Below are 72,089 nucleotides of genomic sequence, written 5' to 3'. Positions count from 1 at the left end.
TTGATCATAACTCAAGTTCTACAAATCGGATTGATGCGATTCAAGTTGCGTTGGAAACTAGACTTGCAGTTCTTTCCAATGATAGGTCACATTCCCCGAGAAGATTTCTAGAACTGAAGTTATGAGCATTTGAATCTAAGCGTTGCAATCAGCCAACTGCAGGGCTGGCTGCGCCTCTGTCCCGCGCCCCCTCGAGGCTGCTGCCGCCACTGCCAGGGCGCGGGAACCACCCTGCGGCCGCAGGTTCTGGCGAGCAGCCACAGAAGCCATGTATAGCTCGTGTTCTCGACTTCTCTTGCGGTTTTATGCCACATCATCTTCTATCATCCAATTGTAATTCAACTTATGTACTTATTATTTTCTTATTACTTTTCTTTAATTATTTTTAGATTAGTTTTAGGATAATATAAATACTCAAGGGATATTATTTTTCCCTTATGCCTTTTACATCTTTTATTATTTTACGTTCTTTTTAGTTTTCTCTCTTGAACCCTAGTTTCTCATAGCATCTCCATGGATTCTTCCATGGATGATTCTTGGGTTTACTATTTTAATTCATTGAGGTATTTTATTTCTATTTTCTTGCTTTTTATTATGTTTTATTCCTTAGATCTAGTTTTATTTATTTATTTCATGCTAGAGTAGTTTTATTTCTAGGGTTTGGGAATCCATGTTTATATTATGAATCTTGATTGATAATTTTAATATTTTGATTATTCATATCTCTAATTGATAGTGTTTTTATTGATAATCTTGCAACCTGATCAATTGTATGATTAATTCATGTTAATAAGAGTTTGAATCGAAAGATCTTACTTTTAGAGGCTTACCTACAATTAGCAATTCTGATTATGTTAGCGACCGAACTACATATGTCGAATTGAGAGCGTTAAGACCCGACCGTAGGCTTAGAAATTACTCTAGATAATTGATTGATTGAATTGTTATTGATGCTTGATAGATTTAGAACTATAAACATGGTGAACCATAACCCTAGGTCTTTTTATTAATTGTTTTATTTCTTTTTTTTAATTTTGACTACTTTTCTATCTGAATTTCGTGACATAGGTTAGTTTCTCCAATTTCTTAGAGTTTAGATTAATACCATCTCCATGTGGATTCGACCCTGCTTACCCTACTACATTTGTTAGTTGGTTTTGTTAGGAATTTATTTTTGATAGGTGTACGACAACCTATCACTTGGGCAGCCGGAAGGGGAAACCCATACGGCAAGTGGATCAGCTCCCGTCACCCGAGACGAACTCATAAAGTTCATGACAAGTTTCAAGGGTGAAATCAAAGATCTGATCTCTAAGAGTCGGGCTGGCTTGAGTAGGGGTCAGGCGGCAAAAAAGACTCCTCTGGAGAAGGGGAAGTCAGTCAGAGATCGACAGCCAACTCCACATCCAAAGGAGAAGGAAGTCGGGACCATTTATTGGTCCAAAATTCTTCTGCCTAAGAGGAATGCCAACAACCCCCGCCGGACTCAACACCCGGTGGGAAGTAAAAAATCAACTCCTAATGCCCGAGAGGTCATCACCCGCAGGAGGAACCAGCAGTTGTCTGAGTCGGCTTCTACGTCGAACTTTCTAGACAGCTTCAACAACACCTCTGCAGGGAATGCACTTTCCTTGCATGAGAGCCAGACAGGCGGTAATACCGTCCACTCTGGCCCTCAAATGATTGGGACCGTATGTACCTTCACAGGGCTACGGGCAGTATCCTCCTTATTTTATGCAGCCGGCCCTCTTTGGAGGACAGTCGGCGTACAACAACGTCCAACCTCTGGACTGGCAACTTCGTCTGCTCCGCCTGGGTGAACAACCTTCTGCGTTCACCCGGGAGATAACCGAGGCGGCACATCCGGCCAAGGTTAAAAATGTGTTGGTAGGTACCTATGATGGTACCACCAACCTGGAAGATCACCTCATGGCATACACCAACCTCATGTACTTGCAAGGGTTGGATGATGCCACTTGGTGTCGATGCTTCCTGACTACATTGAAGGGCATTGCCCAAAATGGTTTGACAACCTGCCAGTAGGGTCCATTGATAATTTCAAGAAGCTTTCCTTCTTATTTGCTTCCAACTTCTCAATGAATATCCCTGCAAAGAAAACAAGTCTTGACTTGAGCACTATTAAGAAGGGGGGGAGAGAAGGATTGCGCTCCTATGTCAGGCGGTTCAATCTGATCAGAATCCAGATCCAAGGACTGTCTGACGAGGTGGCTTTTACAAACTTTTTCAAGGGTCTGAGAGACAGGTCGACTTTTAAGTTCGACCTAGTCAGAAAAGGAGCTTTCACTTTACAGGCGGCCCTGAGGGAGGCGGAAAGCTATATTCAAGCAATCGACCTCTGCTCGCCTGGTAACCATTCGAACTCTAAGAAGTCTGACAAGCAGAAAGACAGCCGGCCTGCTCAGCCGGCCAAGAAGAAAGAAGAGAGCAAGAAAAGAAAAGAAATTTGGGCGGTTAGTGATTCTGACCAGCCGTCTCAGAAGAAAAAGAAGAAAGAATTTAAACCGTACATCCCTAAGTACGAGTTTAACAAGGACTGCAACTCCATCCTCATGGAGATCAAAGACCGGCTGTCCCTAGAGAAGCCGAATCCGATGAAAAGTTCCATTCAATCAAGGAACAAAAATAAATTCTGCCAATACCATGAGGAAGTTGGCCATGACACCAACGACTGCTTCAGCCTTCAACGGGCGTTGGACCGTCTGGCTAACAAAGGGATGTTAGAGTCCTATATCTCCAAGTCCAAAGGGACTAATAAGAAGAACCCGGGGCAGTCGTCTAAGACGCCCCAGCCTGCTAGTAGTTCGGACACTGACAAGGAGCCGGTCTACACCATAGCAGGCGGGTTCTCATGCGGTGGCCCTACCATCCGTGGCATCAAGAGCCATCTTCGAAAGATGGAAAAAGATGATGATGAGCAGGCGTCTGCCAGCTCCTCCTTCCCAGACGTTGTAATCACTGAGAAGGACAGGGGCAGCGTTCGCCGTCCGCATGACGACCCGGTTGTCATTGAATGTACGGTTGCCAACAAGCTGGTTGGACGAATCCTGATTGACACCAGCAGCTCATCAAACATCATCAATCTCCGGTGCCTGCAAAAGCTGAAATACAACGTCAGCAGCATGCATCTGGTTACCCACCCCTTGGTTGGCTTTGGGGGTAGGATGGTTAACCCAGTCGGAAGGGTTGATTTACCAATCCGGCTGGGTGAGAAAAGAAAAGGACGACACCTGGTCGTCAAGTTCTTGGTCGTTGAGGAGTTGACCACCTATAACATTATTCTGGGCCGGCCCACCCTCAACGAATCCAAGGCTGTAATCATCCCTTCTCTCATGCTCATCAAGTATGAGAGGGATGACGGCTCTGTTGGTTCCTTGAATAGGGATCAGAAGACGGCCCGGGAGTGCTACCTCTCAGCCTTCAAAGATATTGTGGCTCCAGACAGCCAAGGGCAGGAACCAATAGACCTTGACAATGTCAAGGATGCCGACCCAGCCCCAGCCCCATCAGCAGCCGGAAAGAAAAGAAAGGCACCGTTGTTGGTGGAGGTAAAGAAAGAGAAAAAATAGCAATCACTGACTGGGGAGCGGTCAGGGGAGCTCCGCCCCCAACCGGCTGGAGACCATATTGACATACCTCTGGACGACAGTCGTCCAATGCGTACAGTTAAGGTTGGGACGGCTACTCATGCTAAGTTAGGGGTAGATCTGCACCTCCTACTGAAGGAATTCAAAGAAATTTTTGCCTTTGAGGTGGAAGAGATGCCAGGCGTTAGCCCGGATCTTGCTGTCCACAAACTCGCCGTGGATCCTAAAAAGAAGCCCATCTGGCAAAAGAAAAGAAATCACGACGAGGAAAGAAGTCAGGCGGCAGCTGCCGAAGTAAAAAAGCTGTTGGACGCTGGGTTCATTCGGCCATGTAATTTTCCCGATTGGGTGGCGAATGTTGTGCTTGTAAAGAAGTCGAATGGTACCTGGCGTATGTGTGTTGATTACACAGACCTCAACAAGACATGTTCTAAGGACAGTTACCCACTTCCAAAGATCAATAGTCTGGTCGATTCTACAGTCGGGCATGCCTTGATGAGTTTCATGGATGCCTACTCCGGCTTCCATCAGATACCCCTGTGGAAAAAAGATCAAGAGAAGACGGCCTTCGTCACTGATCAGGGGTTATTCTGTTACACTGTGATGTCGTTTGGCTTGAAAAATGCGCCGGCAACATCCCAACGGATGATTAATACGGTCTTCATTAATCAAATTGGGAGGAATGTGGAGGCGTACATTGACGACATGATAGTCAAATCCAAGCAGCAGGCGGATCACCTTGCTGATCTCCGAGAAACCTTCACCACACTCAAGCGGCATAAGGTTATGTTAAATCCTAAGAAATGCATCTTTGGTGTTGAGTCTGGGAAGTTTCTCGGATTCCTGATTGATCAAAGGGGGATAGAGGCTAACCCCGAGATGATACATGAGGTAATTGACATGAAGTCACCCCGCATTGTCAAGGAAGCGCAAAGACTAACCGGTTTCCTGGTGGCATTGGGGAGGTTCCTCAGCCGGTCAGGTGACAAATGCCTTTACTTCTTCCAAGCAATCAGGAAGAAGACCAGATTTGAATGGGGGGACGATGCTGAGGCGGCCTTTCAAAAGCTGAAAGAGCACCTGCATTCTTTGCCAAGGCTTGTTAGCCCTCTGACCAAAGAGTCGTTATACATATACCTAGCCGTCTCAGATCATGCCCTTAGTGCTGTTCTCCTTGCTGAGAGAGACGACATTCAGCTCCCGGTCTATTTCATTAGCCATGTTCTAAAAAATGCTGAGCTCCGGTATCCCATGGTTGAAAATTTTGGCCTTGCTCTGTATATGGCCTTCAAGAAATTGAAGCCGTATTTTCTGGCCCATTCGGTGGTAATTTACACCGATCATCCCCTCAAGCGGCCAATGTCTACCTTGGAATCATCCGGCAGAATGTTGAAATGGACTATTGAAATGCAAAGTATTGAAATCACTTTTGAACCTAGAAAAGCAGTGAAAGGTCAGGGGTTTGCCGACTTCATTGTTGAAATGACACGACCGGTTCCTCCGGATAACATAGATCAGGTTTGGAAAGTGTATGTAGACGGGAGCTCGACGAAGAACGGCTGCGATGCAGGAATTATATATAAGTCCCCTGAGGGGGACAGATTTGAATATGCACTGTGGTTTAAGTTTCAAGCCTCAAATAACGAGGCGGAATATGAAGCCCTGCTAGCCAGAATTCGCATGTGTAAGGCAGCAGGGGCAACTAAAATTGACGCCTACTCTGATTCACAGTTGGTCGTAAGCCAGTATGAGGGAAAATATGAGGCAACTCATCCGGCTATGATCAAATACCTTCAGGCAGTCAAAGAAGAGGTCGGGGCACTTAAGGAATTTCGTCTGAGTCAAGTGCCCAGGTCGGATAACAACCAGGAGGATGCGTTGTATAAATTAGCTTCATCCGCCTGTTGTGATACGCGTCGGTCAGTCTTTTGGGAAGTTCTTGAAAGAGAAGTATATATGAAGAGCCCATTGGAATTCTGGACCGAAGCTCTACCTGGATGGATGGCATCCGGGCGTATTTAGCAGACGACATACTTCCTGATTCACCACATGAAGCAGCCGTCATGAAGAAGCGAGCAGCAAGCTTCGAGTTGAGAAACGGAGAGCTCTTCAAGGAGGGTTTCCTTAAACCTCTATTGAAGTGTGTTACCCCAGAAAAGGGGAAAGAAGTTCTTGAAGAATTGCATGCTGGGTATTGTGCCTCTCATATAGGCGGCAAGTCCCTAGCCGTTAGAGCCAGACATTACTTTTGGCCTACTCTTGAAGCAGACGCTAAAGAGTTGGTGAAGAGATGTGACAAGTGCCAGAGGTTTGACGGCAATCCACAGCCCAGTCCCGTTTGCTAAATAGGGCATGGATATCTTGGGTCCTTATACGCCTGCTCCAGGCGAAAAGCGCTACAATTTGGTGGCTGTGGATTATTTCACCAAATGGGTAGAAGTTGAGCCGGTCAAGAACATCAAGACAAAAGATGTCATCTCTTTCATTTGGAAGAACATCATCACCTGGTTCGGGGTACCCATGTCTATGGTGTTTGATAATGGCCCTCAGTTTGAAACACCTCATCTTAAGACTTGGTTGGGAGATAAGGGTATCTCACATTGTTTTGCATCAGTCGGCCGACCCCAAGCAAACGGCCAAGTTGAAGCCTTCAACAAACTCATCTCAGACGGCATAAAAAAAATTGAAAGAGTCGGTGGCTTATGGGAAGAAGAGCTAATTCATGTCCTATGGGCCATCCGGACTACTGCCAAAGGGGCAACCGGTGAAACCCCATTTCTTATGGTGTACGGTGCTGAAGCCGTCTTGCCCATTGAACATTACGAGCCGACTCTCAGAGTCATGCTCTATGATGAAGAGGCAAATTGGGAGGCCATGCGGCTGGCATTGGACTCCCTCCCAGAACGCAGGGGCAATGCTGCCCTGCGCCATGAGATATACCGTCTGAGAATGACGAGAGCCTACAACAAGAAAGTACGCAAGCGTCCTTTGAAAGTTGGCGACTTTGTGTTACGAAAATTGGAGGCAACCGGTAGGACCAATGAGGCTGGAAAGCTAACTCCTAATTGGGAAGGCCCCTACCGGATTTATGAAGAAGTCAGGGATGGCACCTACCGTCTGGAAACTCCAGACGGACGGCGTCTGCCTAGAACTTGGAATGTAGATAAATTAAAAAAGTACTACTTCTGAGAAATGTAAATGTTTTTGTAAACAGTGAGTCAATTAATGAGAAATCAGACTTTGTTTGCAAAATTGTTTATCTATTCTTATATTTACTTACCCGCCTGGGTTATCCTCAGACGGAACTCATGTTTGACTGTCTAAGTTTGACACTTAGTGTAGATTCAATTATATAATTATCTATCCACATAGGTAATACTCAGACGGATTACCAAGTTTAATCAACTAACTAAGTTTGATACTTAGTGAAATTTAATGTTATATTTACCCTACCGTCTGGGTAATACCCAAACAGACAAATTGTTTAACCAACTTAATTGACACTTAATATAAACATGATATCGCGTGGCCAATGGCCAACTTAAAAAATTAAGTACAAAAACACTTAGTGGCTACAACCGGTCTCAAATGAGACAAAAGGCCAAATGGCCGGATGGTTGCTTATTTTATAAAATCGTTTGTCCCAACATGGAAAATGGCGTCCGGCGACACCCCTCCGGGTGCAATCGTCGCAGAGAACAGACTGTTTGTCGGTTCTAAGTACCTATGCAGACGGCGAAAATCGAACGACCAAATTGGTCAACTCGTAGCCGTCTGACCAGAATAATCTATGGAGAACGGTTAAGTTACTGAATACCGGATGCCCCGAGGCATCAGTCAGTTACCAGCTGAAGTTCTCACTTAGATTATTTATTCCAAAGTTGCACTCTCTCTCCCAATAGGGGCAAATGATTTTGTGTAATGGCTATGTAATAACCCCAGACGGAATATTACCACATGGGTAAGAGGCTCAAAGCACCCGCTCTAATGGCCGGTTGTGCACTTGGTTTGGGGAAATCACCATTGTGATTGATTGGCCTAAAAACACTTCATACTTCTCCAAGTATCAAGTGTTTTCAAGCCAATCAATCAAGTTGAAATGAAACCAACCACACAGCCGTCCAGGGGCAAGAGCACCCGGATTGCAAATTGCCGCATGCTTTTTTAAGTTAGGCAAAATATTAAAGAATTGCAAATATACGCGAAATTCGAATTGAAAAATTTAAATGCAAACATGTATAAAAAACCGACTGAGTCGGAATACTTCATTAATATTCAAAATGGCACAAAGGCCAGAATAAGTGTTAACTGGAGTCACATCCGGTGAAGAGAGGAAGAAAAAAAAATTGTTAACCCAACTCCATAGTTGGTAAAGATACAACACTACACAGCATACAAGCCGGTAAATAAACTAATTGGCATACTACCGCAGAATGTGGAGAGGCTCGCCTAAGGCTGAGGTGGATGCTGCTGCTCCGGCTGATCTTGGCCAGTTAGGCCTTCATTTTGCTCATCCGCCGCCGGCTCCTCAGTATTAGAGACTTCATATCCCTGCTCAGTAGCCCAATCTCGGAAACGAGGCGGAGGAGCCTCACCCAGCACTTGGGCATCATACACCTCAGTGGCGTAATCATACCTGAGTTTATAGACTTCAAAGTCTATATCTGGGTAGAGGAGGCTCCAAGTGATTTTCAGGCGGGCTGCATTATCCCGCTCATTTTCCTCCATCAGTCATTTTTTCTCTTGGGCGATCTCATCCGAATTCTTGTTCCGCAGATTGACGATCTCAACCCCCAGGTGGGAAACGTCTGCCCTGAGCTGGGCGTTTTCCTTATCAGCATCTTCTAATTCCTTGAGCTCAGATTTGGCACCCTTTAGCTTTTGCTCAAGGTCATCAGCTCGGGTGGTGGCTTCATCGTTCGCAGCCGTCAAACTCCAAATCAGCTCCTCCTGTTTCAACTCTACTGCTTTAATCTTTAAATCACACATATAATTAGCATATTCAGCAGAGTTGAGGTTTTCAAGGGCCCTCCGTTTGGCATCATTTACCTCTTCCTGTTTCCGCCTGAAGGGGCCCGGGGGCCGTCCACTCTCAGCATTACCTGAGAAAAGAGCAGCCGGATTATGGTATACTTAGTTAAAATAAAGAAAAGATATCAGGGTTGTAGGATCTTTTACCTCAGCCAGCTGGCCCATTATCCGGTCAAAATCCACTACCTGCAGATCAGGTATGGAGTTCTTCTCTGACCGGGTGAGGGTCCTCACCATTCTTTTTGCGAAACCAGCAAGATCCGGCTCGTCGGATGTTAGATCTTCACCAAAAGTAGTACTCTGTGAGTAAGAGGCAGCATAGTTGGCATTCATCCGCTGTCGGTTGCTGACTGAACCCCCGGAGGGGTCTACCTTAGTCTTGACCCTCATGAAGTCAAGTGGCCAAGGTATTTCAATATCTCCCTTACCTTGGGTATCCGGATGGGGCGCAGGCTTCTGCTCCTCCCCGGTTGTTGCCGCACCGGCTGCAACATTAGGTGGCGGGCCACCCTTTGATGTCGTGGAGGCATCCGGCGCTTTCTGCTGCGAACGCTCTAAGCCTTCGCTCAAAATCTTCATCGCAGCAGGAGATTTGCCACTGGTCGTGGGACGATCGGTTTTGGCAGAAGAGTCTGACTGGGGAGGGTCTTTTCTAGCTACCTTTGCAGCCGGAGTTTCCACATTTTTATTCTAACCGATATTATAACAACTTACGGTGTCACTTGAGAGAAATATTATTATTATGTTCTAATATATAGGGCAAACCTAGAAACAAATACGTGGTTTCCACATTTTTGTTTTAGTTTGTTTTAATGATTCAGAAAAGAGGGAAAGAGGGTAAATTAAGAGAAAAATACAAGTTTCTCAACATTAGAAACCTTGGAAGTATTTCAAGGGAACACACTAGTCATTTCCTACATGAAGAATTGGCTATTTATGTCATTTTTATCACTTTAGTATGAGACCATTTTTTTTGAATAGTAGTATGAGACAATTGAAGGTGGCGTGGAAAATGTCAATAATGATGATTAACTTCATCAACTACGATGAAATTACCTCATTATTGCATCGGTCTCCCTCTCTTCAACAATAAACTTGAAAATTTCTCACTCGGGGAAATTCCGGCCTATCGATTTTCGATGGACAACAATTCATCTTTTTCTTGGAAGCTGCAAGCGATGCCTTCTTGCTTGTAAGAGCGAGGTTATTATATCAGCAATATCACGTGTCCCTACTCATGATGAACTAATTGCAATAGGAGGCCGATGAAATCAGTTGAGGGAGAAAAGTTACAAGAAAATGACAAAATTCCTACCCTTTGGGTTAAGCATGCCCCTAACTATTATATATTTCTTAGGAATTTTTTTTGTTAACTTTTGCCACCAAAAATAGTGGTGTGGGATTTGTTGTTGTGTTAGGGGTGTTGGTGATGGTGTTTGTTGGCTTCTGCTATTGTTGCAGGGAATGAGAAATGAATTAGAAAGAAGGAAACAACTTTTTACGATGTGATTTAACACTGAGGCTGCCTCGTAAATTAATACAATTAACAAATAAGTTTTTAATTACTTCCTCTAATATCAATCTATTAACTATTACTAAAATAGGTCTCGCCGACATCATCAATCCCATAAATTATCCTATGTATCAAGCTCTCATTAAAAAAATTTCCTCTGATTTAATATGTGATATAAGTTACTCTCTCTCTCTCTCTCTCTCTCTCTCTCTCTCTCTCTCTCTCTCTCTCTCTCTCTCTCTCTTCTATAATTTTGGATATTTCCAATACTACATTATTTAATAGATATTGATAAATTATACTCGTTTTCAGTAGCTTCTACTCTACACATATAAGCTCAATATATAATACAATACTCCCTCCGTCTCTTTATTAATGTTCACTTTCTCTTTATTATGTGAGTAATAAATGATAGAAAGTGGACATTAATAAAGAGACGGAAGGAGTATTAACTATATTATGTCTAATTACCACTTAAGTATGTTTTCAGTAGATATTATGTTACATCATTAAATAATAATCATTAAAAAATGAACTATATATGCACATGTTTATAATAATTATCAATTTATCTTATAAAACTATATATAAGAAATTTTTTTAGAAAAAAAAAAAAAAAAAAAAAAGTGATCCAAGTGATTTTAAAAATGTTATCAACGTTAAAAGATATAAAAAAATTGAGAAAAAATATTTGTCACCATCGTACAATGCTCGTGCAGTATTAATCTAGTTTTCTAATTATAATAATGGAATTGATTACATATGTAGGACAAGATTATTTGCATTTTTAACAATTAAAATCACTTATTTTTTATATTAATATAGGCATTGAAGGTGTTGGTTTTGTGGCTAATATGTAATCCTTCATCAACAATTTTGTCCAGGAGTTGGACCGGCAGTTGCATTTAGGAGTGTGGCGGACAACACAATGTTATATAGATTTAGCTTAGAGTGCTATCAAGACACTCTGTCTAGTGTCTACCCTTATGATGAATGGACATTTTTTCCGAGAATGCGACATATAAGGGATAATTGATTTTACCTTTGGTGATTCTCTTGCAATACTACAAAATTGTAACATATTCTTACACACTCCTATAACCTACCGGTCAACAAGATGTTGTAACTGTATGCACAAGAACGGGTTGAAATGAATGACATGAGTGGAATAGTCATTCAAAATTGCACTATTAGTTTGGATGCCAAATTACTTGAAAAGAAAGGAGGATACCTAGGTTGACTATGGAAGTCTTATTCTACAACAATAGTGATGGAAAGCTATTTGGATGATGTCATCAATTTTGAAGGTTATTGGCTGTTTTGGGAAGGCAACATCACCTCCTTAAACAACACATATTACGTCAAATGTCAAAATATAGGGTTAGACTATAATATTAAGGCAAGAATAAAATGTTCCGGACACAAAATTTTAATAAGTCAAAGGGCGGGAAATCTAAAGGTGAACCGTGAGGAATTTATCAATGGTGCGGAATGGATTCCTTTCAACGAAACTGAATTTATTTCTTAATTAATTGTCTTAGCTAGATAACTTTACCAATGCAATTGTGTTGCTGACTTAATTCATAATTTAAATAACGCATATATTGCATTTGCGCAAATATTACACATATATTGCACATATGTTAAAGGAATTTTTGAGGTGTTTGAATATGCCTATCTATTCTTAATAGTTGCTACACCTAAATACAATTTTTAAAAATTACTTTTATTTCATAATTAAATCTTCTTTTATATCACATATTCTTTCATCTTTACTTATTTGTTACTATTTTTGACAACTTATGTGTGTCATATAAATTGTAATTGCACAATTAAGAGATTTTTACAGTTAAGATTTTTTTTTTGATGTATTAGTGTAAATTACCATTTAAGAAAGAAAAAAAAAATCTTACTACTTGTTGCTAATTAATTAGAAGCAAATATGTTACAAGTAGAATAAAATACTCTTATAGTTTTTGTTTGCCACACTTGGAATATCTTAAGATTCTATGACAAACGAAATCTATCAAATTCACAATTTATTTTAGAGAAAATGCACTTTAATAATCTCAACTATGACCGATTTACTTTTAATAATCCCAACTAATGTTTATTATCTAATAATTCTAACTATTGGGTATGTTTGCCTAATTGTCTCCAATGGTCCCAATGACCGGTAGCCTGCTGAAAGGATAATTTTATTTTTTATTTTTTTTAAAAAAAGTCACGTATCAGCATTTGATGGGTCAAATATTAAAAAAATATATAAAGAAAAACTTAAAAAGAAAAAGAAAAAAAAATTCATTCCCAGCCACCCCCCAAGTGGTAAACTCTAGCCTAACCCCTACGAAAACTGTCGTGGGCCACCTCGCTAACCCCCCTAAAACGAACGTCTGACCCTCTTAACCCCCTTAACAACACCATTCACCTCCTAAACCACTCCCTCCTTTCGCTCCCCTTTACCAGAAAACCAAAAACAAAAAAGAACCTGAAGTGTCGCTTTGGCGCTTCCCCTCTCTTCTAACACCCTCAAAACCACCCTGGGGCCGAATTCGGGGGTTGGGAAGGAAGAAGGGTCGACTTCTTTGTTTGTGTGGAGGAAGTTTAGGTGGTATGGCGGGTGGGAGTAGGTTGGCTAAGGTGGTTCGGGGGTTGGGAGGGGTCGATCACATGCTGACACGTGTATTTGTTCCCTGTTACAATAGGTCATTGACTTGGTATTGATCGATTGAGATCACTAGAGGCAAGCATACCCAATAGTTGGGATTATTAAAAGTAAATCGACCATAGTTGAGATTATCAAAGGGTCCTTTATTTTAATGTAAAACATAGCCATATGGTCTTTAGATTCATTTTAATTACCAATTTACCATATTACATTGAAAGTGTGTTTAAAACATAGAAGATCAAAAAGAAATGAAGAGTTAAATAAAATTATTATTTACTTAGGGCCTATTCTGATTGACTAAACTTCTTATAACTGAAATAAACTAAACTTATAGGAGCTGAACTGAAATGAATATTTTATAAGAGAAGGAAATTAGAAGCTGAACTGAAATGAAAATAGTCGTATGAAAACAAGCCCTTAGTGCGAATTAACTCACACGCCTAATTTTTAGGCCATATCCTAAACCTAAATATACCCATCTCGGTTATTATATAAATATTTCATTTTGAAATTTTTAGTCTCAAATCTCAATCAACAATGAATACTATGTGTAAATATATACTTCTTCTTTTAGACATCTTGTATAGTACGAGTAACTAATAAAATAATCATTCAGTTGTGTTTTTTTTTTTTTTTTTTTTTTTTTAGGAAAAATCATTCAGTTAATTTAAATACTCACAATTCTTTATTTTACAATAAAACCCAAGGGTGAGCAAACACTTTATGTATACAAATTTAACCTAATTACTAGTATGTTACTATACAGAGGACACAATCACACAATGATACATTCCAAAATTACATCCATTACTCAGCTTTAGTGAATCAATTCTACAACAATATATTTCTATAATTAGATTTTGGTGAACGAGCAACAAAATTCAGAATGAGAGTATATCAAGATTACAGCTCAAAATAAATTGCATGCCGACTTCAAAGCATTATGTGACTCTGATAGCATATAATCCGTATATGGCAATGCCGCAATGATCCAGTGAAGATACAAGGAGAACTTCCCCAGTGGCAAGTGTGTAGTTGGTACGCATTATCTTGGTCAAGGTGTGAACAATAATACACCGTATACCACTCCTGCACAAGATCCACATAATCGAGATAAATATATTGGTGCACACAGCAGGACTTTTTAATGATCTGATTATCTGAAGTACCTGCAATGATATGCAGCACGAATCCTGCAGATCAATGAGATCTAAAGCGGAATTTCTAAGTCTATTAATCCTCTACAGTCACTCATTGAGATCACATTCCGAGTCAAATTCAGAAATCTTCATTGGGATCAAAGTTCTTGAACCGAGATTTGAAATCTTCCACCAGTTTCTCCTCTTCATCTTTGCTAAGCTTACAGTTCCTCCAGTCAGCCCTATCAGGCATTTTGAGCAGGCCAGCCATAACCTATAGAAACATTACGGCAGGGATTAGCCCCCCCCCCCCCACAAAGACACCACAAATAACCACATATATTGATATATAAACAAAACATTGCAGGGCAGAAAAGGTAATGTTAATACCATAATGAAATTAAGCAGATACTTTTTCTAAACTTATTAAGCATTACCTCACGACCAAATTGAACAGGAAAATTTTCATTCTCATCTATAGAGTGTCCCAATATAGTGCCATCATGTAACTCCACATAGAAGAAACCAGACTTGCCGTCAAATTTAGCTTTCAACAACTCTCTTGCTTCAGAAGTACCATCACCTACAACATTGAAAAACAAGAACACACTGATTGATTAGCCTAATACAGAAAGACCACCAGTAAATCAAAATTAACTGCTGAGAACAGTAATACTGTACTCAAAAGTTAACTGCCACTTATATTGACATCAGAATATTGAAATACAGGACGTAGGGCGTTGCTTTTGCTGAGCCCAGTATGAGACGGTTTCAATATAGTAAGACTGCCCACCTTCGAGACTCATTCAAAGGGAGACTCCCTATTCAGGAAGTCTTTCCTAAGTGAGAGATGTGGATATGAACCCCATGTCTCATACCGCTTGTTTGGTTTGTAATGACAACAGGCAAAATTAACCGGACACAGGCACGAGTGGGCACATAAGAAAACTGAGGGGTATCCTTGAAAAGCATACACAGCTCATGAAACACAGGTACGAGTGGGCACATAAGAAAACAGTTGAGTATATTTGAAAAGCATACGCAGCTCATGAAACACGATCTGGATTTTGATAAAAAAAAAATATATATAATAATCATAATAATAATTTTTTTTTTCCCAATGTTTACATTACAAATACACGTACACACAAATATTGTTTGCTACTTCTCATTTTAATTCTGATTTCAAGCCCAATTATGAAAATATATCACATAATGTTCATTTCTCTTTCCCTCTTCTTTGAATCTATTCTATGGTGGTTCAAGATAATGGAGGTTTTGGGTAAGTGTTAAGTAAGGGTCTACATGCTGATCAAAGGAACAAGTTTCCAAATAAGTTCATAGAAAAATGGATGAAGCAACGTAACATTAATGGTAGGAAAGAAAAGGAAGGAGAGGAGAGGAAGAAAAGAAAAGAAGGGAACTAATATTTCTTTGTTTAGTTTATCTTGTAGAAATTTAAAAAAAAAAATATTCCTGTTTAATGGATAATTACAGAATTATTGTAGACAATACAATGAAGAGATTTCAAGCTATCACCTTTTTTTCCATCTAAATTCAGCTAACCTAAAAGGGATGTGAGAGCTTAATTAAGTTTTCCTAGTCAAGTCTTTCCTTTTCCACAAAACTCCATATTTATTACGAAAAATCGTCAATAAATACTGATTAGATAGGCATACAGCATTAGTTATTTTTTCAACATTATTTATAAACAGCTACTTTTGAGACATTTTAGCATGTAAGGCCACACTTTTTCCCAGGATCCAGCAAAAAAATGAACACTCGCACAAGTATGTAACAAAGTATCCCCAAAACAAAAACAAAAAGATTCAGAACACACAAAGATCATTTGTGTTGATTCATTTTCTACTCCTGGAACAACATTATAGACAGGAAAAGCACCAAAGAAAAGTTCATTCCAGTATATCAGCTAACCATAGATTAGCTTACCTTTAATTGTCTCAAACTCAAAACCCAGCTTTTTAGCAGCTAAATTGAATATATTCTTCACAGAAGATGCTTTGGTCTGCGGAATAGGAACTGCCTACACAAGAGACATTGGGTATGAGCACATTAATAATTACTGATCTAAACAGAAAGTCACATTATACCATCAATATCCATATATAAATTGCGTATGATATTGTCATACAAACGATTACACCCAAAACTTGCTGTATCAAATTGCATTTGCCTCACAAAACCAGCATTCAGTTTCTGTCACTGTTAAATAACAGCATCAAGATATAGTCACGTAACTGTACAAGGGATTTGATCAGTCACTAAGCCTAAAATAACATATTATTCTCTTTCTTTTTCTTTCTTTCCCATGTTATGATAGACAAGATAAGAGCACAGCTCCATTACACATTCAAAAGCATTAAAATGGTGTCAGACTTCATCTCAAAGACAATTACTCACTTCATAAAGTTGACCATCGACTGTCTTCTCCTTCTTCTTCCTCGTGCAAGTGAGTTGTTAGTATGTCAATCCGCTTTCTAATTCGTTTTTCTAAGCTAAGGCCATCAGTATCGGTAGGAAGCAAGTTAGTTGAGTAAAAAAGGTTCTATGAGTGGAGTAGTGAAGGTCGCAGGCAGCCATCTTGATAAGTTTTCTCTTAATAGAGCTTTTGTCTTTTAGACTTAGTACTACTAACCTTATGGTAGTTCGGAAAGCAAGAATGGTTTCTAATTCTATAGGGAATCTATTTTTTATTATTAGTTTAGTTAAATAGTGAACGAATCTAAATAAAATTGAGAACTAATCAACATCCAGCAATTTAAGAAGCAGAAGTAGGCACTATAGAAGCCTGAAAAAGATCACAATGTACACATAACGGATGTACAACACAAAAGAACAATATGTGATTGCAATTGGGAGCTGTAAAGGATGTGTTTCATGCATATAGACATTAAGCAAAGAACAAACTATAGAATAGCCTCACCTGGAGATTGGCATGAGTTCCTCGAATAGATATTAATTCGAAGAAGATGTATTCCTTACTTTGGGCTTTGCAGTACATCCGAAGACTGCTCTGATTTTTATAAAGTTCTCTTTGACAATCTGGAGGTAGAGATAAAGTACTTGGAGAGTGCTCAACTGGTAATAAGAGCACATGGTCATCAACCAATGGGCCTTTCGCCAATGCACAGTATATGTTTTCTCCAACAGTAATAATTAGATGGGACTCCACATTGGGGCTTGACAAGCAAAACCAGCATTCTTTTGACCTGACGTGTTTTTAATAACATCATGTATTAGCTTATTGTTTGAACTACAACACGAAAAAAGAACAAGTTGAATGAAAATGAAGAAGTCCAGAAGCACTAAACTAAAAAAATCGACTTCAAGACAGCAACATGCTTGTCGATAAGTGAAAACTAATTCAATTAACAAAGAGAAATTCGAAATCAAATGCCACACGTACCTGTTAGTAGTTGCACTATTAGATCTGGATCTTTTGTTTGAATTAATTTCACTTTCTTCAACTAAGTTATGCTTAAATTGACAATCTGGGCCCCTCTCGCATTTTCCTTTATTAAGAAAATCAAAACATACACCTCCTCGGTATTGTTCTCTTGCCTCTGGATCATGCCGAAAATGACAATTGTCTTCTCGTGGGCATGAACCAGAAGACAAAAATTTAAAACAGAGTTTCTCTGCATTTCCATCTCCTTTCCTTTGTTTTTTAACATCATAACGCCAATACTGTTCTTCAAGAGAACTATCCCCTGGTCTTTTGGTAGTCTCTGTACTAGGTGTAGCATCAACAACTGTGTATGGGGATAGTGTTGTATTAGGAGGTTTTGTGCTTATTTCAGCTGCTGACATAGTTGATGCTGGAGTTGGTGAAATTGCATGCATAAATTTCTGACAGCCACACAATAATAAAACAAGAGTTAGAATGGTGAGGCAACCCAAACAGGATATAGGAGTGGAAATAAAGCCATTTGTTGAGAGAAGGAACATAAGAGCACTCAACAAAAGAAACAATGAATAATCAATATGAGTTTATATAACAGAGCATGGCAGCATGGCCCTTACACAAATACACCTTGAAATTTTCTTTCTTATCCCTCCTCACACTACCTTTATTTGCAGACATGCATGGTCAATGAACAGCCTTTTTTGGGAGACATGGGAATGAAGCACATGCCACACACCATGGACCCACCCAGCACAGCCCACTGCTTATGTGTATTAAGATTATTTGTTGAGTGAAACATCGATTCAAATGTTGATGGGGAAAGGAAACCAAAAAATAAAAATAAAATATTCATACATGGGTGTTACCACCAACATGCATTACTCACCACCTGAAACCACTCATTCCAGCTGTAATACCTCGGTTTCATAAAAATCGCAACAATTTGACTTTTTCCCTATTCATATACAGGTACTTACTTTGACTATACTATGTACCAATATATAAAAAAACATATGCTGCCAAGTAAAATATTTTTGGATTAGTTTGTATGTATATTTCCATTATATCAACCTTTTAAACTTCTTACTCACACTATTAATGGTCAAAGTTGTGCATTGGCACGTGCGCCACTCAAACTATTGCGATTGTTATGAAATGCAAGGAGCAACATTTTTGCTAATATTCTGGAAACCTTTAAATTTTTTTAAAAAACAAAAAATTATGAGATTGACTGCTAGTGCTAGTAGTTGGATAAAAACATCTCTTGAAATATAATTTGATGTTCTAATCGTAAACATTCCTGCCACGACAAACTTTGTCCAAAACAATTCGGCGTCCACCGTGAGGCCTTTGACTAATTGCTATCTTCAAAAACCAACAAATTAAGGGTGCTAAAAAATAATCTCTCATTTAGTTTGTCACATAGGGCCATTCTTTGGTTTAGGTCCATAAAATGTTGAAAGTCCACAATTGCAGTGAAAAGAATATAATATATGTTAGGATGGGTTTGTAAATGAGGATCTTGAGGTTGTGCTGGGGAATTTTGAGGATGGACATCTAATCCAAAGCCTACATCGAAAAGTTTTTTGGACAAATTATGTCATGGAAAATGATGCTAACGAGGGGGTAGACATAATTAGATACATTTTCAGTCCTAATTCACATAGCACAAAATTTTAGGAGTTTTTGAAGTGGACTATCATACAATTTTTTGAGAAAATTAGATAGGAGATGATAAGGCATTTTTATACCGTAAAGGGGAAAAAGTGGGTCATTTTTTTAATGTAAATGAGAGAAAATGACCATTTTTGCAAAGAAACAATAATAATAAAAAATTAATAAATAAAATAAAATAACATTTGAGTGCAAACTAATATGGGACTGCTTTCAATAAATAGTGTGTAAATGTTAATGGGATGGAGGAACTACTAATGAATTTGAAAATGAATAAGATGTTTGACATTAGTTGAATTCTAGACGTCAGTACAGTATGCCCTTTGGTGCGAAAGAATTGGGTCAAATCAATACACAGTATAGCAAGAAATTGAAGTTCAAAAGATCTTGTCAAATCAAAGCAGCTAGAAGTAGCAAAAAAGTTTTTAACCTCAACAACACAACGTTTAGGAATGATTACTGATATGAATTGAAAAGGCTTTCTACAAATAGTATAATCAGGCAGCACTGTGCTGAGTATGACTTTTAAAGTACATGAAACCAGATGCAAGAAAGTGAACCTGTTTCTCTTTATTTCCTACGGGAGCAAGGCCAAAGAAACGGGTTACATGCACAGCATCAACATTAGAGTATGGTTCACGAGCATAAAAGACGGCCTTTGAACCTGCAATGTGATACCTATCATGTCGAAAGCCAAAATTATTAAAAAAAAAAAAAGGAAATTAATTCAACTGAGGTCAAAAAAGCTATTTCAAAACATGAATTGGTATGTACTTCCGTCATTAAAATATGATCATAACTTACCGAGGCTTAATCTCTACTACCAATTCTGCTACAGTGGAATCGCTTCCCAGAGAATCAGATATCCCAGGTGATAAATCATTAGTTGCAATCCTATTTGTAACCCCACGAGGCCATTCATTAGTTTGAGAAGTTAAGAAATCCAGATCAAAGAACTACCAGAACTACTGATGAGTATAACTCAAAAGAAATAAAAGAAGTTAAAGAAAAAACAAACAAACAAAAAAAAACCAACAATATAACAATGAATAAGGATATGTCAGAAACAAATCAACTATTCCAGGCTCCTCAGCCAATGCCCGCAATGCATCCACATCATCCTGACTATATGTTCCAAATTGTTGTCCACTTGGTGATTGCCTACCAGATAAGTATGCCACAGACAACCCTAAATATCAATTAAGTAAATTAGCATATTACAAAAAAGCAATATTAGCTTACAAAGATGAACCACAACTTCTATGTTAATATAATTTTGAATTTGCAGACCTATGAGTACATTCAGCTACTCAGATGCAGAGGCAAAGAATGTATGTTAGACAGGCAACCATACAAATGTCACTAACTCATCTTGGTCTTTTCTGTAATTATAATCTACAAGTACTGAGATGATTAGTATAACTTGAGAAATTAGCAAAGTCGAAATAAATTATTTTCTTCCTGCTAATCACATAAATAGACATGATTATAACCTGAAGGATATAATTACATAGGCCAATCATAATCACTAAAAGTATCATATAGATTATTTTCCTACTAATTATATATACTATCTAAAACAGGTCAGACTTACGCTTTGTTCTCCTCACCTTTTTTTTCAATTATTACAAGTCTAAATTCAGATAAGATAAGATAATATAAGGGACAATAAGTTCATATAAAGACCTTAGTCTAAGGCCCAATAAGGTCTAATAAGGTTCCAAAAATAATATAATATATTATAATACTTCTTTCGTGTTTTAATTATTGCAACATTTAGAGTTTCATACTTGCCAATGCAAAACTTTGGCGATTAACATCTTTAATTTGCTTTAAGTAACAATTACAAAAAAAAAAAAAAAAAAAAAAAAAAAAAAAGATATTTGAAAAAAAAAATCAAGACGAAAATAAGAGCAACATGATTTTTTTTTTCTTCTTACATGTAAAACACCCAAATAATACTACCTCCATTTGTGACATTCACCCATATCTAGGTAAAATTTGTTTGTGAGTGATAAATGGAAAGAGAAAAATAAAGTTGCATGTAAAGAGGAGAGAGATAGAAAGAAATGACAAGTAAAAATGGAAACAAACATTTGTTGCAAATAATTTGTAGTATCCATTTATAGTAAATGTTGCAAATTAATTGAAACAGAGATCATATAAGAGGAATGTGTGAATTGTGAAAAAGGCCAAATGGTGCGATTGTAATGGCACTTGTAGCATATTATGATCTGAGTTACATCAGATGGATGTTAAGATAGCATTTCTCATTGAGGAAACCATCTATATGCAACAACCAGAAAACTTTGTTTTGGGAGATTCAAAGAAAATGGTTTGCAAATTAAAAAAATCCAAATATGGACTCAAACAAGCTTCTCGTCAATGGTACTTAAAGTTTCATCAAGTTGTTATGTCTCATCGTTTTGAGACAAATGCAGTTGATGATTGTGTGTACCACAAGTTTAGTGGGAGTAAGCATGTTTTCCTGTTTTATATGTTGATGAAATATTGCTCGTCAGCAACGATAAAGGCTATTTGCACGAAACCAAGAGATTTCTATCAAATCACTTTGAGATGAAAGATCTTGGGGACGCCTCTTTTGTGTTAGGGATACAAATTCATCGAGATTGCCATCTAAGAACTCTTGGATTGTCACAAAAAGGCTATATCGAGAAAGTTTTGAAAAGGTTTGGTATGCAAGACTGTAAACCACTTAGTGCATTGTTTCTTCTTATGAGTCATCCCACACGCAAGAACATCTAGATCCTTTAGATTCATCCTTATCTTCCTTATGTTGCTTCTTTGTGGTTGCGAAACCGCATCCTTACCCTTCTTCCTTTTCTTGCCATCCTTAGAGGAAGATACCAAGTGAGCACTCTGTCTTTTCTTGCTTCAATCTCTCTTCCTCTTGAACGTAATGAGAAATAAGCTCATTTAGAGTCCATTTCTCCTTTTGACATACTGAATTGTTTAGGAAGAGATATCAAAATTAAATGCACGAGCAAGTCATTAGACAGCTCTAACTTTAGTGCCTTTAATTTTGAAGCAATATGAGACATTTCCATAATATACTACCTTATGTTCCCGGTTCTTTTATACTTTTGGAAAACCAGACTACTCAAGAGAGTGCTTATTTCCGCCTTTTTTTTTTAGCAAAACGCTTTTCAAGTTCAGTAAGGAACGATTTGGCATTATCCTCTTCGGACATAAATGATTCCGGAATTGCACGTTTCATAATCATAAGACTCATGCGATTTGAGCGTTCCCACTTCTCCAAATTCCCCTTTTCAATAGAGGAACTAGAATCCGTAAGAGCAGCAGGACGCTAACCCAAAGAGCAAGGTCTAGATCCATGCAACCAAGAACGATCATAAAGTTCTCTTTCCAACTCTTAAAGTTTGTCCCATCAAGCATGGGTATAGTATTAATGTTGGAAGAGAACACAAACAAACAAAACAAGCTCACAATTAATTCCAAAATTCAACTTTAATAATCAAATTAGAATGTTGACAACATATCCCATCACAAGAGACCTAGCACAACATTAATTTTTAGTCTTTGGACAGAAAAATTAACTTGTAAGTGATCCTCTTGGTGTAGTAATCAAATATTAACAATAAAATCCTGTCAAACATTAAGCCTTTCTTTGGACCGACTTAACATTCACATGGAAAACCTTATAATTGTTACATATTTATTACCACAAGCATGTTTAATTTCCGGCCAAATAATAGCCTTCCTTTGGGCCGACCATTAATCGCATGAGAATCAAACACACACACACACACACACATCTAAAAATTTCAAATAAATTAATCTACACAAAAGAGGTCGCTTAGGCAACATATTGTTTCAATTAATAAATCCAAAATATGAGACTCGATATTATTTTTATTACCTTATTGTCAAATATTAAAATCTGATTTAACCTCAATATATATAAATCATGCAATTATATTACTCTTGATTTATGTGCATGGTTTACAATCAGATTAAGAAACTGCAGTATATATTAGCATCCAATTCAAGAATACAATTTGATACTGCAATATATACGAAAATTCATGGAAGCATTCGCATATAGACCTTCGTAAAGAATCAAATCATATTGATATTGATATGATAAAAGTAAACACCATATTCGCATCATATGAGACAAAATAGCCAAAACACATATTAATTATCAAAATTCACCCTCAATCAACCATGGTAGAAATACGATCAAATCGAAAACCCACACAAATTAACAAAATTATAACGAGTGCCCCATTTAAACTATACAGATTTGGATGTAATTAATCAAATGAACTGTAATACCATATAAGCCGCATATAATTCATATGATTAACAAACCAATATAATATTTCATATAAAACGAATTAGTCGAAACGAAAGTACTCCATAAACACATACAATACTTCATTTCAACAAAATACACGAAATAACGGCCACGTGAATTAATTAATAACAAGACGCAATAGCTTCATGTTAATTCATATCCAATCAAACGATTGATTAAACTAAAACTAACGGAATGAAATTAATCGACTAATCCAATATGGAGGCTCATGATACCATTTGTAAGGATTAATTCTTTTTATATACTTTAATCTTCAAATCAAATTAATCTGAAGCGTATCTAATTCCATGATAATTGATTTAGCCCTTCTTGATTATGCGTCTTTTAGTAGATACATAATCTAGGGTTTTCTCTCTATTGATGGGATATAAGTGAGAGTCTATTGTATGTACTTTTTAATTATTGGGCTTGTTACGTCTTTTATAAAGTATGGGTTTAGCTTTATGTGTAGAGATCATTGGACCTTTTCTAATGCATGATGGGCGGATTAAGGAAGGGGGTCTATATAAATAGACATCTAGGGTTATGATCCCTAGTAGTACATACAATAGATTCTCACTTATATCCCACCAATAGAGAGAAAACCCTAGAGTGTGTATTTGTTGGAAGACGCATAATCAAAAAGGGGGTCGACCAATTATAGGTACGCTTCCGCAATTAAGATTTACCGATTAATTTGATATGAAGATTAAAGTATATGGAAGGAATTAATCCTAACATTGTCAATATCTTAGTTAGAAACTAAAAGGTAGTTAGTATATTGGTTTTTGTGATATCTTACAAGGATAAAAAAAATAAAAAAGGCAACTAATTTTTTCGTTAAACTACTTTTGCATAGTACGCTGCAAACTTTAAATTAATCTGCTCTTTTGCATGCATTCTACCCAAATATTTGGTTGTAATATCAAAATGATTGTTTAAAAACATCAAGTCTAATAGAATAAGAAAATAGGGTATACATATACAAGACTATTATGGCGGAAAACTAAACACTTAAACAATAATTGCTAGCCCTTGTTTGGCCAAAACTGTAAATTGAATGACAATTAAATTAATTAAATAATAACACTATAATAAGGACAAAATTGTAAATATAATGGACGAGTTATAATTAATGGTAATTATATAAAAAAAAAAATTAAAATTAGTTCGAACCGTGTTGTGATATGTAAAATAAAATCTATTTGCTACTAGAAAAATTTGTTAGAAAAAATCTTTTAAATACCTCATTTTGCAAGGAAAAACCTTTTAAAAGGATTTTTGTTTAAAAAATCCTCCACGATCACTTTTTTTATTTGATAAAACATCCCCTCCCTTCTCGTTTCAGGCGTTGACCCTTTATTTTATCTACTTACACCCAAATAAGTTTATATTTGCACTCCATCCTTCTATCTTCCCTCTTATTTCCCTCCAAAGTAAATGCCTATCTTTTCTCTCTCATTTGCTTCCATGAAGGCTTTGCACTTCAATCATATTTAGACTCTCTCTCCTCTAGTGCACAAGCAACAATAATCTAAAGTAACAGTAAGTGTAAATTCATTTATCAAAATTGGGGTTTTTTTTAATAAGTTTCATTAATTCACCTTTCTACTTTTGTCAATGGCTAAAGGAGGAAGAAGAGGGTCGATTTCATGGTTTTAGAATTTGCAAGCCACTTTCTTCCTGGATTTTCAAGAGTCCATGAAGTTCTCCTTACACATGGAATCACATACCCACAATTCACCATTAATTATGCAAAACTAGACAAAAATAATTAAGGAATTAGAGAGATAAAGAAAGAGATTTGACTACTACAATGGTGGAAGAAAGAGAATTGGCCACTAGAATGGTGGAAAAATGAGAATTGTTGAACAAGTTCATATAAAATAAGATCAGGCGTAATAAGATAACTTAAGTGAAATTTAGGTGGAAAGAACATACCATAGGGACTAAAGTTCCTGGGATAAAGCTCTCAGAGGCAAGGATTATGGGCACGGTAATAAATGGATTACTACATGGAAGCCTAAGAAAAGAGTAATTGCCTCCTCGGTTTTAAAAAGCGCGCCTCGAGCGCGCCTAGGCGCACCTCACTCCAGGCGGCTCTGTGGGAAATGGGCTTTAGCTAGGTGAGACTCAGTCACCTACGGAACACCTCGTGCGCCTCAAAGTGCCTTTGGTAAGGCGTGCCTTTGCGCCTCAAGGAAAATAACTAAGATTTAAGTTATATATTGAAGAATGATGGACATTTTTTCAAGTTCAGACTACCTTAGCTTTAAATATATCATTACTTAATTTATCATGAATCTTTTTAATTAGTATTAAGTACTATCAAAGTAAAAAATAATTTGAAATAAATATATAAATACATGCGCCTTGCACACAAAAGGCGCCCGCCTTTGCCTTACGCTTCGCGCCTAGGCTGCAAGGACCATTTGCGCATTGGTGCGCCTTGCGCTTTTTAAAACTAAGACTGCCTCAAACTTACCCATAGGCCGTACCAAAATACCTATTAGCCACTATATATATAAGTACGCAATTGCAACATAAAAAATGATTAACAATCACCAAAATCCCTCCTCAAAGGCTCAAACACTTATTGCCATTCAATATGAGGTTAATGGTCATCACGTATAGAGTCTCAACTAAATGCCTCATTCTATCACGAGGCATAGATATGCTTTCTTAAGCGTCCAAATTAACAATGCCCCTAAGCAACCATTACTTTTCTTATGTGTTTGTCATGCTTATATGAGTTATACCCAAATTATCTTCAAGGTATTAAAATAAATATATGAACAAAATCTACTCAAACGACATTAACACATGATCATATCCTAATCTAATGACACTATAAGTAAGCCTTTTAAGTAATGTGCACGTTTTATTTACCATTTACTTTTATCATTCCCTTGAGAGACAAGTTATTAGCTTTCAAGCACCTACATAATCTTCACTTCAACATATTACCCACAAGAAACAATCGAGTCTCATGGTGTTAACTTACTTTGTTGATCCGACTCTCACCTCCTCATTTAAAGTGCAATCTTTTGTAACTAATCCCACTAATACAAAACCTCATACCAAACCAATCTCTATGCTTTAAACCAACTATTTTACATTTCCTTCCAACATACTACCCAACCTAACAAATTCAACTCACACAATTCCACAACTCACCACAAACCCCAACTCCCTAAATCAACAAACTCCCACAATCATATCATATGCATCTCATTAAAAAATGCAAACATTACCATAATACAAGAATGCAAGTAAGCTAATACGAGTACAAAACCAAACAATCGAAAGAAACACAAACCGAAAAGTGTGAATTTGCCGCCGCCTTTCAACCAATACAAATTATTACAAACTCTCAAACCATCCAACTTAAACCCTTGATTTCCAGGGTCTTTAACAGCAGCAGAGAGAACCTTAGGTGCAGCAAAGCCGTAATCGCCGATAAAATAAGTGGGTATAGGAATTTCACGACGCCCATCGGTGTATTCCATGAATTCCTCCAATTGATCAACTGATTCTGGGAAGAATTGGCCTACACATAGCAAAGCATCGAAGGGTCCTGCTGATTTGTTCACCTGAAATCAAAAATGTATATGCTTGAATTTGAATGATTATAGAAGGTTGAAGATGGTGGAGAGAGAAAGAGGGGAATACCGAGAGTACGCGTTTGAAGAGCTGAGAGAGGCGGCCATTGACATCGCCGGAGAGAAGAATCCGAGGAGGGGAAGCCATTGGAGAGCGACAAGAGAGTGTGCCACTATAACTAAGGCACAGTTTACCTCTATTTGAATGATGAAATACTCGAAGGAATGGAATGAGAAAATACATGTTCATCGACCAAAACTCCAAAATGAATAAAGGCCATCTTCTCTTCAAATTATTTTAATTTCAGTTCAATTTAGTTTTTAATTTTTATTTTTATAAAATATTCAGTTTGGTTTAGTTCAGTGCAGTTTAGTTCAGCTCTAATAAGTTCAGTTCAGTCAATCAGAATAGACCCTCAGTTGTGTTTTTCGAGAAATTCCTAACTCCTAAGTAGGGGTGAAAGTAATACGGTTTAAAATCGAATTAAATGGATCCCAATTAACAATGTTGGTTTTTTACGGTTTTCGATTTAGATCGATTTCAATAATCCAAAACCGAAATAATTCGGTTTGGATTCGGTTTGGGGCTTCAAAACACCAAGCACCGAAATTGCAAATCGAATTACACAAAGCTCAAATACTTCATCCCATTTCCCTTTCATATGTAAACACATAAACCCTAATTTTCATTCCCTCGTTTCCTATATCCTTTCTTCTGAGAACCCTTTAGGCTCCCTGACTTCCCCACCACCTCCCTAAATTCACCCCCTTATTCTCACCAGGCCACCTCCGTCGGCACTCCGTCAACTCCTCCGTCGACACCCCGCACCTCCGTCAGCACCTCTGTCAACAACTCCCTCATCACTTTCACTCTCTTGTGCGCGCTCGTATCAACACCTCTGTCCCTGACTTTCACTCTCTCATACGACACTCAAAGGGAATAGATCTATTTAATTTCACTTTCATTCCATTGTTATGGTCGAACTAATTTCACATTCACCTCCGTTTATTTCTATTTAAATTCCGATAGTTGAATTAATTCCGTTAATGTTAATTGTTTATTTTTTCTGGTTTTATTCCCCAATTCGTGTTGCCCTTGTGTTCTTTTTCGAATTTTATATATTGAGGTTTTTTTTGTTCAAATTTGTACCTATTTTGACCCATAGTTAATATTTTCGTTTGGATTGGATTTTCTTTTTTAAAACCAAATTAATTCGGTTTGGATTCGGTTTCGAAAATCCAAAGCCTAAATAATTCGGTTTGGATTCGGTTTGGCCAATAATCCAAACCAAAATCCGAATTTTCACCCTAGTCCTAACATTGATAAATTTAATCAAGTGGCAAATATGAAAATAAGTAGTAAAAAAAGAACTTCTATATATATACTAAATTAACAACCGCTGATGTCATCACTGCCTACGTGTCACTTTCTTATTTTATTTTTTCCCTCCAAAATGCATGGATGATGTCATATTTTTCCTTTACAAGGTACCCTATTTAACATTGTTTTGAAAATTAAATTCCATTTCAATTTTTAAATTTTTGGTTTTCTATAGATACAAGTGTAGAGATGCACGAAATTTCGTGCGTGTGAATCTATCGAGTAAAATTCTCTGTTTTTTTCAAATGGAAGTTTTTTTCTTTCTTTTTTTCACATGTTAGGTTTTTTAGATGGTAGTTTCCCTACCTTATAAAAAGTAGAAAATAACTCTTAGGAATAGTGTGCTACCAACTATACCCTAAAAAATATGCACAAAATTGTGTACAAAAATATATATTTATTTTTTCACCCTCATTAATATGTTTACTCTCATTAATATATTTAATTGGTTTTTTTTCCATTAAACATACCATCAATTAATACAAAGTTTTTTTTTTAACAAAAACTTGTAATGCCTTTTTTTAAAATAAAAAAATTATAATGTTTTGCACTTCATATGTTATTATTGTTATTTAAAAAGGAAAAAAAATTGCATGTACGAAGACTTTGTTTATTACCACGAGATGATTTATTTTTATTCCTTCGTGGTTGCTCTTCTTATTTACAATTTTGTTGTCCTTTAATTATTTTAAATATTGTTAAGGTTTATTAGCTTTTTAATTGTACATTATTTGATGGCACGCACATAAATAACGTGGAATTTAAATGACATTCATATTAAATAATGATATTTGAGCAGATGTTATCAAGAGGTAAAAATAACTTTAAAATCCTATAATCGAAGGAAATCGATTATAGAAAAAAAATGTATTAAATATGGAGTGAATTTAAGAGGAAAAATATAACTAAGTGGTTATTGCTTTAGTATTAGATATAGATATAGATATTAGATGGTCGTAGAACATTGAACTTACATTATTAAGTTTACAACGAACATTTCATATATTAGTACTCCGTATGACCAAGCTCACAAAAAATTCGTTTGAAGAAAAATACGTTAAGTATTATTGAATCATGCAAATCAATTAAGAGTTCTAAACTAGCTTAAGATATGAAGGGATTCAAATCAATTAAATATTATTTAATAATAATTTTGAAATAACACTGTCAAACTTTTGAGAGTTTTAAAAAATAATTATCATTTAAGATTTTGGTGGCTTTTTATATTATTTCTACAAAACCATTATATAGGCACATAAACCAAATAGTACGTATTAAAACTACCAGATTTACCACCCAAACCAAAGGTGTAACTACGCGCTAATACAACTTCTATGCAAGAGCTAACTCTTTAGCGCGCATCGCGCGCGTAGGATACCCTAGTTTATTAAAGGATGGTATTATGTTTTAGATGGTAGTTTAAAAAAAAAGTAAAACAAAAATGGGAGGGGTTATTTTGGGAAAGAAATTTATCACCCAAAACCCCCTTTCACTTTATATATAGGATATGATTATGTTACCTAGTTATTTATGATTTGTTTACAATAGGTAATAATATAATTTAAAATTATCCTAATTAAATATGAAAATTATGCATTTTTGAAAATTGTATATTCATATTTAATCAAAAATTAATTAGGAAAACGGAGGAAGTAGTTATTTTCTTTCAATATGTGTTAAAAGTTTATAATTCAATTCTTATTATAAAATCGTGCGTCGCACGGGATTAACCTAGTTTGAATTATAAAATACTCCCACTATCCCATAATTTCATGTCTATTTCTCAAAAAACATGGTAATTAAAGAGAATGGTGAAAGTAACAGAATATTCTATTGGAAAGATAAAAAATAGAGAATATTGTATGGGAATAATAAAAAAGTAGAGAATATTGTATGAAAAAAAAGAAAAAGTTAGTAATGATTTTTTGGATATATGTGTATTTTGTATGGGAAAGATAAAAGTACGTACTGTGATATATTTAGAAACAGGCATAACATTTTGGGACACCCAAAAAGGAATACAAGCATGAAATAATGGGACAGGGAGAGTAGTAATAAAACAAAAAAGGCAAATATGAAATCATATCATCACTAATGTATAAAGCCGGAATCCCAGCCTGCAGGCCACGAGACATCGACAATTGGCATTCCAGTTTTTCGCCAAATGTCGAGCTATTTTTTAAGATATAGAAAAATGTTGTATAGTGTTTTATCATCGATATACTTCTAATATTTTATATACACAAAATTAATTATAACTTTTAATACATATCTCATAACTTAGTACTATTTCCATCATAATATACCTTTAAAAAAGTTCTTTAAAATGAGATCCATTTATAATATACTCCGTAGTTTAATAAAAAAATCAGTATAAATAAGCTTTAATTAGAAAAAAAATTATAATCTAATAAAAATACTTTCAATTCATTAGAAATAATTGAAGTGCAATACTTTACATTATCAAAAGGATTATATGATTGTATTAAAGCTAAAAAGTTTAGGAGGCATCGCCCGGACATAAAAACTAGTTATAAATATACCCCTTGAGCTGTTGAATCAGTAAGGTAGGTTGTATTATGCAATTACAAATATACCCCTTGATAAGTTTTATAAAATTATCAAGATTAGGAATTGTGCATCCCTCGTAAGTAAATGCTAAAACGCCTATTAAACTTAGAGGGTGCCCCAGCCAATCAGCCTGATTGACGAAATAATGTCAATTAGCCGCTTTAGTGGGCCCTCATTGTAGAACAAATTAATTTTATATTCTTCTTTACGTTTGATGATCTGGCAAAGGTTAACGGTCGGTTTATGAACGTTAGGACAAGCGTTACTAACGTCATATAAAAATTTCTTAATAAAATAAAAAAATGGAGAAATTAATTTTTGGATCTTCATCTACATATTTGTGTATTCGTTGTGTCCATTAGAGGTGATGACAAAGCGCACACTGGAGAAGACCTTTAGCGAGAGTATCTAGATCGCGTTAGTTTAAATTCTTGATACCATTGCTTTGCTATGTGCCCACGTAAACATTGTTGGAAATAGAAATTTGGCTTCTAGTTCTAAATGGGTTAACAATAAAATTCCAGTTGTTAACACAAATCAGAACCTTAGACAGAGTGCGTTATGGAAGGTTAGTGATCTTATAACTCCTTCCCGCACTTGGAACATTGGAATTATTCGGGATCGTTTTGAGTGGGATAGCGCACAGGAAATTTTTTCTATTTCCCTTCCAACCGAGGAAGAGGAGGACTTCTTATACTGGTCCTGGCATAGTTCAGGGATCTATACGGTTAAATCAGGTTACGCCTTCTTAACAAATCTAAAAGGTATGCGAGAATCTCCCCATAGGAAAGAATCTTATGATTTTTTCAAAATTTTAGGGTGTCTCAATATTCCCGCTAAATGGCGAATCTTCATGTGGAAACTTGCTGTAAATGGGTTCCCTATCAAGGCTAATCTTCGTTCAAGAGAAATTATCATTGACGCCATATGTGACTATTGTGATCTAAAGGAGGAGGATGGTTTTCATCTCTTTCTTGAATGCTCCATAGCTCGATATGTCTGGGACAACTGCCGGATATCGAACTGTAAAAATTTAATGGACGCCACTTTGCTAGAGGATTGGATCCGAAGCCATATTCTGCTTTTTTATAGTCAGGATGGAATCCGTAGTAATCGCATTCAAGCATTAATAGCTACCCTATGGGCTATATGGATTACTCGGAATAAGCGTGTCTTTCAAGGTGACAATGGGTATTTGGGTTGTTACTTTGGTAATCTAAAGGAGGCCTTCCTCCTTTTGAATGATTACACAAATTAAGTCGACAACTAGATTAGAGGATGTTGCTAAGTTACCAGATCCCTCTTATCGGGCCCCGATGGGGTTTTTCTACAGGTCTCGAAAAGTGAATCATATCCTTGGTTTCAATGACTCGTTAGCTCCTGGTAGTATGGTACAATTCGAATTGATGGTTCGTGGCAAAAGTCTAGCAAACAATATTGGGTAGGATGGACAATAGAGAGGTATAACACAGGTGAATTGGAAAGCTGGAGGAAACTTTGAAGTTGCGGCCTCAGCCCTACAATTAGAGCTCTTGGCTTGTTTACATGCTTTGCGCTGGGCCAAAGATAATGGCTACCGATCTATCAAGGTTTTAACTGATTTTGCCTCTCTTGTTACAACTCTTAAAAGCAAACGACCCTTGGATATTCACATCTACTGGACTTGGAAGGATATTATTACAGTCGGAAGCACCTTCCATCATTGCATCATCCTCAAAGTTGATAGAGCACATGTCAACCTCTCCCATCGTATCGCTAACTAGTGTTGAACTACTTTAAATTGCTTTTCAAATTCTGTAGGTTTTGACGTTTTTTAGTCTAGTTTGTTTCTTTACATCCGTTCTTTTTGCTGTTGTAAAAAAGAAAAATAATAAAAAAACAAAACAAAAAAAAAAACCATTTGGTCTGACACAATAAATCTTCAATATCAAAACACTACAACACTTTATTAATTAATCCTATCAATAATTTCCAATCCTAAACAAGTAGCAAGTACCAACAAGCAAATTGTAAGAAAACACCTTCACTCTTATCATTTTTGCCGTGCTTTTCTATTCCTCTCAATCCACTGCTTTGACAAGCCCAAATCTCAATCGAATCGCATTCCATTGCAATTGAAAAAGGTTTTTATAGTATAAATTGCTAAAGCCCTCTGATTGTGATTTATGAAACAACTCCAATTATGTGCGGTTTCAATTTAGGGTTTTGAATTGGGGGAATCCCCTTCAAATCGTCGTACGAATTTGTTTTAGTTTGACTAAACCAAACATTTGCCGAGTCATTGCTCCGTCTTTCTTAAATTTGGTTGTGCTAACAAAATTGCCCCCAATAGTAACACTGAAAGGACGAAATTGCCCGCTAATTTGCTGAAGTTGTAAATCTGGCTAATTGACTTGTAGTTGTATCGATAATAATATTGTTAAAACTCAATGGGACAACATGCTACCGCCATGTATCATTGTCTTTTGTATGATTTGGCGCCACATGGACGTTATGTGTCACCCGACCTTACATGTCATCATTCATTATCCTAAAACTCTTCATATGCATAACCTTCAATTGTATTTATTTTTTCCATTGAATGTAACTCCTACATAATTGTATAGTATTCGATAATTTAATTTTTGACATTAATCTCATACTAATTGTCATTGATTTCTTGGATGCTAATTTACTAGATTCTATACTATTCAAGCAATTATACAATAATATATTAATATTTACATAATTATTATTTTGTTATGTAAAGTAAAATGAATAAAAACTAGCCCCCATTAATCTAAAATTTATTATTACATTTTTATTTATTTACTACTCCGTATTTAGAGATTGTTGAACATCAAACGTCTAAAGTGAAGACTAAAATAGACCCGGTCTACAATAACTTATTGTAGACCCAACCTTCTAGTATACCATACGAATGTGATTATATCATACGAAATGTGATTATATTACTACAAAAGTGATTATAACATCCTGAAACTGTTATGTAAATGTATCACTCAAAAAGTGAATTTATCATTATAAAAAGTATCAAATACGTAGTAGTAAGTTACATCATTCAAAAGATGATTTTAAAATTTTATCATCCTAAAGATAATTATATAATCTCATTAAATGGTTTAATATGAGATTATATAATTCAAAATATGACTCACAAAAAGATAATTATACTCCCTTCGTTTCATAATGTTAAGTCCCATATGGAATCAGTCACATAAAACAAGAAAATAAATATATTTGGAATCTAACATTAAAGTACAACATAATTCATAATTAGTTTACCTTATTTAAATTTTTTAATTTTGGGAAATTCTCTTTGGTAAATTTCAATTTTATAAAATTCTAAGTGGTAAACAAAGTTTTTTAACTCATAAACTTTTTATAATTATCTTTGGTATTCATAAACTTTTTATAAACTTTTTAAAACTAGTCGTTGGAGCACGCTCCCTCGACGGCAAGATAAGTAACATTCGTGGTTTTGTTCGATTTTTGTGATATTCGTGGTTGTATTCGGGTTTTGCAGTAGCAATGATACATGAATATACAAGGAGTAGTGATAAAGTTTCTACGGGGAAATATTTATAAAACAACAATTTTAAAAGTAAAAAAGTTATCTAGAATTTGTTAGAATATAAAGATTTTTAAAAAATATACTACTATTATAGAGTGCAATATGGTTTTAATATCTCCGTCTTAAAATGATTGTGATAATAAGGAGCAGTGATAAAGAAATGTAATTTTTAAAGGATAAAGTTGCGTAAAATGGATTAAATGCAAAACATATGAAAATTTTTATATTTCTTTGTTATCGGTCTACATAATTGGTGTGATCTAAACTTATTCAAAGTTTGTTTTTGTATTTATATATTTTTTTCTTTGAGTTGAATATTAAATTTTAATGCTATTTTTATCCTCGAAATTTGTATTTCCTGAGTGAATATACGATCTAATTTAGGCAAAAGTAATTGTCTTGGCCAAAAAATACCGTTTCTCAATAATGAGGTGTAAAAAGAATTTCGCTTTCTCCTGGACCTCTTCTGTATCTCTCTCCTCCCTTTTGATCTCTTTTTGACCCGCCTTCTCTCTCTCTCTTTTCCCTTGGTCTTGTCTCCTTGTTTGTATAAGAAAAAATGTTTTACTTTGTTAATGGCTTTGAAAATTATAGGTCGCAGTTGCTCGTCTCTTAATCATTCCTTCTTTTTTATTGGGCAAAACTCTTTCTCTCACTCCTTTTTTTTTTTTGAAAATTATAAGCTGCACTTGTCATCCAAATCCATATCTCCCGGCTTCTTTATCTTTCCCAGCTTTTCTCTATATTTCTCTCTTTCTTCTAGCCTCCTTATCTCTTTTCTTTCCCAGCCCCTCTCTATGTCTCTAGGCCCCTTTATTTCTTATCACTCTATCGCTTCTTCTTTTAACCCTTCTCACCCTCTTCTGATCCTCTTTCTCTTTCTTTCTTCCCTTAAACCCTCTTTCTTTCTCATTCTCTTTTCTTTTAACTCCTCTCTCATGTCCTTTGTTTCTTTCACTCTTTCCTAGACATCTTCTCCCTCGTCCTCCCTTTCTCTCTCTCTCACAGCCCTCTTTGTCTCTTTTTTGGTCCGCGTCCTCTCTCGACCTTTCTATTTTCCAACTCCTTCCCCTTCTCTCTCCCTTTTATCCTTCCTTCTCTATCTCATCCCCTCCCCCTCCCCCCCTTTCTCTTCCCCTCACTCTCTCTTCCCTTATCCTCTCTCCACATGTCTTTTCCTCTCTTAACCTGTCCTCTCTCTTTTCCAGCCCCCCCTCTCTTTCTTTCTCTCTCTCTCTCTCATGTCCCCATTCTTTCTCCTTGCCCTTCTCTTTGCCAACTCCTTCCACTTTTTCTCTCTCTCCCCCTCTCTCATATGTGATGAGTGTCATTTTGACATTTATTTTCTAGTCATGTTCCCAGATTTTAGGTTAATTGCTTTTAAATTTATTGTCTTTATTTATGTTTTTTTTTTTTGATATTTTGTGGCTTATTTCTCCTTTGTGTGTTTTTATACACTATTAAGGTCATTTTGAAAGATAAAAAGATGAACAAAATAAAGTGTTTCAATGTCTACGGAAAGAAACATGGTATATTCAAACTTAAGGAAATATTACATGGTAGAATGTGTTGGATTCTTGCATTTCAATGTCTATGGAAAGGACAGAATCCCCCTTCCTATCTTATTATTTTTAAAATTTAGAATGCTAATCTTTATTTGCATTCCTGCTGGTCTCAATCATTCTCCTCTCTCTTTACATGTTTTGTTACATTGTACCACTTAGGTTTTCCAAATTATAAAGTCTTTTTGAAAAATACTGTTTTTCTTTTCTTTTCAAATTCTAAATTCTTTTCAAAAAGTGTTGTATATCTTTGATTTATTCGGTTAGATAAAATATTGTGTTTGCACATAACATTTGTAAAAGTGTATACATAACTTGATACGCAAGTATGTAACGTTCATGCAAATGAAGGAGCATAGAAAAAAAGTATGAGCTAGCAATCTAAAGTTCTTAGATACATTAGAGTCATTACCGTCACGCTATCTCAACACGTGGTTGCAATTTACATGGTGTGTCATAACCATTAGAATCAACGATCACGTGCGACCCCTTAAATTATCAAAAAGCTTTAAAGATACACTTGCTATTTCTTAAGAACTAATAAAAAAAGGTCATTCTAAATATATTACATCCTAGATTTTACTTTAGACAAGACCTCTTAATTGTGTTCTTTCACTAAGAGTTTTAAGAGACCATACTGCACTATTCCAAGTAAGCACATCTTCTTCAAAAAGAAAGACAAAAAAAAAAAAAAAAAAAAAAAAAAAGGTATGGACGTTTATAAAGAATCCATGTTGACCTAAATAAGTGTTTTGGGCTGATTTCAAGCTAAAAAATATCATTAATCCTGTAAAGAGATGTCAGCTAAAGTAGAAGTTAGATAAATTCTACCAAAACACAATCATGGTTCATAATTTTAACAAAAAAAAAAAAAAAAAAAAAACTAAAACGTGGCAAGTACCCAGAATCCACACTTTTCTTGCTTTTTTTGAATTGGACTTACAGTGTATCAATGTCAAATAATTCAATAGGACAATGATCTTTCAGTAATGCTACATAGAACAATGATATTAACATTCAACAACATTATAAGCAGCATAGGAGGCAGCAACAATAGATGTACCAGAATGAAACCTCAGAGGTACATTAATGCTCATAGGTCATCAAGATTTTACACAAGAAGACATGTATAGAAACACACAAAAGAAGTATGAATAACAGAAACATTGATGTAGATAATTGCAACTGAAGTATAATTGCGCAATCTAAATATTCAAAGAAACGGGAAGAGACGTACGCTTAAACTCATCAAGACCCCCGACCAGATTTGGAATTTAGGTAATGCCCACCTGCGAACGCAATCATAGTAGGGTGTCCTTGATTAACTTTGTTATGGGAAAGGTCATAATGTATCTCTTATCTTATGAGTTATGACAAACTTTAGGCAGAAAAGTCTGCCTCCTTTTCAAATACTTTAAGAACATGGAACCTGTCTTCTTCACAAGATTACAAGTAAGAGGAATCTTCGGAACATTAAGTCATCTATTTCCTTATGTGCACTTTAGAAACTTCTATCAGTTTTATAGCACACATTATTTGTTATAGGAGTAGATAAAGTCATAAATGACAAATGACATAAACAGTATTCAATTTCGGGTCATGACTACGTTGTTTGGTGATCGTGATGAGTTGTATTTTCCTAAAGTAATGACTACTTTCTAAGCTTTAATGAGTATTTGCAGGCTTCTAATACATAAAATCAAGAAAATAAAGTAAGCAAGCAGAGATGTAAATTAATTAAAGTGCTCAAGAACAAAAAGTCTAGAAGAGTAGTATATTGTAATTATCTCAAACAGAAGAGCTTGATATACTTTTAGAATCCATCGCCTCACAAACTCGTGGAGATTCATAGAAATGCAAGGTCTAACAATGATCTAGCTTCGCAAATCTTTTGAAAAAAAACTAATTATTGCTTCAGATACAAAGGATCACGATCCTGCTCACCATCATTAAATTTATGCAGGAAACGGCACACATAGCTGACATACAAAAATAGGAGATAAGAGTGAATACTGAATATATTTGAAAGAATAACCTCTTTACTCTAACAAGGATGTCCAGGTTGCTTTTTTGGTAGTTAAGTTGATATGGAGTCAAGGAGGGCCACACAGTTGAATTTTCTTTTTTGTTATAGAAGCACAAGACTCTAACTTCAAGCACTGCATTATTTTGCACCAACCTGCAATTGCTGCTAATATTACAGTAGAAAAGATAAAGGATTCTCAAGTAACCAGTTGTATGCTAATATATATTTTAATAAATTATAAGGAGACTATCATATCAAAAATGACTTCTTTGTGATTGACTCCTTAATACTTCCCAAACTCACTTGATAAGTTATTACACTCATATAAATAGAACACAACCCTTATCTAGACATACATTATTTACAAACCTTTACATATATATATTTTCTCACCTCATTTAATGAAAACAACAAAAGACTCATGTAATACGAAATAAGAAGTTGATTAAGAGTGATGAATAAACTTGGGGAGATTAGTGTTCGTTCATCAAATCTATTTTATAAACATTAAAACCCTTTAATACATTTAAACTAATTAACTTTAGTCAGTCACACATTTCAAAATTTAACATATACATTAATCCTCATCACTTTGGCAAATTATCAATTAGTCAATATCCTAATAGTCATTAGTCAAAATTGGCGACATTTTAACTTTATAACTAATGTGTAAATAAATGGAAGAAGGGAAGACAAAATAAATAAGAGAAGCCCAAGCATTTATTTTAGCACCCCAACCAACTCAACACAACAATACCACATAGGCATCAAATGAGCAATAACAGCCCGCTGCGATAAAACCAGGGTAGCAGACCGCAGTAAATTCCAGAAGGCATAACTCCTAGCACACAACTCCAAATCGAGAAATTCTTGAGCCTCGATTGAATAATGTTTCGAGATCTAAAACACTGATGAAGGGACTATGAGCTAAAAACAACTTCAGATCAATGATTTTTGGACGAAAAGAACATTAGTAACAGGGCAGCACCAGAATTACAGCAGCAACAACGTGAAACAACAGCTACCCTCTATAGTCACTCACAACAGCAATATCTAATTTGACAACATAAATTTTAGCAGCAAACACCATATGCATATAAGCAAATTAAAAAGAGAAAATATTGGGAGAAAATGGAAAGATAGGGAAAAAAAACAAGTAAGCTATTTGTGGGGAATAAATTCAAGCGTTAACCCCCTTCTTGAACCTCACTGTGATCATACACTAAAGTACGGCGGCGTCCAAAAGGAAAGAAGATAGAGCAAAAGAGTCGCTAACAAGTTTTAGGAACCGTTCACAGGGTGAAGGTTACACCCCTTAACGATCCAAGAGATCGCCAACTCCATAAGGTCTAGAACCAAATAAGGGTTCGGGGATGAAGGTACAAATCCAACCTAAAAGAGATTGAACCTGCCCTAATAATAGGCCTCTACTTTATTCTGATCGTATTCATGTGCGCTTTCTGACTAATATGCAATCAATAGGATTAACCCTAAACCTGTTTATCTATGTTGATTGAATATAAATGCACAAATAAACTATTATTGACGATCACTTGAAATATAATCATATTAACCCTAACAAGATTATTAAATATCTTATTAAGCGTGATTACAAGTACAAATTCCCTTTAAACATGCAATAAAAGGCGTGATCAAGCAATAACAATAAATATCAAGCAACATAATAATAAAATAATAATAATAAAATCATGATCATAAAATTATAACAATGAAATAATCATCATAATAATAATAATAACAATATCATGTTAATCATAATAATAATTATAAAATTATAATCATAATAAAAACAATTATAAAAATAATCATAAATCATGTTAAAGCATAATAAAAATAGCAAGAACCTAGGCATGATACTAACAAGATTAATAACAAACCCTAGCATGCCATTAAGCAATAAAAATCAAATCTTTATCCCTAACATGATACTAACAATCATAAATATTAGGAAGAACGTAGGAAGCATCATAACAATCATATTTAATATCAAAGTTACCCTAGACATGATACTAGGAATATCATAATAACAATATAAACATGATTTCTACATCATAACATTAATAAAAACCATTAAAGCACTAACTTTGATGCCTCGTACCTCTTTCTAATAACAAAATACACGCGTTAGTAAATTCAAGGAAAATAAGAAACAAACAATTAAATTAAATAATTGAAAAAGAGATTTGGGACCAAACCCTCATAAATTAAACCTTTCACGTTTAGGGCGAAGGCAACTTTGAATATGGCTAGGTGTTTTTAGATCTAATGAATGCGGAATTTTGTATGAAAAAGCAAGGTTTAGAAAAGAGAAAGAGAGATGAATGAATTAGAGAAGAATGAGAATTGAAAACTGATTGTAGGTGTATATAATTGAAAACTGGTTGTTGATAAATGAAGATGAATGTTGATGAGAATTGGTTAATGATTAAAGAGAATAAGAGAGGATTGATTAAAACTGGTTATCGAAAACAGAGTTTTTAATACGTTATTTATAGAGAAATTAGCCAAAAAGATAAATTTACAAAACAGAGCATTGGCGCACGTGAAACAGAGCTGGCGCACGCAAAACAGAGCTGGCGCCAACGCTGGTTAATTGGCGCCAATAGCTGGCGCCAGGCGCCAAGCCTAACTCCAGGCGCCAATGCCTGGCGTCAGGCGCTAGTCCTGTTTTTGACGCGTTTTCGAAAATCAGATGAGTTTTGACGTACAGGAGGATAAAATCGTATCTTTCCTCAAAAATGCTATTTGATTTTAATCAAAACTCTGTAAAGTCAACAAAAATCAATTTATCAATGCTAATTGAATTAGGAATGAAAAGAACCTTCTAGAAGAATCTAGAAGACTAAAACCATTCCTAATTACATTAGGAATGATAAATCATATTAGGCCCTCCCCTAGATCATTGGGCCGTATATAAGGTTCAAACCGGGCCCAATTTGATAAATTGGCCATAACTTCCTCAATATTCATCGGAATTGAGCTTATAATATATTGTTGGAAAGGTCTTTGCAAGCCCCATCCAACTACATTACTATTGGACCCATATTATGGACCAACCAAACTGGATTGACTGTTTTCTTAAAATAAGTTTTCAAAAACAGAGAGAAGAGAAAAGAAATTAAAACTTTCCGCAACACTAGACTTTCCACACTTTCGCTTCATTCGATTATGATTCGACGTGAAAGGTACTCATCACTGGGTTTGGTTTTGGGGAGACACAAATGAGTGTCTACACTATTCATATTAAAGGTTAGATGAAAATTGAACCAATTAGAACAAGAAAGAAAAAGGGGAGATAAGAATTGTACCTTTTAGTTCAACAATTCTGTTACAAATTAGACAATAATGTTACTAACAGTATAAAAAATCAACCCAAAAAAACGATAAATCACTCAAATTCAACTAAAAAAAAACCACCACACAATCAAAGAAGGCACTGAAATTCAATCCAAAAAAACCACCACACAATCAAAGAAGGCACTAAAATTCAACCCAAAAAAGAAATAAAAAGAATTAATGTCAAGCACACTGGGTGCTAGCCAAAGCCTTCGAAGAAATAAGATCAATGATCTTATTTCCTTTGTTGAGAAGAGCAGCGATGATGGTACAGCAGTAAACATCGGCCAAGCAGCATTCACTACTACCCTCAATTTGCTGTCAAATACCTTTTTTTTCAGTTGATATGGGTGATCCCAATTCTGAAATTGCTCGTGAATTTCGAGAGACAATACGAGGCCTGATGGAAGAAGTTGGGAAACCCAACTTTGCAGACTATTTTCCCTTCCTGCAAAAGATCGACCTACAGGGTATCAGACGGCATGCAAGTGTTCACTTTGGAAAGCTGATAGATGTTTTCAAGATTATGATCAACCAAAGGTTGCAAGGGGAAAGACCGTCAGGATCAATTGAAGGCAACGATGTTTTAGACGCACTGTTAGGCATTAATCATGAGAAAAATGAGAAAATTGAACTTTCGATCATACCTTATCTTCTACTGGTAGTCATCTGCTGTATCTCTCTTGAAAAAAGTTATTGGTTTTTGTTGCGTTAAAAAAATCAAATTGACATCTCTTCTCTGCAGGACTTATTTTCAGCAGGAACTGACACATCATCAACCGTCCTAGAATGATTGACGAACGATTGCAAGAAAAGCAGCCATTAAACTCAACTAAAGGCACTGATGTTCTGGATTCATTGCTAGAAGTCAATCAGGAGAAAACTACGGAAATTGAACCATCAAACATTCCAAACCCCCAAAAACACCACCACACAATCAAAGAAGGCACTGAAATTCAACCCAAAAAAACCACCACACAATCGAAGAAGACACTAAAATTCAACCCAAAAAACGAAAATAAATAGAACAAATAAACCCTTAAAAAATAGAACAAATAAACCCAAAAAATCGAAAACAAATTGATCAAATAAACCCCGTTAAAAACGAAACAATTAATCACAAATACACCCACAATATTCAACCAAAAAAATTCGAAAACAACACGAACATATATGCAAAAAAACCACGAAAATCGAATAAGTAAAGCCCAAAAATTTGAAACTAAATCGAGAAAGAGAAACGGGACCGAACCTGATGAATGTGACGATCGGGAAATCGTCTTCCACAACCTCAGACTCGAAAAATCGAAACGCTGAGAAGAATCGAAGCACCATCGTCGAAAGAGATGATCGTTGATCTTGAGTTGCAGAAGTTTCTCTCTCTAAGTTTCTCTCTCCTTGTTTCCCCTAAATACTCTGACCCATTTTCCTTCAGATTCAGACAGAGTGGGAAGAAGCAAGAAGGTCAGAAGGTGAGGAAGTCGGTGAAAAGCAAGGGCCAAGTAAGTCGGTGAAAATAAGGGGTATAATTGGCAATTCATTAATGTTGGGGCAAGGCTGTAATAGCACCACAAGATACTATTCATAAGCTACAGTAATTTGGTTTGCATTTTTATAAGGTTTAAAAATTAGGAAAACACAAGTCATAATTACATAATTTGTGGTAAATATTTCCTTACTTAGAGTCATGTCATCAATCCACAAATCCACAATCAATTAATTCTAAAAAAATCAAGTTATAAATGAAATATATTCAACATGGGTAGATCTTTTGAAACGCCCAAAATAGTATATGGGATTAACAATATGAAACGGAGGGGGTATCGTTTAAAAAAGTGATTATCATCAAGAATGTGAGTATTTGAAAGTGTCAAATTTTGAGTCTACAATAATTTATTGTACACCGGGTCCATACAAGACCAATTGTCAAAACTTAATTTAATTTTGATTAATTTTACAAATTTATAGTGATCGGAGATCGCTCTGGCCAATAACTGGTTTCCTCCTAAACTTAAACGTCTAAACCCAAAGAAACAAAAAAAAAAATTTGGCCAGAATAAACCCTTGAAATTTCTCTCTCATTCTCCACTATAATCCAACAATAATATCCACAAACAATCCATCAAATTTCTGCGAATTTCAACGACGCCTTGAAACTGCTCTCTTTTTTTTTCGTCATTTTGATCTCTAATTCAACCTCATTCATGCTTACATCTCCAATGATTGACCTGTTCTTTATCATTTTGAAAAATTAGGTAAATTATATTCTGATTATCTTTTGTCCAATTTTATTTAATTTGACCTACAAATTGTTTAATTTAATTGAATTGGGTGATTAATTTGGCCAGCCCTGCAATAATTTTTATATTTTAATTGTAGGTGTAATTAAATTTATCAAAAACTTGAATTTGTAGTATATAGGTTAATATCAATATGTTCATAAGATTAGTGTGCTAATTGTGCAATTTGTTTAGCATCATGAAAAAATACTTTTTTTTTATTTTTTTTTTTTTTTTTTTTTTGCTGCTGTTATTTATCTTAAAAGTAATTTTTTGATGTATAAAAAAAAAGGATTTGAATTGTTTGCTTCATAAATTGCTACGAAAGAAATTATAGGGAACGATCAAGTTGTATTTGGAATTTGGTTGATGTTACATTTCTCATTTTGTTATGCAAAATCGTGGATTCGACTTCAGACATTCAACATGATCAGCAGGAAACTTGTGCTGTATTAAATATTGGACAGAGAAGTTATAATCGGAAAAGGTTGGCGTTGAAAACGCTGTTATGCTGTTATAAGTTGAGGTTATAGTGAGTGATTTCCTGGTCGTATAAACGAATCACTAGAAAAAAAGAAAAGGGTCGATGTGTATCGAAAGTTCAAACTGGATTCTGCATTAGTTCCTGCATAGAGAGACAATAACTTTGCAGCTAGTTAGTGTCATGACCGTCTTTTCCTGTTGCTACTTTTGAGAACCTCATAATTGCTACTACCTTTTTGGTTTGGATCTTAGCTGTGCTTGCTTGCGCGTGATATTGTTGAGGAAGATAACTTGGACAAACTTGATCTATTTGTGGAGGGCTTAAGATCTTGGGGTTTGGGTGTAAGGGGTAAATTAGTGAATTGAACTTAGTAAAGGGGTCTATAGTGATTTGGGGATTTTGCTCCCACCAATCGGAATGCGCCACGTGGGCCAATCAGGTCCTGCCAAGTGTTCCCCAGGTGGACCTCTCAGGGCTTGCCACGTGGCACACACTTATTCGTCCGCCTTGGACCTATTATGTCATGACACGTGGCATACTCCATGCCTAATGGAGAAGTCGGCCACCTAGGCCCAACTTCCGAGGGAAGCCCAATCAGCCCAAGGTTAACCTAAACCTAGATTGACACGTTTCCCGAGGTTATAAATACCTCCCTTAATCCTCATTAAGGGAGATTACGCAAAAAACGCAGATTACACACATTAAACTCTCTCACCTAGAGAGACCCAATCACTTTAATTTCCGCATTAATTACTCCTTAATCAAGTACTAACTTGACCGTCGGAGGCGGATCTCCAATCATCCGGAGCATCCGTTTGTTTTGCAGGTACAGGCGTCCGGTTCCAGTCTCGGAATTGTAACTCTCCCGCAGGACATCAGAAAACCCCGAAACATCTTGGCGCCGTCTGTGGGGAGAGTACTTCTAAGATGGCATCCACGTCTGTACCGGCTCCTGAAGAGAGGCGTCCCCTAGACGACCCTCAAGTTCAGTCGGACCACGATACTGAGAATGAATTTGAAGTTGAAGCTCACACAGCTTCAGACGGGACCCTAAGGGCCCGACGTACCCGTCATACCGAAAGGAGGGAACGGGAACATCTTCAAACTGGAAGCGAGCAAGCAGGCGCACCGCCTGTTCGGCAGCAGCCGACTGATGGGTCTGCTCCCATCACAAGGAACGAACTCATGACCTTCATGAGGGACTTCAAGGGAGAAATTCAAGAGTTGATCAACAAGAAGCCGCCTGGACAAGGAGCAGTCGGCTAAGAAACCCTCCAATTCACGCAAGAGGAAGCCAGTTCAAGGGCGAGAGGCGACCCCTCATCCTAAATCTAGGAAGTGGGAGCCACCTGCCCTTGATTTCTCAAAATACCGTTTTCCTACTCCAGGAAATAGGAAACCTGTTCGTCATATTCAGGCGGACGGGTCGAGGAAAACATACACAGACGCTCGGCTACTGCTAGAGCAGAAGAAGAGTGACCGATTGTCAGAGTCGGCCTCTACTTCAAACTTCCAAGACAGTCTGCGAAATACCTCGATGAGGCATACTCAGTCGTATCATGAGGGTCAGTCAGGCGGCACCTCCCGTCAGTCCGGCTTTCATAGCGACCAGGCGGTACCAAACTTACCGTTTGTACCGCAACAACAGTATTTTTTTACAGCCACCTCCGTTTGGTGGACATGCAGCAAAAAATGTCCAACCTATGGACTGACAGCTACGGTTGCTTAGACTTGGTGAACAACCGTCGGCCTTCTCCAAGGAAATTACTGAAGCCGCTCAGCCGGTCAAAGTGAAAAATGTATTAGTAGGCGCCTATGACGGCACTACTAACCCAGAACCAACCTGATGTACCTTCAAGGGTTGGATGATCCCACTTGGTGCAAGTGTTTCCCAGCGACTCAAAGGAATCGCACAACAATGGTTCGGCAACCTGCCGACTGGTTGTGTAAATAACTTCAAGACGCTTGCTTACTTATTCACCTCCAACTTCGCCATGAACATCCCTGCGAAGAAGACGACCCTTGATTTAGGAACAATTCAGCAGGGCGAGAAGGAGGGGCTTCGTTCTTACATCAGGCGGTTTAACCTGATGAGAACACAGATTCAAGGGTTACCGGATGAAGTAGCCTATACTGACTTTTTCAGAGGTCTCAAAGACGGGTCGACCTTCAAATTTGATTTGGTCCGAAAGAGGGTGGCGACTCTTCAAGAGGCCTTGATTGAAGCAGAAGCCTATATACAGACGACTGATCTTTGTAGTACGGTAAAACAGTTAGACGGGAGAAGGTCCGACAAACGAGAAAGACGACAGAAACACTTGTCAAACAAAGACGAGAAGAGAAAAGAGGTCTGGGCGGCTGATTCCTCTAAACAGCCGGCCCAGAAAAAGAAAAAAGAATTCAAACCATACTCCCCAAAGTATGCGTTTAACAAGGATAGCCAATTTATCCTAAAGGAAATCAAGGGACGGATCTCAATTGAGAAGCCGGTCCCCATGAAGGGTTCTGCAAACAACCGGAACCAAGAAAAATTCTGTGATTATCATGAAGATGTTGGTCATCACACCAATGAATGCATCAGTCTCATGCGGTATCTGGACCGCCTGGCTGAGCAAGGTGATCTTGACACTTATGTCAAGAAATCTACGGGGAACACTTCCTCAAAAAAGCAGTCGGCCAAAAAGAATCAACAGGCCGACAACTCCGATACAGATGATGCAGTCGTCTACACCATTGCAGGCGGCTTCTCAGGAGGCGGCCCCACTATTAGGGGCAACAAAGACAATATCAGACGGTTAGATGTAAATTCCGTTCACCAAGAACGGCCCTCCAAATATTCATTTTCTGAGATTGTCATCACTGAAGAAGATCTAGGAGGGGTAAGAGGGCCGCATGACGACCCTATCGTTATTGAATGTAAAGTGGCCAACCAGAGAGTTGGCCGAATCCTCATAGATACCGGAAGCTCCTCAGATCTCATTTGTAGCAAATGTCTGTCGAAACTAAAATATCAGACTGATTGCATACATCCGGCATCCCACCCTTTAGTAGGGTTTGGAGGAGGAGTCGTCCACCCAGTGGGACGAGTGGATTTACCCATCCGCCTGGGTGAAAAAGGGGAAGGACGACACATGGTAGTCCGGTTCCTGGTAGTAGAAGAACTCTCGGCCTACAACATGATTCTGGGACGACCAACCCTGAATAATTCCAAGGCTGTTATAATCCCATCTCTTATGTTGCTCAAGTTTGAGAGGGATAATGGAACAGTCGGATCCCTAAGGGGAGATCAGAGGATGGCCCGAGAGTGCTATCTCTCGGATGTCAAGCCCACTGTTATGGCCACTATGTCGAGCGGTGGAAAAATAGACCTTGACAATGTCAAGGAGAGTGCGCCTGTTCAAGAAGCAGGCGGCAAGAAGAGAAAGGAATCCCAGACAGGGGCCGCAAGAAAAGACAGAAAATAGCAATCATTGGCAGAGGAGCGGTCGGATGAATTCCGCCCTCAGCCAGCTGGTGAGCATACGGACCTGATGTTAGATGACTCGCGTCCTGACAGAACAATCGAGGTTGGGACGACTGCTCTAAGGGACCTGGGTGACGACTTTCACAAACTATTGAAAGAATACAAGGACATCTTTGCATTCGAAGTCCATGAAATGCCAGGCATCAGTCCTGATCTGGCGGTACATAAACTGGCCGTGGATCCGAAAAAGAAGCCAGTAAGGCAGAAGAAGCGGAACCATGGTGAAGAAAGAAGTCAGGCGGCAGCCGCCGAAGTTAAAAAATTACTTAATGCAGGGTTCATCCGGCAATGTTACTTCCCAGACTGGGTTGCCAATGTGGTGCTTGTTAAAAAGCCGAATGGCACCTGGCGAATGTGTGTAGACTACACAGACTTAAACAAGGCGTGCCCCAAAGACAGTTACCCTCTGCCTAAAATTGATAACCTGGTCGACTCAACAGCCGGCCATGCTTTGATGAGCTTTATGGACGCCTACTCTGGTTTCCATCAAATTCCTTTATGGGAGAAAGATCAGGAGAAGACGGCCTTCGTCACTGATCAGGGGTTATACTGTTATACGGTCATGCCGTTTGGTCTTAAGAATGCCCTGGCCACTTTCCAGCGAATGATAAACACTGTGTTCTTTGATCAGATTGGGAGAAATGTCGAGGCATATATTGATGATATGATTGTCAAGTCTAAACTTCAGAAAGATCATCTGTCGGACCTCCGAGAAACTTTCGCCACACTCAGGCGGCACCATGTCATGCTCAATCCCAAGAAATGTGTCTTTGGAGTTGACTCTGGGAAATTTCTCGGATTCCTTATCAATCAGAGAGGAATAGAGGCGAACCTTGAGAAAGTGCAGGCGGTCATCGACATGCAGTCGCCTCGTACCATCCGAGAGGTTCAGAAGTTAACAGGTTGTCTGGCGGCCTTGGGAAGATTTCTAAGCCGATCAGGCGACAAATGCCTATACTTTTTCCGGGCAATTAAGAAAAAGGCAAGGTTTGAATGGGGGCCGGATGCTGAGGCGGCCTTCCAGAAATTGAAAGTTCACTTGCATTCCTTGCCGAGGCTGGTCAGCCCTTTGCCCAAAGAAGTACTCTACATGTACCTGGGCGTCTTTGATCATGCCTTAAGCGCTGTTCTCCTTGCTGAAAGAGACGGCTGTCAGCTCCCGGTCTACTTTGTCAGTCATGTACTGAAAAATGCCGAGCTGAGGTATCCCTTAGTGGAGAAATTTGGTCTTGCACTCTTCATGGCTGTTAAAAAATTGAAGCCCTACTTTTTGGCACATGCAGTCGTCGTGTATACAGACCAACCTATCAAGCGGCCACTGACCATCATGGAGTCGTCAGGCCGAATGATCAAATGGGCCATAGAAATACAGAGCCTCGAAGTTACTTTCGAGCCTAGAAAAGCAGTGAAGGGGCAAGCCTTTGCTGACTTTATTGTTGAGATGACTCGTCCTCCTGACTCTCAAGTTACAGACCAAGTCTGGAAGGTATATGTGGACGGAAGTTCTACTTCAAATGGTTGTGGAGCAGGCGTCATATGTCAGTCGCCAGAGGGCGACAGGTACGAGTATGCTCTACGCTTCAGTTTTCAGGCCTCAAACAGAATATGAAGCTTTACTAGTCGGAATCCGCATGTGCAAGGCGGCAGGAGCAAGAAAAATAGACGCCTGTTCCGATTCACAATTGATAGTGAGTCAGTACAATGGCGAATACGAAGCAACCCATCCGGCCATGATCAAGTATTTACAGGCGGTCCGACAAGCAGTCGGCTCCCTTGAGGATTTCCATCTGACCCAAGTGCCGAGATCAGAAAACAACCAGGCGGATGCACTTTCAAAATTAGCATCATCCGCCTCCTGTGATACTCCTCGAACTGTTTTTTGGGAAGTAATGGAGAAGAGAAGCATCGAGGAAGACCCTATTGGAATCCTAGACAGAAGCTCAACCTGGATGGATCCAATCAGGGCATATCTGACAAACGGTACCCTGCCGGATGATCATCAACAGGCGGAAAACGAGCAACCAATTTTGAAATAATAAAGGGAGAACTTCACAAAAGGGGGTACCTTCAACCCTTCTTAAAGTGTGTTACTCCAGAAAAGGGACGAGAGATTCTAGACGATCTTCACTCTGGTTACTGTGCTTCCCATATAGGCGGTAGGACGCTTGCTCAACGGGCAAGGCGGCAGGGCTACTTTTGGCCTACTTTAGAAGCAGATGCAATGGAGATGGTGAAAAAATGTGACAAGTGCCAAAGGTTTGGCAAGCTAATTCACCGTCCGGCTACTGACCTCACTACCATTCATAGCCCACTACCGTTTGCTAAGTGGGGCATGGATATTCTGGGTCCATATACGCCTGCTACAGGCGGAAGGAGGTACATACTTGTTGCCGTCGACTACTTCACTAAATGGGTAGAGGCGGAGGTTGTAAAGGGAATCAAGACGAAGGATGTAATTTCATTCATTTGGAAAAATGTCATCACTCGGTTCGGGGTTCCCATGTCTATGGTTTTTATAATGGTCCCCAATTTGAGACGCCTGTTCTCAAAAGCTGGTTGGGTGACCAAGGAATTGCACACTACTTTGCATCTGTTGGCCGTCCACAAGCAAACGGCCAGGTAGAAGCCTTTAATAAAATCATCTCAGACGGTCTCAAGAAAAAGATTGAACGAGCAGGCGGCCTATGGGCGGATGAATTACCACATGTTCTCTGGGCCATTAGGACGACTGAAAAAGGGGCGACTGGAGAAACTCCATTCCTCCTAACTTATGGTGCGGAAGCTGTTCTTCCAATAGAAGAACACTACGAGCCGACTCTTCGAGTAATGCTATATGACGAAGAGGCAAACTGGGAAGCCATGCGCCTGGCATTAGACTCACTTCCTGAAAGGAGGGGCAATGCTGTCTTGCGCCATGAAATTTACCGCCTGAGAATGACTAGATCATACAACAAAAAAGTACACAGGCGTCCACTCAAAGTGGGGGACTTTGTACTTAGAAAAATGGAAGCAGTTGGTAGGGCTAATGAGTCTGGCAAACTAACTCCCAACTGGGAAGGACCCTACCGAATCTGTGAAGAGGTCAGGGACGGTACCTACCGTCTGGGAACACCAGACGGACAACCGTTGCCTCGAACTTGGAATGTAGATAATCTTAAGAAATATTTCTTTTGAATGATGTAAATAGTCAAGGGCTACTTAATAAAAGTTTGCACTTAATATTCAATTTTGTACTAAGAGGGGCACACCTACTAACAAACAGTCGGCTACTCTCCATAGTTTTTATTCTTACTTAAGAGGGTCAGGCCGCCTATACATTTACAGTCGGCTACTCTCCATTGAGTATTTTACTCTATCTTCAGAGGAGCATGCCGTCTGTACCTTTACAGTCGGCTACTCTCCATTGAGTATTTTACTCTATCTTCAGAGGGGCATGCCGCCTGTACCTTTACAGTCGGCTACTCTCCATTGAATATTTTACTCTTATCACCATAGGGGCATGCCGTCTGGACATATAGTCGGCTACTCTCCATAGAAGAGGGCCGACTGGTTCCAAACACAAAGCCACCCCCCTTATACTTAACTAAAAATGATCAGGGTCTGGCCGACCCTGTGCCTAAACAGGCGGCTACCCTCCTTTTACTTAGCACCTACGTTCACCAAGAACTAACCAAGGCCACAGGCCGAATGATCAGACCAGGCGCCAAGCCAACTGATCCAATCTTCAAAACTAATACGACCTGTCCCAACATCATAGCAGGCGTCCGGCGGCATCCCTCCGGATGAAATTCGTCGCAGAGAGCAGCTCCCTTTTGGGTGGAACATTGCTCTATAAACTATTTACACGGCACCAATACGACTGCCCCCAAGGGCAACCACGTAGCCGTTTTTGAGACAAGGATAACTCTATCACAAACCAAACCAGTGGTAGCAGTTGGCATCTAAGTCAGATGACCGCCTGTATTACTTGGGATAAATGCAGGGGGTACCTCTTGAGTTAATAGCCAACAAACATTGGCGAATCAAAAGGTTCAGCCGGCCTCCGCCGCCTGGTACCTTTACTACTCAAGCAGGAGTGACGACGACTGAGTAACTCCAAAGTTAACTCATAGTCACTCTCTCAAACTTAGTATGGAGCCTAAAAGGTATGAGTCGTCCGCCTGTTTTTAGCAAACAGGGGCTCTCAACCACTACTCTTGCTAGGTTAACAACTTATGAGTTAAAAGCCAACAAACATTGGCGAATAAAGGGGAACAACCGGTATCCACCGCTTGATACCTCTACTACTCAGTTACTTGGCGACTAGGTAACAATCATGTTTACTTGGTCACTCCTTAAAAATTTTAGTATGAAACTAAAAAGGTGTTCATACAGCACCTGTTCACACTAGATTAAATATGGCGGGAAACAGTCGGCCTAGACGGCCTAAAGTCTCTAGCTTAAAAGCATGACAAGTAGGAAACAACTTTCCTACTTGGTTAATTTTACAAATGACAGGACCGCCTGCCTAAAGGGGATCCAGTCTTTAAAATGGTTCGAATACCGATTGGATAAATGGCCGACTGATCGTCTAGCCTGGAAACAGACAACCATTCGTCCAGGGGCATAGGCGGCGTGACTAACTATCCGTACCTGTCTGCAACTATCGACCATGTAAAACAGTCGGTATAGTGTACAATTGGATATCAGAATATTCAATACTTAAACAAATTTGAAGCAAAACAAAAAAAATTCATTAAAAAGAAGCCGGTCATTAAAGACCAGCAAAATATTCAGAGCCCCGGCCCCCTGGCCGGGTAAATACAAACAAACGGCACGCAGGCCGTGGAAAGAAGACATAAAGCTTAAGAAGGGGGCAGATCTTCAATATTAGCAGCTGCCGCCTAGTCAGCACTCTTCTTGCTGGACTCGGCTTCAGCTGCATCCTTCTTTGATGCATTACCCCCAAGCGGCACAAGCGCCACTACCGGCTGCTCCTCCTCCTCCAACGCCTCTTCCTCAGCAGCCGCCAGGATCTCTTGATTATATCTATCAGAACACTAGCGGTACGTTTTTTCCCATGAGGCAAAGTCGGCATTGGGGAAGAGGCGGGCCCAAGTCATGCGCTGGATTTGAGCAGAGTCTTCCATCATCTCCCGGACCAGCTCTTTCTTTTCTTGCTCGGCCTTTTCCGAGAGCTCCTGAGTAAGACTCTTCTCCTGGGTCACCAGGCGTACCTTTACGCTCGCCAAGGATTTCTCCAAGGTTTCGTATGAGGACATCTTTTGGCGAAGAGGTCTCAGCTCGGCCTTGAGGTTGTTGATGGTCGCCTCCAGCTCGCTATTCCTCTTCTGGGCCGCCTCTAACTGAGCCCGGATAGCGGCGGTAGCCTGCGCCTCATAATAAAGAATATCAATGGTCAGAACTTCATTTTGGGCAATTTGAAACATTGCCTTATCACAGTCAGAGGCGGCCATAGCTTTTGCAGCCTTTACCTCTTTGTTCTTCCGGTCAAGCGGCTTGCGAAGGTCGTTCACTCGGAGCAGGGCCTAAGTAAAAAGGGGAACAGGCGTCAGTTTCCAAACAAAAAAGAAAACAGGCGTCCTGGAATTCAAATACTAAAAAATATGCTAAGTATACCTCAGCAAGGACCCCTGCAATCCCGTCTAGGTCAAGGGTGCCGACACCCCTGACCGCCTCCTTTTCAGCTGGAGGAACGACCTTGATCATAGACTTGGCCACCTCGACCAAGTCAGGCTCCTGAGGGCCGGCTGCATCAAGCATAAACAAACGGATTAGACCTAGTAAAGAAGGGAGCAAGTCTAAAATTTACAAGGATAATTTCATACTTCTAGGTGGCCCAGCTGGAGTTTTAGAAGAAGTGGCCGGCTGTTTCTCAGCCGCCACATGTTTCCTGGCAGAACCAGGAGAGCTCGCAACAGTCGTCCTCCAGGCCTTGGGGTCCGGCTGTTGGGAAGAAGAAGCTCTTGGAGCGCCCGTCTAAAAAAGAAGAAAAGAGTCAGTATATGCATAAACACAACTCCAAAAAGAGGGTGAAAGGTTCGAAGCCCACCAAGGGTGCCCCCTTGTTGGGGGAGTCGGTTGAAGACTGTTGCATGATGGAGGCCCGCAACATGGCCGCCGCAGTCTTGGAGGCGGTAATTTTGCTCATGGCGTCCGCTGCAAAAACAAATAGCAAAGTTAATAAAAGTCATAACAAGAAATGCATGGAACAACAGAGTATTCGACAGGCCGGCTACCTCTTGAGCACCGACTGCTGAGGCCACAGGCGGCCAAAAAGTACTCGTCGTAGAGCCATTTGAAGCTCGGGACGCAGTGCAGGGGTACTTGCTCTCGTACCCCTAAAGTAGAGTTCACCTTCGACTCTACTTTGAAGAGTCCTTTATCTAGGATCTCTTTCTTAGCCTTGGGGGGAACAGGCGGCATGCTGCGGCCGCCTGCAAGAAGGGGCAGATTCCTGTTCCACCTGTTGAAGCGCTTGTTCAGCTCTGTGTCTGAACTCTCAATGATAAGGAAGGTGCTCCGCCAGTCCTTCCATTTGTTTGCTTTACCTCTCGTCATGAGGTAGCCCCTGTGGCTCGTCAATTGATACCAGCCGGTACCGCCTGCCTTAGGGGTCCGGCTGAGGTAGTTCATGTGGGCGAAAGCCGAAGTTCGGCTCCACCCCGTGCAGTTCGCACCCGGCCACATAGCCGAGTACGTTGACCCAGGAGTTCGGGGCTAACTGCCATAATCCCAACTCATACCCATCCAAGATCCGCTGAACAGCCGGATGTAGTGGGAAGCGCAGCCCAGCCTTGATGGCCGCCTCGTAGCAGCCAAAGCAGGCGCCATCATAACTGGTACCAGCCGGCCATACGACTGTGTCTTCTGGATCCGGCACGAACACTAAAAAGCCGGGGCCCATTGTGTGGTTTGCGATAAAGCTCTCCACTTTCTCTTGCATGGCCGTGATCCGGCCCCGAGGTACCGTGCAGTAGTAGGGGGTATTTTGCTCTCGGTGAGAGGCGGATGGCTCCGCCCAATCGTCCCCCTTCTCAACTGCGTGAGAAAGCCTCGCCTCTTGTAGGCGACTGTTTTTCTCTTCTGTGTCCAGGCCAGAAGAGCTAGACTCGGAATCGTCCTCTGACGAGTCCGAAGAGGACGACTCCTCCCCTCTCCCGGAAGGGCCCGCCTCCTCTCCTTTAAAAGGAGCAGGAGAGAATGTAGAATTGTCAACTGTAAAATGGGAAGGGGTCACTTTGACTCCTCCCTCAGAACTGCCGGCTTTCAAGCCGCTTTGTTTCACTTCCACATCTGGCGCCTGGTCAGATGTTTCACTAATCGACACCCTGTGGGAGGAGCCGTCTGAGTTTGAGATCCTGGCAGTCTTTTTTGTTCTGGCCATCATGCTCTGCATAGACACAGATACAGTCGGATTTTGTATAAAGGGCAAAGATGGGTCCAGAAAAGGGCAGGCGGCACTCCTAGTCCTAGATTCAGCCGTCCCCGGTGACCGGCTGATCACTAACCTAGGTCGTGTCGTGTGCTTCCGTGGTGCCATTTCAAAAAAGAATAAAGTAAAGAGAAAATTAAGAGTAAGAGAACCGACGGTTACCTGAACGAGTGACGATTGATGAAGTTCTGAAAATCCTTTGCAGTCGGCTTGTCAGAGCAGGCGGTAGGCAGAAAGGGTCCAAAATGTCAGAGCAAGTTCAGGGGTCCGAATGTTCTCTCACAAAGTTTTCAAGTGTGAAAATGACCGAAGTCAACACTCCTTTATATAGGCGAAGTGAGAAGGCGAAGGGTCACTTCCAGAATTCAAAATTTTGGCGGGAGAATCTCTCGGCCTCTCGCCGAGTGACACCTGTAGCAGGCCGTCGCCTGTTACAGGGCGATACCTGTCACAGGTAACACGTGACCAATCACGTGCCACCTGTGAGGGGCAAATGATTTGGGGATTTTGCTCCCACCAATCAGAATGCGCCACGTGGGCCAATCAGGTCCTGCCAAGTGTTCCCCAGTTGGACCTCTCAGGGCTTGCCACGTGGCACACGCTTATTCGTCCGCCTTGGACCTATTATGTCATGACACGTGGCATACTCCATGCCTAATGGAGAAGTCGGCCACCTAGGCCCAACTTCCGAGGGAAGCCCAGCCCAAGGTTAACCTAAACCTAGATTGGCACGTTTCCCGAGGTTATAAATACCTCCCTTAATCCTCATTAAGGGAGATTACGCAAAAAACGCAGATTACACACATTAAACTCTCTCACCTAGAGAGACCCAATCACTTTAATTTCCGCATTAATTACTCCTTAATCAAGTACTAACTTGACCATCGGAGGCGGATCTCCAATCATCCGGAGCATCCGTTTGTTTTGCAGGTACAGGCGTCCGGTTCCAGTCTCGGAATTGTAACTCTCCCGCAGGACATCAGAAAACCCCGAAACATATAGTATTAATGGTTAGAACTTAGAATTTACGGAGTATAGATAAAGAGCTACTCTGGAATTAGCTTCAACTACTTTGCTATTAGAAATTACAATGAACATGTGATTATTAAATCTTCTTGCGTTGGCATTATGGTTTGAGCTAGCTACTTCAGAGTTGCAATCTTATTCATATTCAAAACTCTAAATGAATTTTTTTGAGACTTGTGTTGGTACAAATCATACAATGCACTGACATAAAAGTGTTACAAATTTGGAGTAATCCATGTACTCCGTTCTTTTTTTGATCTACTTTTGCTCCGATTGTGATGTTTTCTTGACCTTAAGGATTTGTTTTCATGTCTATCCTTTGAGCTAATGCATGAATATAACATGATATGTTGATTATTACATGTTGTAGGATTTCATTCAGCATGGTGAATACAACTCTATGTATGACATACCCTCAAACTATGAAGAAAAACTTTTGTATATACCCAGTTTACACTAATATTAGTGTACATCGAGCAGTATAAGGATAACTTTTAGCTAAATTTAGGGTAAATTTTTGCCTATTTTTAGGTAACTTTAACCATCATACAATTTTTATATAAATAGACAACAAGAAAAGTTTTATAAAGGTAATTTAATTACATTCAGTCACTAGTAATTGATTTTTAGTTATTTGAAAATGTGATTCTTTACTAATAAAGCGTAGATAATTTTTATTTTGTATTGGTTAACTTTTATTCATTTCAGGGGTAACTTTTGATCACTTTAGGCTATCTTTATTATGGATGTACAATAATTATTGTATACCCGATTTTTGTTAAAGTGTGTGAACTATGAATTTAAAAGTCAATAATAAGGATTAAATGCAAAATACTTCTCCTTGTGAAATTATGACCTTTATGTAGATTTAGCAACTATTATGTATCCTAAATACCTAGTTAAACACTATACTTTAATACTTTATATCTTAGAATTATGTAAGCTGTTCGAGATTGGAAGTCTGACAAACTGGTAGCATCCCTCTACCACTGGACTCAAAATTCTTACTCTCTCTTTTGCACCTAGTGAAATCAACTAAGGAAAAGTTAGAAGACTGCTTTACTTGAACTGTCCCTTTGAGGCTTTGAAGATGATCACGCTAGTTAATAGACTTAACTGTGCAACTGTGGGTCTGTGGCAACCTGATTGTTGACTACTATCTATTGGCTACTGTAGTTTTTATTCTCGCACTTCTGTCAGCGGGCTATATTATGGTAGATAATACATTGTGGTCTGAGTAAAGGTGCTACACTTTTGAGCTGTTCATGGATGAAAATGCTCATCTCTGAACTCTGTTTAAGTGACTGAGAGTATAGCTTTATGTTCCTGTTCATTAATTCTCTTACCACCAATCATTTGAACTACTTTAACATATACGGAGAACATGTACGTTACCTTCTTTACTTTTATATTATTTTAATTATTTATTTATTTATTTGTTTATTTTTGGCAAGTCCTAAAAAAAACTATGGAAAAGAAGGCCCAAAAGAAAATGCTTATAGAGAGGAAAATACAACAGCCCCAGGAAATCAAACCATCACAAGGTATTGTATAAATTAAAAACCCCTAATTCATTTGACAATGTTGATCAATATGTTCACTTTTTCATGTTATTCTTTAGCGTCTACTCATCTAGGTTATGTTGATCTTTAGACGACATGCTGTTCGGTTGTACACTTAAGAGAAGTGGCATGTATTTTTAATTATGCTATCATAAGTTATACTTTGTATTTACTTTATGAGTGATTGGGCAGTATCTAGTCTTTCTACTAATAAACTTGTTTACTTACATGTTAATTTACAACGCATTACCACTTGAAGAACGAGGAAGTGAGGGAGCCCATCTCCAGATTCCCAACTGAGGTTATAATTATAATTGGTTGCATATTTACTGAACTCAGAACTAGTTGTACTTTGTGGTCAGGCTTTTAGCCAGCTTGTGCCATAAGTTGCCATTTTGATAGCATGTCATCCCCTTCAACTTTAGCATTGTGAAAATGGTGAACAAATATGACCATCTTCTGAGCTATGCAGCGAAACGGAAAAATAAAAAGCAATTTGATTATAAAAGCAAATATTAGCTATCAATTACTACCTCCATTCCTTTTTGTTAATTCCGCTTTCTGTTTTTGTCTGTTCTTCTTATTGGTTGCATTTATCTTTTATTCTATTTTGGCATTCTTTTCTACCCAAATTCTTTTCTACTCCCTCTTTTTCTTTATCTTACAAAAAAACACAAGAGTCACAACACCCTCATATAAGTCATATCTAATATTTTCTTATACATAATCCCCATTGACACTTGAGGTAATCGTAGCTTTCCTTAAGGATCAGTGGTTGTATGTGAGTATGATTTTGAAAATCAATAATCTTGTTGCAGGTGAAACATCTTTTAGTTGTGAAATCAAGCCGAGTCATGTTGGAGAATATGAAACTCATGAAAGAGATCCTACCATAATCAATGATCAACAATCATGCGATGGCAATGACAATGGTAAGAATAACTTTCAATCTCTTATTTGTCCCAGTTTACAATGCTTATTACAACTTGTAGAAATATATCTCTAAGAACAAGTACTCTTATTGAAGATTTATAATTTCTCCTTTTTAATTACTACATGATAGAATCATTCATTGGGAGCTGCATAATCGTATAATCTGACTCTAATTTTGCAATCAATTGTCTCATTGCAGGCGAAACCTCTTTTAGTTATGATGATACCCAGTTGGGTCTGATTGGAGAAGATGAAAGAGATTGTGGGACTTTAAATAATCAACATTCACCTGATGCTAATGACAATGGTAAGAATAAATTTCAAACCCTTGTCTTAGAACTTTTTGCAACACTTGTGTCATTTTATGAACTCTATTCCCTTTTAATTATGCAAATGTCATGCTACCTTTTAGTATATATACTTCCATTTCCCTATTACTTTTTGCATGGAGATTATAGAGAGTAAAAAAAGTAGAGAAGAAAAATAGTGGATGGGTGGTTCAACTATAGATGTATAACATAATGGAAAATTTAATTTAAATTATCCAGCCTTTGCGCAATCTGATTTTATTAATCAAACCTTTCGATTATTCAGCAATAACCCAAGCTTTATACCCTATTCTATTCTATTAGGCCAGACCGGTGACCTACAATAATAAGTCACCTTGCCACGTGTCACGTCAAAATATTTATTGTCATTTAAAAAAAAATCAAGTTAGTTCCTTCCTCCTTCCTTTCTCTTTCCTCCATCCTTCCTCCTCCAGTCCTCTATAACTTTCGGCAGCCACTCCCCTCTGACCGCCCTTACCCTTCTCTTTCCTCTTCCCTTCTAGGCTTTGACCACCGTAAATTTTGGCAACAAGTAACCAAATCCGACCGCCCCTCGAAATCCTGTCGAAACTCCAACACTTGAAATCCGCTGAAACACCTGCCCTTGAACCCGAATGCCGCTGAAACACCCACCCTTGAACTCGAAACCCCTTAAAACACCCACCCTTGAACCTAAAAACTTGAAACCATACACCATTGATGCCGATATACCTCAAAACCCCTACTTCTAACGGGTACGGGTGACAAACTTTTAAATAAATCGGATGTATAATAAAATATTGTACATCCGTTATAAAGTTACCCTAAAATGAGCAAAAGTTACCCTAATATTAATAAAGTTGCTCTGTCATAAATAAAAGTTACGAAGTACTTATGCTTTATTGATAAAAGTTACCCAATAAATTGTAAAAGTGACCCTAAATTTGATAAAAATGACTCTCGATGTATAGTAAATTACTGTATACCGGGTGTATACAAAAGTTACTCTAACGGGGTTTAGTTATGGGTTTGTGGGGTTGGGTGGTGGGGCCGCCTGGGGTGGCTGGAGAAAGGGAGGGGTGGTAGGGGATGGTAAAGGTCGGAGAGGGGGAGGATGGGCCAAGGAGATGGGTGGCAGCTGACAGGGGAAGGGGTGGCAGCTGGCGGGGGAAGGGGATGGGGGAAGGCTTTTTTTTTTGTTAAAATTTGAAAATGAAAAAAAAAAATGGTCACTTTGGCTTAACAAAATAGAACACCCCCAAAGCTTATTATTGGTGAATATCGAAAGGTGGGATTAATAAAATAAGATCGCGCAAAGGTTGGATTATTTAAATCAAATTTTGCTAACATAATTTGTATCTATATTACATTTTGTACAAGACATGTATTTGAGACAATTTTACTCCCTTTATACCAATAAATTCTAGGAACATGGTTTCTAGAGAGGAATTGTATTGGTGCATTGTTGAATAAAAAGGGAAGTAGTGGGAATAATTTATTGTTTGTAGCGGAGTGAGCCCCAAACAGATTGTCTGCAGCTCTGCACGTATCCATTAGTCATGGACGAATTGATGAGTTCAATTTAAGATGATGTACCAATGGTATATTATGTTTGCAGATGATTTTGCGTTGATTGATGAGGTAAAAGACGACGTGGAAAGTAAGTTGGAGTTGTGGCGACAAACGCCGAAATCCCAAGGCTTTAAACCGAGCAAGTAAGAGAGAATATTTAGAATGTAAGTTTAGCGTAGTTAACAGGGATGTAGGGACAATCTCACTGGATAGGAGAATCTTCTAAAATAATGGGAATTAGATGGAGGTGTTGCTCGTAGAATTAAAGCTGGTTGGTTAAAGTGGAAGAGTGTTACAGGGTCATGTGATCTTGATCCTGACATGCCCTATATGGAAGGGAAAATTGTACCGCATGACAGTTAGGCTTGCATTATTATTTGGTACTGTTGGGCTGTGAAGCATTTTCACAAACATAAAGTGAATGTGGTTGGGATATGTATGCTGTGGATGCCATATACATGAAAGAATCGATTGTGAATCAAGATAATTAGAAAGTAAGGGTTACATCTGTTGAAAACAAGATTAGGGAGGATTGTCTAAGGTGGTTTAGTCACTGCTAAAGAGGCTTGAAGAGTGACAAATTGATGGGATCGTGAGGGTCTGGGAAGACCTAAGAAAATTTGAAGGAGAAATTAAAAGTGATATGAGCCTTTGAGGGGGTTGAGGAAAATATGGCGTTAGATTAGGTGGAATGGATGGAGAAAATCTATGCCAAAGACATGTCATGACTTTAAATTTAAGTACTTTTTTTTTTTCCTTTTACCTAAAATCATTGTGTTTTGCAAACCCTATTTATTTTCCTATTTTGAGGTTTTCTCGAACATTATTTGCTTGATTTTCCTTTCTTTTATTTCCTCTTACTCCTCTTTTATATAGAGTATGACTTTCTAAAATTATATTTTGATATCCTCTTTGTGATTTAACTTTATATTACCCTTGTTTTTCTTTTCTCACTATGTTTTTTTCTCGTTTTTTGTCCACTTTCATTTTATCACTTTCCTTTCTTTGTGCCTTTTTTGCGAACAGTTCCTTACGACAATTTATGTAGCTGACTCCAAATTATTCTTAGGCTTTGTTTTTGTTGTTGATGTTGTTTTAGTGGAAGTGAATGAGAATATATAGTGGGACTAGAGGGGTTTTGCTGGTTAAAAGGTAATTAAAAAATTAGTGGATGATAGACCCCGCCCAAATGAGAAATGATGCTTATATTTAAGGACAAGAATTTGGGAGAAGTTGGGCTTTATTTATGGATGGAGGGATTATATCACTTTTGTTATTAGATACTTAGGGATTAGAATTTTACCTTTTGTACTTCATATTTTAAGGTCATTTTTATATGTCAATAATGGATTTTTTTAATGATTAGATTATTCTTAATAGGCACTTATAGATTTAATTCTCCAGTCACATTTAATATTAATGATGTCACTTGTTATAATTGCAGATGTCACTTGTTATAATTGCATTGGCACTTAAAATATTTTTATTATTTTACCTTATAAATAAGAAACTTAATGTTATAGATATTTCCTCAATTCCATTTCACTTTGAAGAGTTTCAAATCAGCAATCGCTTTTGATATTTTCTCATGTTACTTTTTATCTTTCCAGTGTCGTCTTAAATACTTCAAATGTCTTCTCTATGTCACAATTAATATCGTTACCACATAGGCTTTGGCGTCATCAAATTTAGGTTAATGATCAGATATGTGTTTTAGATTCACACAAAGCTCGGTTTCACCTTTTACAGAAAACCAGCAAGAAGAAGATTACACATATGATAATGACCTGAGTATTGGTGAATGTTTGCTTGGACGTGAAGTTTTAGATCTCGATGATGCATTAAATCTGTATAAGGCTCATGCAAGAGCTCTTGGGTTTAGTGTTAGGAAGGGGACATCAAGGAGAAGGTGCAGTAATAGTGTCATTTTTGAAAAGTACTTTGTTTGTTCAAAGGCTGGTTTAAGAAACAAAGGCAAAAAAGAAGTGCAAACGAAGAGCCTTGTTGGGATTTCAACCACTGAAGGATCTGCCTCAACTATCAGTCAAAAGAAAAGGAAACTTAGAGTAGTCAATGAGACACGCACAGATTGCAAAGCATCTATACGGTTTAAGATGGATAAGGAAGGAAGATTCATTGTTGCTGATCATAACATAATACATAACCATGACTTTGTAAAACAGGAAGAATGTCATTGTCTAAGGTCAAAATTATCTACCTCAAAATGTTTAGGCAAAGTTATTGAAACAATGGTGACTTCAGGTAGTAAGAAAATGGATTGCTGCAAGTACTTGTGCATTGCAGATAAGGAGAAAGAACTTGATGGTCACACAAAGACAGATTATCTGAATATTGTTTCAAGGCTTAAGATAAAGAATTCAAAGGGTGGTGACGTGCAAAATGTATTAGATGTCATGCAACGAAGGACAACTGATGGTAATTCTTTCTTCTGCAGGGTAAAAATTAATGATGATAATCAGATTGTGAGCATATTTTGGCGTGATTCAATGATGCTGGAAGACTACATAGCGTATGGGGATGCATTGATATTTGACACGACATACAGAATAAATAGATATAATTTGATATGTGCCCCATTTTTTGGAATAAACAACCATTGGAAAACCACCATGTTTGCTTGTGCCTTTATTTTTGATGAGAAGACGGAGATATTTGAGTGGCTCTTGGAAACCTTCAAGAATTCTATCAGTGGACTTGTACCAAAGTCCATATTCACCGACCAAAATATAGAGTTGACTAATGCAATTGCAAAGGTAATGAAATTACAAACTCTCTTTTTATAAATATATACTTTGCATGTCTTTTAAAATTTTGATTATGTTACTAAATAACTTAAATACGGCATATTAAAGACTATTCTATACTTATGTAGTTTTTGTTACTTGGGTGCATTTATTTTCAGTTTTTAATATATGCAACGCATGTTTCATAATGCTCTTAATATTTAATATTCGCACAAGTATCAAGTTCAATGAGAGGTCGAGTGTATAAAAAGTGGGTGGTTGTATGTAAAACGTGAATTGAGTAAAAGAGGGAGAGAGACAGTACAAATGTGAATAAGTAAGAGAAATTGAGTGGAAAGGTGTATATATTGTGGGTTAAGAAGGGTAAGGTAGTAATTGGGGTGTACCATAAAAGAAATAAAGTAGATATTTGTGCAAATAGCAAATGTTAAATCATTGTGAAACAGAGTTACAGAGGTAGTATGTAAAATTTTTTAGCTTTGGAATATAAATTTTCCGAAAACTAATTTCAATTAATTTTTTTTTCTTGTTTAGGTATTCCCAAATTCAAGACACCGTCTATGTATTTGGCACCTCCAAACAAATTTTATTTCTAATTTTGATATGCTTAGAAACAATCCTACTTTTATGGACATCTTCAACAAATGCTTAACTGGATGTGACAATGAAGAAGAGTTTTTGAGGTGCTGGACAGAGATGATCAGTACATATGGCCTTGAAGAAAGTTTTGGGTTTTCACAGCTATACAAATTGAGGGATAAATGGTGTACGGCTCTAAGCAAAGACTTCTTTACAGCTCGAATTTTGTCTTCACAAAAAGTAGAAGTGATCAACAGGGCTGTATCATTTGGAGCTAATCAGACAACAAGCTTATTTGAGTTTTACCACATTTTTGAGGATACAGTGAAACGTTGGCGTAACATTGAAGAAATTGATAACTTTAAATGTTCAACTGAAAGACATCCTGCAAGTGAATCGCAATGCAAACTCTTAAAACACGCAGCCGAAGTATATACACTGGATTTATTTGATGACTTTCAAAAAGAGTTTGATATGGCAATGGGTAGCTACATACGAGCAGTTGCAAATCACGGATGTTCCAAGATGTATGAAGTTTCACTTAATGAAGACTTTACACAAAGTCACAACGTTCAATATGATGATGAATTCCTTGAACTTTCTTGTACCTGCATGAGTTATCAAGAATGTGGCTTGCTGTGCTATCATATTTTGAGGGTTATGCACATGCACTGTATTTTCGAGATCCCAAAGAAATACATTATGAAACGTTGGACTAAGTTAGCAAAGTCTGAGATTTGGACTAAACACAAAGGTAACAAATATGTAACTTTGGATATGTATAACATAAATGCTTCAGAACAAATTGTGTTGTATGTATAGAATGCGTCTTTCTCCATGCTTTGTGTCACTTTTTATCTAGGACATAATTGCTACTGTGTAACTTTACCATAGCTGTATCATTTTTTCGAAACAAACTGCCAACATATGTCTTTGTGAGCATAATGTCACTTCAAGACCTATTCTGTTCTATTCAAGTTAATTGTAATTATATCGTGTAATCTTATACTTATGATAATTTAACATGTTTCATATCATACAGATGATGATGATGCATTAACTGTTGAGGATAAGGAGCTGCAAACACCGTGGCGTCACACAATGGCTCGTAGTTTCTATAATCTCCTGACCACATGCCAATTTAACGAGCATGCTAAGAAAGTATGTGAACAAGGGTTAAATGATTTGCGCAATGCTGTCAAACCAAAATTTTCCAACAAATGAAATCAACACTTCTGACGATTACGAAGGCGAAGAGAATGTGGTAACTCTATAATCAAAGAACTAAAATGTGAGCAACTGGTTACTGAGGTGGTGCAGGAATTGAGAAATAGCAGTAAAGGCTGCAGTGAATACAGCTGTGTACATCAGTGACCTTGCTTGCTAAGCACTTAGATGCCAATGCATTTGTAACGCCATTCAGATGCTGTAACTCTGTTTGAAACTTAGTATGGTGCATCATCTTGCTGAAATTTGCTGTCTGGTCTGAGCTAGGCAGATCAGCAGATGTTACTGGGCATTTGGCAAATTCTGCTGCCGTTTATCGTCCTCTCATCAGTGCCAAATTGATTATAGTTTGCTGCACTAAGATATGATTTGTGAGAGTCTGTAACAACTATTTTGGTGTATTGAGACCTTGAAAGCTATTGGAATTTGAAGATATGCAGATGCAGAGATGCTGGTTCTGGTTTCTGGATTTTGAGGAAAATAGATAAATTTGTGCAGCTTTACAGAACCTTGCAAATAGTATCAGTACACTGCTATATACTCCGTATGATCAGTGATGAGCGACTGTCGGATTTCAGATTGCTAGCTGCAGCAGATTTTGGACTTGCCCAGCAGATAAGTTGTAAATTGAGTCCAAGTTTTCGTCTTATAGCTATCCTTTTGAGAATTATGCTATAGCTTATATTGTGTACTGAGATAACCTGTGTTAGTCATTGATTGTACATAACTGTTAGATATGTTGTAAATACTGATTTGATCGTCGATATGATTCATAAACTACGAGTAGAATGTATTGTTTTACTCTGTAAGTTAAAGGACTGTGGTACGGCTTACTTTAAAGAACTGTTGGTGTAGCAAATGAATTTGACATTAAAACACAAATCTAGTTTTCTTTTAAAATCTTTTTAGTATAGTACTTTTTTTTTTTATCTATGTCGCTAAAGGCAATGTATCACAATCCCCTTTATTAAATTGGAGTATACTTTCTCATTTCTCATTGGAATTATTACAACTTTTTATATATTCTCGTCTTAAAATTACTCATCGCTGATTCAAGTGTAGCAAAATCACATTTCAGTGACTCAAAAGTTGTGAAATTGTCGCCTATCAAAGCATAAAAAGCCACATATCGTCATGAGAAACTCATTTGATTTGATGAAAAACAAGTGCACTACTAAATCTTTATAAAGCTCATAAAGTTCCAAAAACTTCTCATCACTTCAACTGGTGTTACATCATACTTCTTAGTTATCTTCGTTACCAAACTAATGACTCCCTCCGTTCTTAAATAATCAACATATTTTGTATGTGCTCGCCATTCATTTTCTAACTGTGCTATACATTTTACCAATGTGTTAATAACACTTATTATCATATTAAATTTATCATAAATTAAGTCAGAGAGCTGTCAAAATCTGTTAGGCCATCAATCTATATGAGTTGTTACAGAGATAACATCTGTTCAGTTAATCTGATAATATGAGAGATGATCATTGTTTGATCCTTCCATGTTTATTGATCATCCTAAGTTATTGATCAGTCTTTCCTGTCTTTGAGTATGAAATATGTTTTGCTTAGGATCAATAAACTATTACTCTTGATTACATGTGGTTGTAGCCAATGCATTATTGGTGGAACTACGTTTCTTTGTTCTATATGCGTTTTTATTTATAAGTCTTTTTCGTATTCGTTATAACAGAATTGTTGCTTTAAAAAAAATGAGGGAATACCCATCATTAAATATATAAAATTATAAAAGGTTAAATATCAAAAGGTAATACGAGTACTTATATTAATACGAATCTAACCCCTCATTTGATAATATATATATATATCTATATATATATATATATATATATATATATATATAGGGGAGGGATCCGGTGAGAATAGGTCCATATGTGAGAATTCATACTTATATGGGAACTGATCTAAAATTTAGAACATGTGAGTAAAAAATTAGAACATACGAGTTAAAATTTAGAACATGTGACTCAAATTAAAATTTTGAACATATGAGTAATAATTTAGAACATCTGTGTGAGTAATATGTTTAAAACATTTTATTTAAGAATTAGAACAAGTGATTAAAAAATTATAAAATCTGCTTTATGAAATTTTAAACATATGAGTAAAATTTAGAACATCTTATTTAATATTATGAACATGTAAATAAAAATTTAGAACAAACTGATATAGAAAATAGAAAGTGTGAGTAAAAAATTTAGAACATACGCTTTAAAATGTGAAACATATTATTAAAAATCTAAGAACACACGTGTTAAAATTTAGAACATATAAATTAAAATTTTGGAAGAAGTTATTTAAAATTTATGATATCAAACTTAACTAATTTATGGTTTAGAACATGTGAGTACTAAATTAGAACATTTGATTTAATTTAGAACACCTAAGGAAAAGTTTATAACATCATATTTAAAATTTAGAACATATGAGTAAAAATTTCGAACATAAAGAGTTCTCACATAAGAAAAATTCTCACGAGAGCCTCCCCCTGGCATAGGAGATAGAGTAAATAGTAAGTATAACGCTAAACAAAAAGTTAAAAGAAATTCATGATAGTGGGGAGTAAGGGCATGTTCACATTTACTTAATTTCAGTTCAGTTCAGTTCAGCTCAGCTCTTAATTTCCCTCTCATAAAATATCCAGTTTAGTTCAGCTCCAATCAATTCAGTTCAGCTCAGTTCAGTAAATATGAATAAGCCCTAAATTATATACTTCTATTAGAATAGGTGTAAAAACATAGCCACAATCTAGTGATAATGTCATCATAAGTTTATAAAATTAGTAGTATATGAATTTTTAATCTATGTTTGATTTTTGTAAACCATATCTTACTTTATGACCTTCAACACGTAATTGACTTGATTAGATAATAACATATAGACAGTTAGACACAAATTAGATATAAAATTGTTGAATATGTGTCAGTGTGACAAAACTATAGTCCTGCACTATTGCCCATCTTTCGAAATATTTTACAAGAAATTAATGGGGTTCGTCATGGGGGTTTCACACTAGACTGGAAAAAGGGCAATAGGTTCGTAATATATTAATTAAATCCATTGTTTACAATTAAATTACACCCGTTTACATTAGAACCTTAAAGGATTATTAAATAGTAACTTAATTATTAGCAATCACATGAAAGTGCTCGACCCTTTAAATATATAACTTATAAGTTATGACTTTTTGTGTCTTTTTAAAATCAACTTCGATTCTGCTCAACAACTCAAGAGTCAAGACTATAATTTCCTTGTCCTCGTGAACAATCCTCAAGTTTAGTAAAAATAATGGAATACAAAGGTAAAAAAAATTGATATTTCTTAATTCAAATACTACCTCCGTTTTTAATCCGAGTTTTTTTCCCTCTAGGTTTTCCTTGGGAGGGTCTCGTTCTAGTCTCCTTGGCTAGGTTTTCCTGTTTTTTCAAGGTTATTCTCGATTTTGGATCGAGTTTTCTTTTTTTTTTTTGCCTATTATTTTCGTGATTTTATGATCTGATCCAATCATGGGAGACTCAAATAATACGTTCTCAATCCTTGGCGTGGAGAGTAATGCACTCTTAACAACTGGGAACGATGAATGTGAGAAAAATTCTACTAATATTCCTATAGAAGATACGAGCGATGCAATTGACTGGGAGGTTGATGGAGAGGAGGACGAGGACGCAAGGGTCGAACTTGCCCTAGTTGGGAAGATTTGGACTAACAGAACCGTTAATGCGAATGCTTTTATGACCACCATGAAAAGTGTTTGGCAACCAAAGCATGGTGTAGACATTACGAGTATTGACAAAAATTTGTTTCTATTCCAATTCTATCATTGGCGTGATAAGAGTAGAGTTCTTGATGATCAACCATGGCACTTCGACAAGTATGCTCTGATACTTGGCGAGACGACTGATTCGGTAAAACCTTCTGACATTCCGCTCTTTAATTTGCCTATGTGGATTAGGGTATATAATATTCCTCTTAAGGGTAGATTAAATGTGAGTAATGTGGAAAAAATTGGGAATAAATTGGGGGTTTTTGTGAAATTGGATAATGATGCAAGAGTTGGTATTGATAAGTCTATTCGCATTAGAGTCCTTGTTGATGTGAGAAAACCACTGGCAAAGCATGTTAAATTGAAATTAAGAGGAGGTATAGAGGAACTGTTCGAAGTGAAGTATGAGAAGCCACCTTTGTTCTGTTTCTGTTGCGATTTAATAGGACACGGGACAAAAGATTATGAGGTGTATAGGGAAGCAGAGAAGCCTGTTATCTCATATGGGGCTTGGATGAAAGCCTCACCATGGAAGTACGCTTCGGGCTTGGGTGAGGAAGAGGTCGGTACAGGTAAGCCAATGAGTGCTCGTGCCCTGTTTGTGACTAAACCAAAGAAACAGATGCCGGACCCAGATGAGTTTGCTCGTGTGAATGAGATGGCAAATAAGCTATGTGATGTTGAGATTAATATAGGAGGTAGGGAAGAAGGTCTGTTTTCTCGAGTGAATGAAGAGGTGGAAAAAATGATATGTTTGTCTTTGAGGCTAGCGCTCGGTTGACTGGAAACAAAGAAGTGAGTGTAACATTGGAGGAGGCTGCGAAAGGGGATGGGAAAGTGGGGAAGGGTTGGAGGAGGAAAGTGAGGGATAACGATCATAGTATGGGGGTTGGCAGTGTGTTAGGGGGAAAACGAAATGCAGATGATGTAATGTTGGAGAGTGATGATAGTGGGTTTGGTGTGGATGGGAGGGAGAAGAAGAAGCAAGTGATGGCCGTACCTACTGAGAGAGTGGCGAGCCCCACCAATAGGGCTCTTGGTGATAGATGAGCTACATCCTATCGTGGAATTGCAGGGGTTTGGGGAGCACCGCTGCAATTAATGCTCTGAAACGCATTGTGTTTCTTGAAAGCCCCCAAATGGTTTTTCTCATGGAGACAAAGTTCAAAGCTTTTGAGATGGAAAAAATTAAATTAAAATTAAAATTTAATTCGTGCTTGATTGTTGAATGTGATGGAGAAGGTAGAAGAAGAAGGGGCGGTTTGGCTCTACTGTGGAATAATAACATTAATATTGATGTGAGGTCCTATTCTTTACACCATATTGATGCTCTTGTGAGATCGACTCTATATGGGGTGTGGCGGTTTTCGGGGTTTTATAGATACCCTGATGATGAAGAAAAGTATAAGACCGGGTAGCTTCTTGAGTCATTGTATGAAGAAAATGATACTCCTTGGCTTTGTGGAGGTGACTGGAATTTAATGCTCCATTCGGGCGAGAAACAGGGTGGTATGGCGTTCGATGTTGGTGAGGCTGACATCCTAAGGGCGGCTGTGAGTTTCTGCCAGTTAGAGGACCTTGGTTTCATTAGACACAACTTTACTTGGTCGAATAATCGGAGCGGGGAAGAGAATATCCAAGAATGGCTCGATCGTTTCCTTGCAAACCGTGCGTGGAGGGATATTTTACAAGGGTCTTTTGTCACGCATCTCTCTAAGAGAAAATTTGATCACCTTCCCATTCTTCTTTGCATAAAAGAGGTTATTCCATCTAAAAAGAAAAAAAAGAAGAAAAAATTGTATCGGTTTGAGGAAATGTGGCTCCGAGATGAAATTTGTGCTAGCATTGTTTCCGAAGCTTGGGATTGTGGCTGTGATTTATGTTCAAAAATTGCCTTTACTTCCACAAAACTCAGTGCGTGGAGTAGAGACAAATTCGGGGACTTTGTTAAAGAATTGAACGCTTGCAAGGCTCAAATAAAATTTCTCATGGGTGAAGTTCAATCGGCAGAGGTTATAGCTCAAATGAGGGCCCTTGATGGTCGTATGGATGAATTAGAAAGTAGGGAGGAAATGTATTGGAAACAAAGGAGTAGGTAAGATTTGCTTAAGCATGGTGATAAGAACACATCATTTTTTCACCATAAAGCTAAGCAGAAAGAAGCAAGGAATAATATTGTTGGTGTGAAGGATGTGGCGGGAAACTCATATAGAGAGGAAGAACAAATTGCGGAAACTTTTGTCAATTATTTTGAAGACCTGTTTGCTACGAACAGTAATATTGAGGTGGAGCCGGTGATTGATAAAGTGAACAATGTTGTTGATGAGCGGCAACAAGCAAGTTTGGCAGCCCCGTTTACTGCAGAGGAGGTCCGTGTAGCTCTCTTCCAAATGCACCCAGAAAGGCCCCCGGGCCCGATGGTATGTCTGCTATCTTTTTCTAGAAATTTTGGGATATTGTGGGACATGATGTAGTTGGGAAAGTGTTAGATATTTTGAATAATAATGGGGATATAGGTACTATTAATCAGACTCATATTGTGTTAATTCCGAAAAAAAAGAGTGCAAGTCTACTGTTGATTATAGACGTATTAGTTTGTGCAATGTGTTGTATAAGAATGTTACAAAAGTGTTAGCAAACAAGTTGAAGTTAGTTCTTCCCTACATTATTCATAAGTCGCAGAGTGGTTTTGTTCCTGGAAGATTAATCACTGACAATGTACTAGTGGCTTATGAATACTTCCACTACCTCCGAAAAAAGAAGACAGGGAAAAAAGGGTATCTTGGGCTTAATCTAGATATTATCAAGGCGTATGACAGAGTTGAATGGAAGTTCTTGGAGAAAATTATGTCAAAGTTGGGTCTGCCGGAGAAATTTGTGAATTTGGTTATGAAATGTGTTAGTACTGCCTCTTTTGATGTACTTGTTAATGGCCAGCCTTCGAGAACTTTCAAGTCCACCCGGGGCTTGCGCCAAGGAGACCCTATTTCTCCTTTTTTGTTTATTTTATGTGCAGAAGGATTGTCAGCCTTGCTTAGAGACGCGGAGAACATAAATCTCATCCATGGGGTGAAAATTGGTCATCATGTTAAGCCAATTTCTCACCTTTTCTTTGCAGATGATAGTCTCCTTTT

At 37.8% G+C, this 72,089-nt stretch overlaps 2 protein-coding genes and 2 long non-coding RNA genes across 7 annotated transcripts; 1 reads left to right on the top strand and 3 right to left on the bottom strand.

The window, feature by feature from the left end:
- Positions 1-13,438: 13,438 nt before the first annotated feature.
- LOC110712878 (zinc finger CCCH domain-containing protein 64-like) lies at positions 13,439-27,336 on the bottom strand. Of its 2 annotated transcripts, XM_021891328.1 has the most exons (11): positions 27,072-27,333; positions 26,719-26,992; positions 20,117-20,246; positions 19,862-19,981; positions 19,618-19,735; positions 17,384-17,826; positions 16,901-17,186; positions 15,907-16,000; positions 14,394-14,539; positions 13,987-14,230; positions 13,439-13,906 (listed from the first exon to the last, which is right to left on the bottom strand). In XM_021891328.1, exons 1-10 carry the CDS (start codon positions 27,249-27,251, stop codon positions 14,096-14,098), a joined length of 1,926 nt encoding a protein of 641 aa, XP_021747020.1. In that variant the 5' UTR covers positions 27,252-27,333; the 3' UTR covers positions 13,439-13,906; positions 13,987-14,095. The 2 variants fall into 2 exon arrangements, with proteins under 2 accessions (XP_021747020.1, XP_021747021.1); XM_021891329.1 differs by lacking the exons at positions 13,439-13,906; positions 13,987-14,230 and having other exon boundaries at positions 14,402-14,539; positions 15,907-15,996; positions 27,072-27,336.
- A 9,127-nt stretch (positions 27,337-36,463) lies between these two features.
- LOC110712929 lies at positions 36,464-39,381 on the bottom strand. The gene is made up of 2 exons (XR_002509732.1): positions 38,125-39,381; positions 36,464-37,378 (listed from the first exon to the last, which is right to left on the bottom strand). It is a non-coding gene; the product is annotated as an uncharacterized LOC110712929 (long non-coding RNA).
- A 1,902-nt stretch (positions 39,382-41,283) lies between these two features.
- LOC110712954 lies at positions 41,284-42,927 on the bottom strand. 2 transcript variants are annotated; one of them, XR_002509738.1, is made up of 3 exons: positions 42,725-42,927; positions 42,120-42,321; positions 41,284-41,920 (listed from the first exon to the last, which is right to left on the bottom strand). It is a non-coding gene; the product is annotated as an uncharacterized LOC110712954 (long non-coding RNA). The 2 variants fall into 2 exon arrangements; XR_002509739.1 differs by having other exon boundaries at positions 42,120-42,256.
- A 368-nt stretch (positions 42,928-43,295) lies between these two features.
- LOC110713009 (protein FAR1-RELATED SEQUENCE 5-like) lies at positions 43,296-65,966 on the top strand. Of its 2 annotated transcripts, none has more exons than XM_021891472.1 (7): positions 43,296-43,727; positions 57,674-57,763; positions 58,600-58,713; positions 58,914-59,021; positions 62,344-63,368; positions 63,894-64,692; positions 64,981-65,966. In XM_021891472.1, the coding sequence occupies exons 2-7, from the start codon at positions 57,688-57,690 to the stop codon at positions 65,160-65,162; spliced, it is 2,304 nt and encodes a 767-aa protein (XP_021747164.1). In that variant the 5' UTR covers positions 43,296-43,727; positions 57,674-57,687; the 3' UTR covers positions 65,163-65,966. The 2 variants fall into 2 exon arrangements, with proteins under 2 accessions (XP_021747164.1, XP_021747163.1); XM_021891471.1 differs by lacking the exon at positions 43,296-43,727 and adding an exon at positions 56,170-56,203 and having other exon boundaries at positions 64,981-65,342.
- The last annotated feature ends 6,123 nt before the right edge of the window (positions 65,967-72,089 follow it).

This window comes from Chenopodium quinoa, unplaced genomic scaffold (assembly GCF_001683475.1).
Source record: "Chenopodium quinoa cultivar QQ74 unplaced genomic scaffold, ASM168347v1, whole genome shotgun sequence".
Lineage (NCBI taxonomy): Eukaryota > Viridiplantae > Streptophyta > Magnoliopsida > Caryophyllales > Amaranthaceae > Chenopodium > Chenopodium quinoa.
Note: the sequence above shows the minus strand (reverse complement) of the source record. Positions and strands in the feature narration are given on the sequence as shown.

Bases quoted from the DNA above. Each gene is read 5' to 3' on its own strand.
- LOC110712878 (XM_021891328.1), bottom strand. From the start codon at position 27,251: ATGAACATGTATTTTCTCATTCCATTCCTTCGAGTATTTCATCATTCA. The intron at 17,827-19,617 runs GTTCACTTTCTT...TGTGGCTGTCAG, and splicing joins TAGGAAATAAAGAGAAACAG to AAATTTATGCATGCAATTTC. The intron at 14,540-15,906 runs GTAAGCTAATCT...TCAATGTTGTAG, and splicing joins TGAGTTTGAGACAATTAAAG to GTGATGGTACTTCTGAAGCA.
- LOC110713009 (XM_021891472.1), top strand. From the start codon at position 57,688: ATGGAAAAGAAGGCCCAAAAGAAAATGCTTATAGAGAGGAAAATACAA. The intron at 57,764-58,599 runs GTATTGTATAAA...ATCTTGTTGCAG, and splicing joins GGAAATCAAACCATCACAAG to GTGAAACATCTTTTAGTTGT. The intron at 59,022-62,343 runs GTAAGAATAAAT...CACCTTTTACAG, and splicing joins ACCTGATGCTAATGACAATG to AAAACCAGCAAGAAGAAGAT.